This window comes from Lactuca saligna, chromosome 8 (genome assembly GCF_052625555.1).
Source record: "Lactuca saligna cultivar CGN05327 chromosome 8, ASM5262555v1, whole genome shotgun sequence".
Lineage (NCBI taxonomy): Eukaryota > Viridiplantae > Streptophyta > Magnoliopsida > Asterales > Asteraceae > Lactuca > Lactuca saligna.
This window is the reverse complement of record NC_136424.1, coordinates 15729506-15801594: the sequence shown is the minus strand read 5'-3', so window position 1 is coordinate 15801594 and position 72089 is coordinate 15729506. Positions and strand designations below refer to the sequence as shown.

At 39.3% G+C, this 72089-nt stretch overlaps 1 protein-coding gene across 1 annotated transcript; it reads right to left on the bottom strand.

Moving 5' to 3' along the window:
* Positions 1-44755: 44755 nt before the first annotated feature.
* LOC145010853 (glucan endo-1,3-beta-glucosidase-like) lies at positions 44756-47470 on the bottom strand. Its single transcript, XM_078969401.1, has 4 exons — positions 46681-47470; positions 46222-46570; positions 45167-45461; positions 44756-44974 (listed from the first exon to the last, which is right to left on the bottom strand). Exons 1-4 carry the CDS (start codon positions 47355-47357, stop codon positions 44946-44948), a joined length of 1350 nt encoding a protein of 449 aa, XP_078825527.1. The 5' UTR covers positions 47358-47470; the 3' UTR covers positions 44756-44945.
* Between the last annotated feature and the right edge of the window lie 24619 nt (positions 47471-72089).

The window sequence follows — 72089 nt, the reverse complement described above, 5'->3', positions numbered from 1 at the left end:
ACCCACAACCCACTCCCCCAATACACACCCCATTTGTGGCATAAAACACACCAACTGAGGACTTGGACCACCCTTTGTGCACTCCATTTTTGGTCATTTTGATTAGTCGTTTAAAATTATCGTATTCTTTACAAATGAAAATTGCAATACAGATTTACAGGAAAAGAATTTATAAATTTAACCACTTTATTAATTTTTTTTAAATAACAAAAAAAACATATTTTCAAAAATAATCATCAAGTCCACAGAGTGGTTTCTGCGGACCCAGCTATCCTCTAGGACTCGGTATTAATTCAATTATAGGGAAATTTTGGCAATTTTCCATGAGTCCATATTTTTCCATGAGTCCACATTACATTCTCCGTAGATTGGATATGCTGAACTCGTTCTTCATGATTGGCTTCTAGAGATTGGATCTTCATATAGTGAATTCGTAAAAAAGCTTCTATAGACTCCTTTTTCTATGGATTAGAAAATAAAGATCTGAAATCTGACCCCTATAAATATATGTTGAGTCTGTAGAAGAGCATTTACAAACTTAGACTATCTTTGATGTATTGGCTGAAAAAATAACTGATAACTGAAAAGTTAGCTGATAAAAATTGACGTTTGATAAAACTAGCTGAAAAATATAAAATCACATTTAAAAAATGTGTTTCTATAGTTAATTAAGGGGTATATTTGAAAATTAAAAAAAAAAATCTAAAAACCTAGTCTAAATAGTTTAAAAAAAAAACTAGTTTATGAGCTATTTTTTGACTTATCATACATGACGACTTAAAATGGCTCGAAAAATAAGCTAGCTGAGCCAATTCTGACACGCCAACCACAACCTTAGTGGTCAGTTTTGGAAATACATAATTTTTTAGTAAAAAACCAATAATGATAAGATAAATGACTATATATATATATATATATATATATATATATATATATATATATATATATATATATATATAGTTAGGTTCAAATGTTTTTAGCAAGTATTGTGTGCATCTATGCACCAATAAGAATTCAAGAAAAAAATAAATCATTAATGTAAAAAAAAGGGTAGATGAGTCATTTTGTTTTTATAAACTTAAAATAAATTCTTATATATTTGGTATATCCCTTAAATCACGTCTACTATTGTTTGACTTATTTAAAATCATCATATCCGCATCCCTAAATACACAAAGAGGGGACGCGTCTTCTTCAACAGATCAGGGATAATGAACGATCGAATGGAAGTAGTCAAAAATCAAGGGCACAATATCTCCGACTTCGGTCCTTTCCTCCCCCTTCATCAGCGATACACGGACACAATATCTCCAATTCTATGTGTACTCCCTTTGTCACCAAACTCAGGTACAACATCTTGATCTTTCTTAATTTTACAAATAAAAATCGATCCATCTATTCTTTATAACATCAATTCATCTCTTCTTTATAACATGGATTCATCTGTTCTGTATAACATCCTTATTCATCTGTTCTTTAATTAAGCAATGGCAGGTTTACTTTTTATAAATGCCCACCATGTTTGACGAATAAATCTTGAAGTTGTTTAATTCATCTATTCTTTATAACATCCTGAAGTTGTTTGACGAAATGTCTAGTACAAATCTGTTAGAATTCACCAATGCCTACCATGTGTTTGATGTAATTACTGAACTAGGAGTACAACAAATTATCTCTATTAATGTTATTATTTGTGTACTATAATGTTATTACTTAGTGATCAACTAACTGAAATATTAGAATAGCTATCTTACATCATCATCGGGTGTTATTCTCATCTTTAACTATTTCATTCTTTAAGAATATTTTGCATCTAATGTATTTTTTTTATTTGAATAATGTGTAAAGAGTATCATTATATTTTTGCAGAATCACATAGGAATGATTCTGCCAGAATTATAGTTTTAGTATAATCACATAAGAATGATTATGGTAAAATCACACAAGAACGAATTTTCTAGAGTTTTATTGCAACTGGATTAATCTTTTATCATGATTTCTGCCATAATTTATAGTTTTATTCTTTTAGAATGCATATAATTTAGAATGCTCATGGTGAATGTACAAAATGTTACTCTTACATATTCGATTTCATGGCAGTTATTCTCATCGAAGATTCGATTTGAAGAAAGATATTATCAAAGAATGTGTGAAAGGAAGCTTATGATCAAGTGTTGGAAGGTTGGATGATGACATGTGAGATGAAGATGAACAATGGTTAATGATCTTCACAAAAGAAAGCACTGGCATAATAATTTACAATATAATGATACGACTATATATTATAGTATATATTCTGGTAGAATATTCAGTTACAATAATTTACCAATTGTGTTTGTTTTGTTATTAATGAGTGTTTCATTATGATAGAATAGTATACTAAGATTTTTATTTTTTAAGAATGTGATGGCAAAAATTTAACTTGTATCAAAAAAAATTGTTATTCTTAGAAAGTTCATTCAATCAAAAAATGTTGTTATTTCGTTCGAAGAATGATATAATCTAATATTCATTCTATAAGAATATGTATTCTGTCATTCAATCAAAACATGTATTCTATAAGAATATGTATTCTGACATTCTCATAGAATATAACATTCTAAAAAAATGTCATTCTGACAGAATAAATTTGGTCATTATAAAAATACATTGGAATTAATATTGAATAAGATTTTCAGATTTTTAAAATTAGGAGATCTAATTATCCCTTAATTTCCGAAAATTTCCTTTTTTAAATATAATTAATTGTCCAGAATACCCTTATGGTGAAATTTGTGTGATTAAATTGATTATTTTTAATTAGTTAATAAATATAGAACCCTTACTTAAATTATCCCAAATGATTGGCTCATAATCAATTTTATAGGCACACAATACTTAGTAAAAACAAAATAACCTAACCCTATATATATATATATATATATATATATATATATATATATATATATATATATATATATATATATGGGTAAAGTGAATATACCTAACAACCTTATATAAGCTTAGGTACCTAACATCATCAAACTACGTCATTTTGCATTAATTTTTTATTGCAATCATCCAACGTTCTTAAACTTCATCCCTAAACTTGATTTACTTCAAAAAAGAATTGGAAATTCATAATTATATTTCTCCTACATCCTTTCATTTGTAGCGGTAGAATATGAAGTCCATTATGTGATATTCGATAGAAAGACGTGATGTAAAAGAAAGATATTGTTGAAAGTCCAAAGATTTTGGAAGTAATCAAGTTATGGGGTTAAAGTTTAAGAACCTTAAGCAATTACAATGTAAATATGATACAAACCGACATAATATTATAGAGTTAGGTATCTAAGCTTATATAAGGTTATTAGTTATATTCACTTTACCCTATATATATATATATATATATATATATATATATATATATATATATATATATATATATATATATATATATATTCACAAGATTTTTAATAAATATCAAATCATATCTATTAATATGTAGATTACTATAAAGAATTTATTAATGCTCTGTTTTTAATATATCTTGAATTTTAAATAAATTAACTTATATTTCTCAAAAGTAACTACAAAATAGTATTTGTTATAATCTTTTGAGATAATAATAAGCTTTCCACATTTCTAATTACAAGGTTGATGGAGTGCACTATAATAGGGTACCCACTATAATATGTAGATTTTAGATCGTGATGTGAGAGGCGCCACCAAAATCTTCGAATAAAAAGTTATCTTTTAATTATTTCAAAGGAAAAAGAAATTCACATGCTCTTTTGGGCCCAGTTATATGGGCTAGGCCCACGTAATATTATGGCAGATCTCACTTTCAAATTTTCTTCGACAACTGAAACTAAAGTTGACAAGTCATACAACATTGAAAGAATATGGATGTGGTTTTGCTGGTTATCAATAAGAAATCTAGTAAACTCAAGGCAAATATCATAAGTGATGTGCAAATCAGTACATAAAAAATTAACATGTTCCACAAGAGACAAAAAATTAACATGTTTCACAGTCGGATCAGATTCGGGTCATCCTGATTTGGGGTAAAAAAGTGGATTAATGTGGAACGAACAAGAGAAAATAAAACATATCTTCTTCTGATAAACAAAATCTTAATTTTTCACATAACACATTTCTGCACCCTATACTTGACACATGACATCTTCATGTTAACCTATTTTTTTATTTTCCTGCTAAGTTCAACTTCTTTTCTTTTCAATACATTTCCTATTCTTCTCGATATACACACCCCTTGTCATCAGGAATAATTTTCGCTCCTTCCCTCATATACACTACATTCCTTTAAAATTTTCACATCTCTACTTCTATCTTCTATGCTCCCTCTTTCACCCGACAACCTTAGATGTCCATTGTCCAATGATTATTGTTCATCAAAAGGTTGTCATCATGTTTTCATAAACGGTTTTTTATAAGTTTTCTTCTCTTAAACTTTTACCAATTCGTCTAATTACGAACTCTTGCTTTTCATGGTCTCTTTTCTTGGTCTTTGATAATGCCAAGGTCAATAACCCATTTACATAATGTATCATGTGATTGTTGTACATACTTACATCATTGGCTAATTCACAAATTCCCTCTACATTGTCTAGTGCTACTTGAATTAGTTCAAAAATTGTGTTGGTTAATAAATGTTTGATGAATGCGTATAAAACGTTTGATAAAATGCCCGAGTGATAAAATCCATGGAAAATAGAGAATTTCACAGGTAGGTTTTGAATGGTTTTACTTAGGGGTGAGCATTTGGACAGGACCGATTATGGAAAATAATGTGGACTGTGAACCGGACCGGGTGAGTCGTGTCCGTATTCGTGTCCGGGTTTTCCGGTTCTTGGATCCGTTTGGATCGGTACAACTTTAATTGCATAGAGTACAAGTTATTAAAACAAGTTTTTGGGTTTGATAGAATTCGTTAAAACGAATATGTTATTAGGTTTGATACGATACAACTTGTAAAAATGATTACGTTTCAACTAATCTACATTGATCTTATAATATTGTAACTTTCAAAATTAATTTTCTAAATAAAAGCAACTAACATATAAATCAAGTTCACCAAGATCCTTTTCATACGACTTATCTGTCAAAGATACATAAAATTCAGAATTATAGTCTAAAATAATAGCTAAAAAGTTGAAATATTTCAGTTTTGATAGCTCAACTTTGAAGGATTGTAACTCACTGAATATAATATCAAAATCAACAAAATTATAGTCTAAATTCATATACAAACTGTAAACTAAATGTTGGAAAAAACCGGAGGTCAATTCGACTTAAAACAAATGAGTTATGGTTGTTTAAAAAATTTCATAGATTACAAATTTTTAATAATCTTGTTGAAAAGCTGAAAATTTTCAGATTTGATAGCTCAACTTTGAAAGACTGTAACTCATTGAATATCATACCAAAATCAACAAACTTATAATCTAAATTCATCTATAAACTGTAAATTAACGTTGGAAAAAACCGCTTGTCAATCTGACTTAAACCGAATGAGTTATATTTGTTTAAAAATTTTCACAGATTACAAAATTTTAAAAATGTTGCTGAATAGCTGAAAATTTTAAACTTTGATAGAACAACTTTGAAAGACTGTAATGCATTGAATATAATACCAAAATTAACAAAACTATAGTCTAAATTCATCTAGAAACTGTAAATTAAATGTTAGAAAAAACCGCATGTCAATCCAACTTAAAACGAATGAGTTATGGTTGTTTAAACAATTTCACTTATTACAATTTTTTTGTAAATCGGGTCCAACCGATTCTAAACCCGGTAAAAACCTGACCAGACCGGGAAAAAATCGATCCAGTTTTGATGGATTTCTAGAACCGAGAACCGGCCCGACCTCCAAAAAAGGGTCCGTTTCACCGGTCCGGTCCGGTCCACCGGTCCAAATGCTCACCCCTAGTTTTAATTATTCTCTTCTTCTTCTTCTTCTTCTTCTTCTTTGAGTTTTCCTTCTTGATGATTTCATGACTTCTTAATCTTAACCTTTACATGTTGACCATGATGTTTGATGTTTTGGATTTCTGTAAACTCAAACCGAAGAAGATGAGCAAAATGATCGTCTGTGTAACTTTCTTTTTCCACCAAATATTTTCTAGAGTAGCCATAATTTCCTTCACATTTTGCGCTATTTTTTCTCCCCAATCTCTGTCAACTTCATCTTTTCCACTTTATAAATCATATTTTTTATGGTACAATATATAATACAATGGTTTTTTTAATTGTTTTATGATGTTGAAATTTCATTTCGATTGATAAAGTTCTTTCTTCATCGTTTGATTGCTTATATATAAAATATGGAACTCTTGCTTTAACTTATATGATTATTGCTCTAAGTTTAATTTCATTGGAAGTATATGGGAAATTATGTATGTTTGTCGGGTTTTGGTTTGAGTTGGATTTAATTTTGTCCAACATACATTAGGCCATCTCCAATGGGAGTTCAATGGAGGGTTTAATGGGGAATTTAATCTAATTAAACCCAAAATCTCCATTGTAGAAAATGACTAGGATTCAATGGAATAGGATGTTCAATCTCCATTGAACTCTATATTCTCTCTCCTCACACACACACACACACACACATATATATATATATATATATATTATTTTTTATTTTTTATTTTAAATTAATGTTAATTTTAATTGTAGTTTTTAATTTTTAATTTCATGCTAATTAATTTTTTTTAAAATAACAATAAATAAAAAGAAAATGATAAATGATGTGACAATCCATTAAATTGTATAGAGTTTAATGGAGTGTAGAGTTTAATGGGTAAAGTTGTATAGTAAGTGGAATGTATATGTGTCAATCCATTGAACTCATATGAGTTCAGTGCATTGGAGATGGTCTTAGGAAAATGAAAGAAAAATACATATTTAATTACTAATTATATTTTGAGCTCTCTCTCTCTCTCTCAATTTTTATGCAAATTTTCAAATTCTATTTCTACTGTTTTTTTAGTTTGTGATATTGCATTTTTGTGGTATATTTTCAATTTATTTGTAACTATATCAAAGTTATTCTAACTCTCTTTCTCTCTCTCTCTCTCTATATATATATATATATATATATATATATATATATATATATATATATATATATATATATATATATATATATATATATATCATGCTAATCTGAGTCACTGAATGTTAATTTCTCAAATTTTGGTTCTCAAGAAAAATAAGTAGTTTCAAGGTATTATATGAATCACATCAATGTCCTGTCCATTTGTGCATTTTTTAAACAATAACCATTTTTGTTAATATTGTTATAAATGGACCATTCTTGTGATTTTGTATAGAGGAATATCCGTAATTTTTAAAATAGGTATGCATTCTGTCTAATAAGGATCCATTTATGTATTTCTTATATCTCCACCATAGCAATCTACTTTGCAACTACAATGATAAAATTAGGATTTCATCAAATAGTGTAACATCTTGATTTTCAGGTATTCCATTTATGCCCTTGGTATGTGAATTGTTTGCAAATTGGTCCTTAATGACATTTTTGTAATTTTGGAGATTACATTAGTACGTTAGGCGTATGTGGCAAAGTCCCATGCTCTAATTTTTAGGGTTTGGACCCTATTTAAACACCTTTATAGCCTCATTAACCTATCTTTCATCAGCCTCCATCCCCATTTCGACCCTTTTGTAAACCCTAATCCATTTGAGAGCATTTTGAGCCTTGAGTATGCATTTTGGTGTTCTTGAAAGAGGAAACCATCCTAGAAGAGTGGAGCACTTTGGATCAAGAATCACAACATCATTTGACACCATTTGGAGGTAAGAATCTCTACCCGTGATGATGTATTGCTAAGATCTTGTTTAGACATGGAGTTATGTTCTTTTAGTTCTGTAAGCTTGGTATTATGAGTATGGGTTACTCTAATTCATATGAGTTGTCCTTTCATACGTTTTGGAGTGTTTAGAAGCACGTAAATGTAATCTTGGACCTTAGTTTCCTTCCATGCATGAACTAGGATGTCTTAATGATTTAAGAAGTTAGGGTTTTGGGTATTAAGCCCTTAGTAGACATACAAGACCATAAAGTTGGAAACTTTATGGTTAAGGACATCATTTGAGGACTAGATCTGGATTTTGGACAAAAGAGCTTACAAAATTAAGCTCTTAATAAAAGGGAAAGGAGGAAGTTACTTATGTTAGGCATACTTGGGGTACGTCATGTGTACGAGGTCAACGGCCCCGTTTCTGGTCAAGACTCAAGTACACTAACCATACAAGCTTTGTACATCGGGCGTACTTAGCTAAGTTAACTCGGTTGAATTTTTTACTTTAACCAGGATTTGACCAAGTTTGACCTAAGGGTAATTTGGGTATTTTGAGCGGTAATTAAGATTTTTCATTATTGATGTATAGGTGATTGGTAGATCTTAGGGCTGTCAAATCAGGCAATCGTGTCGTGTTTTTGTCTGACACGACACGACACGACGAGGTTTCGTATAACACGAACACAACACGACACGATGTCATGTTTTTTTCATTGACACGAAAATGAACCAATTATAACACGACAACACGACACGACACGACAAAGATAATATTACATAACTATTAGTGTATTTCATTCATACTTAAAGATACATAACACAATAAAATCGGCAAACACGAAAAACTCGACAACCACATGCTTAATCGTGTCAATTTCATGTCGATTTATGAACACGAACACGACACGACACGACATCGTGTTTTTTAATCTTGACACAAACACGACACGAACAAGAATTTGAATTTTGATTTCATCCCGATTTCGTTTCGTTTCGTGTATTTTTGTCGTGTCGTGTCATAAATTGACACCCGTAGTAGAGCTGATATTCAGAGCAGTGACCTATTCAACTATCTGTTCAAAATGAGAGGTGAGTTTTCCTCACTGTACGTATGGGTCAAAGGCACCAATGCCGACCCACCAGATTGTATGTCCTATTATATTAGATTGATGTTATATGATAGGTTGGTAGATCTGTATGATTACCTATGTATATGATAGATTGGTTGATATGTATGATTACTTGTGTGTTGGTTATTTGATTGTTATTATATATGCTGACATGTTATGGTTTGTTGGGTTGAGGTGGTCGTACTTTGTGCTGAAGGCCAAAATACACAGGGCGGTCTGGATAGACTAAAAGCCTCGGAGGTGGTCCAGTCAGGCTGAAGGCCCAGAGAGCAGTCTGGATACGCTGTAGGCCCTGCGACGTGGTCTAGATAGGTTGAAGGCCCTTCAAGGCAGTCCAATCATGATGAAGGCTCATGTATTCATACTATTATATGTATGGTTGTGTATGGTACTTTGGTGGAACTCACGAAGCTTTGGCTTACCATTTTTAGTTTATTGTTTCAAGTACTTAAGATAATCGGGGGAAAGCAAAGGCGTGATGGTGCACATCCTTCCTATTTTATAATATTGTATTCAGGGATACTCTGATTTATGATTATTACTTTTGAAACAATGTTTTTTGTAAAAATATTATGGTCTTTGCATTGGTTTTGAAAATGAAACTTCTACTCTGACTTTTGGGATGTTGGTTTGAAAGAATTGGATGAGCATTCGTGTGATTCCAGACTCAAAATAAGGACCTGAAATGATTTTCATTTTTTTTCAAAAGGGTTTTCAAATTGTGTTCGAAAGTAACCAAGGAGGGATGAGATGTGTACGATCAAACAGAGCAAGAAAGTATAACCCCAAGATACCTACGTTGTTATTTGCTTACGATGATTGTGATAGAACTGAATGCTAGTAGTAGGCTAGGGATCTTCAGAAATTGCATGATAGAATTGTCTGATGTTTGATGCCCGATAGCCCAGGAGAATTTCTTGTATGTTATATGAAATTGACATCATTACTATGGTTGCATAGTATGTGTAGAATACTTATACATAAATAGGATTTCATATTGATCTGAGTTCACTGTTAAATGAATATGTTAAGTTACATGCTCTAAAGGTTAAATAATTTTAGGATGATTGTTTCAACCTTATTGCGCAACTCTCGTCTAAGTCTAACCGTTGTAGGGTTGGGTCTGTTAGTTGAAAGTTTATTTTAGTTTTGTTGCATGTAATTGTATTCACGAAGTGGTTAGCTGACATTAATATGGTTTTTTTTAAGTAGTTGATGACAAGATGAGGTTGGGATCCTAGGATAACCTATGAAGTGTTATAGTATGCATGGTGCGTAGTTTAGTGGGGTTTGATAATATCTTTATGAGGAGGTAACTTGAAGGATTCAAGATGATTCTTGAGGAAAGTATGGATATGTGTGGAAGGATATTGGGCCTGTACTATTGGAAGCACATGATCCGTACTCGAATCAAGGAAAGTCACAAAGAGTTAGGGAAACTAGTAGAGAATGATGCACAAGTTTTTGTTTCGTGGATAAAGTGTGATGGATTCAATATGGTGGTTTGGTTTTGTTTAGTAGGATGAAGACGCTAGGACTGGGAGCAGATCCTTCTAAGTTTGGAGAAAACTCTGGGTTAAATGGTTGGATTGCCTTTGAGTTTTCATAGGTATTACAGGAAGAGTTGTTGGGTATCATGAGTCAGATCACTAGCAGGCTAGTTGCCAAGTTTGAGGAGCAAATTGCAGCCTAGTTGGATGTGAGGGAGACTGTTGAGCTGAGTATAGGGAGAGATCTTGATGTGGGATCGTGAATCAAAAAGAGGAAAAGAGCTCAGGCAGCAATGGACGAGGAGTTCGAGGCTGCTAACCTAGGCACTGTAAGTCAGGGGGACTTTGATACCATGGAAAGTGTGAGGGAACCCATGGATTTGCTTGTCACAAGTTCAAACTTGAAGAGTTAGAACACATATTCATAAAATAATGTCTAAGACTCATATTATCTTATCCACAAGTAATCACCCACTTTATGTCACCATTTACACTCTACCTAGTTAAGTCATTGTCCCTTTTCAACTCCTCCCAACACTCCATCAGATTTTCCTTAACTAAATCCAAACAAGAAATCCTTATTCTTCTCATTCAAAGTCTCAATTACCTTCACCAAAAGCACACTTCTCTCTCTCTCTCTTTATCTATCTCTCTCTCTCTTTCTCTCTCTCTCTCTCTCTCTCTCTCTCTTTCTCTCTTTCTTAGTCACGATCTTCTTGGCAAGAGGTGTTCTTGAGTTTTCCTCCATTCTTGGTAAGTATCTTCATTCTACTCCTAAACATTTTACACATTATTATACAAATCGTGATCATTTGCACAAATATTCATACATTTGTTCATAGTATCATTGAAACCTTAAGTGTTGTTCAGTCTCCATCGTTTCCGATCGGGATGTTAGGTTTACTTCTCGTTTTTTGTATAAGTTCCATGAGGAAGTGGGTACGTGGATGCACTTTAGTATAACGTTCCATCCGCAGACCGATGGACAGAGTGAGCGAACCATTTAGACCCTCGAAGATATGTTGAGGGCATGCGTCATTGACTTTGGTGGGAGTTGGGATGCCTACCTACCGCTTGCAGAGTTCGGCTACAACAACAACTATCATCCCAGTATTGGCGCCCCACCTTTTGAGTTGTTGTATGGTCAGAGATGTAGAACCCTAGTTTGTTGGGGTGAGGTTGGACACATAGTGATGGGTCGGACGGAGGTAGTCTTGCAGACTACCGAAAAGATCCAGCAGATCAGACATCGGCTGCATACCGCTCAGAGTCGGCAAAAGAGTTACGCTGATAGACGCCGATCGGATTTGGAGTTTCAAGTTGGTGACATGGTACTTCTGAAGGTCTTGCCTTGGAAGGGTGTGATCCACTTCAGGAAGAGGGGAAAATTGGGTCCCTGTTATATCGGGCCATTCATGATCATTGCCATGGTTGGAAAAGTGGCTTATAGGCTAGAGCTACCAGATGAGCTCAGCTGAATTCACAGCACGTTCCATGTTTTGCAATTACGAAAGTGCATTATGGACCAGGAGGCGGTAGTATCGCTGGATGATATTCAGGTCGATGAGCGCCTAAACTACGTGGAGAGGCATGTGGACATCTTGGAGATGTGACATCCGAAATTTAAGGTATTATATTTGTTCATTTTATTTTGAGTTTTGTGGAAGAACTCGACGAGTTGGTGCGTAGACTCGCCGAGTAGAGACGCGATTTCTCATCCGGATTAATGACTGAACTCGACAAGTCGCATTGGTGGACTCGGTGAGTCCGCGCTGTTTAATGAAACCCTAATTTCTCGGGTTTGGGGCCTATTTAAAAGGCCTTATGGCTATCATTTGTGCTCACCAGCCCCTAGAGCGAAAACCTAGTGCACTTGAGCGTTTGGAGTGAGAGAAGGAGCCATTATCAACCTTGGAGGTGTTATATAGCAAGGGAAAGGAAGATTTAGCCAAGAGGAAGCAAGAGGGTTAACTTCCTAAAGATCTGAGGTCCAGAACATCACATTTGAGGTACTATTTTCGAACCATTTTCTGTTAAGGTGATGTTCATGTTGATTTAGGGCTTATTAAGCCCTTTTGTGGCTAGATCTAGTGCTCCCATGGTCCCTTAAGTGAGTTAGGTTCTGGATCTGGACCCTTGGAGGTCCATAGTGTCCCTTTGTCCAAGCTTTTTATGAATCCATGGAGGTTTTAGTGTGGGATCTTTGTGCTTGAGGTCAAAACACCATTTATGAGTAATTAGGAGTGATATGAGCGCCAAGACATGAACTTTACGTGATAAATAAGCTTGGAAGAACTGAATCTATGAGTTAGTGGAATAGATCTGACCTCAGAAGGTCGTTTGGGGTTGTGTATGGAATGCACTCGCCGAGTCCATTGGCAGACTCGACGAGTTGGTGCGGATTGTTCAAGGATTTCGAACCATGGGTTGAGTAACCGAGTTGGGTGAGTGACTCGGTGAGTCGGAAGGGACTCAGAGGAATCGAGTCCCCATAGAGACTCGGTGAGTCCACACCAGACTCGGCAAGTTGGGGTTGACCGTTGACCATTGACCAGAGTTGACCGGTGTTGACTTGATAGGGTTAGTCAACCTTAGTTGGGAAAGTGTTAATTAGAGATGTATTGTGTTATAGGAGGACTATAACTTGGGAGATCGAGCACTAGTGATTTCATGGATTTACGAATTACCGAGATACGCAAGGTGAGTCTTCTCACTATACTTTACCTTGAATAGGTAAATAGAGTTATGTGATACAATGTTTTATATATATTGTTGTTGCATTGCATTCTTTTATGTGATTTATGTTGTGCATGCTTGCAGAGTTAGAACCTGAGGGTTCACAGAGTTTGGGTGCACGGACCCACAGAGTTATAACCTCGAGTGGCTAATATGTGTTATATGTGTTATTTTGGGGAACTCACTAAGCTTTGTGCTTACAGTGTTTTGTGTTATGTGTTTCAGATACTAGTGAGGATCGCGGGAAGGCGCTGGCTTGATCAGTACACACACGGGATTTCATGCTATGAGATCTTGGGATTGTTATATGTTATACATTGAGTTTCAAACAATGATGTTTTTATGATTTACAAATGAATTATGTTTTTATAAATGCGAAAAATTGTTTTGGAAATTTACGGTGTTACAAGTTGGTATCAGAGCCTTGGTTTGAGGGATTCGGGTACACCTTCGGGAGTATTTGAACTCAAACTGAGGATTTGGAAAAATATTTTCAAAAAAGAACCAAATTTTCTAAAAGAAGTAAAAGATTTTTAGAGAAACACAGAGCAGAAACATGTGTACGATCAGTCAGCGCCCGAACGGTGATTTCCCAAAATACCCTTATGTTATATGTTTATGAGATTGATATGATGTATTCTCTTGCTAGAGTGGGCTAGGTATTCCTATTAGGACTAGAGTGGACTGATTTGTGATGCCTTAGCCTAGGGAGAGGTGAGCTGCTATGAGATGCTTGAGAGTGAGTAGGTAGCAGCGAGGAGCTTATGAGAGATCTGATAGAGAGTGGATTATGCATAGTAGAGTACTTGGGATTTGGGATCTGAAGATGAGGACTTGGGGTGTATACTGATACGGTGCGGACAGTAGTATTGGGTCCGTACTACTGAAAACACCGGGGCGGTGTACAGTCCAAGTATGAATCTTTAGGATGCCAGGGATCAAGGAGGGATGAGTTATCGAGTGCGAGTATACTCGAGTGAATTTCTAATATATTGTATGTTGTATTTCAGAGGTAGATCATGGTGAGGACACGTCTTATGCCAGAGAGCAGTGGGGCTAGTGATGAGGAGATCCGTCGGATCATCCATGAGGAGGTGGCTGCGGCCATCAGGGCAGAGATACCAGAGATGTTCAGGTCTATTAAGACCACGTTGATTGAGACTTTTGACGAACGTTATGCTGCTCTTTCTGAGGTTGCTGTTGCAGTGGCCACCGCAACTGTTGCTGCTGTGAGGCCGCAGGGTGGTGATCCGTTGCTGTTCCGAGAGTTTAGCAACATGAAGCCACCAGAGTTTGATGGGACGCAGGATCCGATTGCAGTGATGAGATGGGTGTCTGATATTGAGGGTTGTTTCTACACATGCTCGTACCCGAAGCACTTGAGGGTTCAATTTGCGTTGAACCAGCTTCGCCTGGGGGGCAAAGGACTGGTGGAAGTTCATGACAGCACACTATTCTCCAGCAGAGCTTGCTGCGGTGACCTGGGAGAGGTTCACCACCATGTTTCGTGATGAGTACGTTCCTCCAGTGGAATGGGATCGGTTGGAACAGAAGTTTTTGACCCTCAAGCAGGGTACAGAGTCCGTTACGGTTATCACCAGGATGTTTCATGAGAGGGTGATGTTCTGCCCTGAGCATGTGTCATCTGAGCAAGCACGTATGAGCCGTTATTTGAGTATTTTGCAGAGAGATATTCGGGAGTTCGTGGCGAACTCCTCGTACCGGACATTTATCGAGCTTCAGGCAAATGCTCGGAAGAGGGAGATCGAGCTAGAGACTCAGGCGAGGGAGGAGGCGAAGTCTCAGGGGAGGGATCGGCGACCGGCACAGTCTTAGCCAGCAGCCAAGCGGGCCAAGCCCGCTGATCCCAGAGCGGGGAGCCAAAAGGGCCGCACTTGTGGGAAGTGCGGCAAGGGTCATGATGGATTTTGTAGAGCTGGATCTTGCTACAAGTGTGGCAAGGAGGGGCATATGCCCAAGGACTACCCCAAGGAGTTTGCAGTGTGTTTCCACTGCAACCAGACCGGACACCGGAAGGCAGAGTGTCTGCATTTGCGGGGATCAGCTTAGGGAGCACCTCAGGGATCTGCCCCTGCCGCCATCAGAGCTACCGAGAGTCGGCCAGTGAAGGCCGAGGCGCCGAAGGCGCGAGGGAAAGACTTCCAGTTGACCGCAGAGGAGATCCGCGCAGCGCCCGATGTCGTCGCTGGTATGTATTCTTTCATGTAATTATTTAATGTTTAAGATTTTATGATTATATTATGGTATGCATAGGTACTTTTCTTGAGAATTATGTACCTGCTTTGGTGTTATTTGACTCGGGTGCGAGTCAATCTTTTGTATCATTGGCTTTCAGTCGGCACATCAGCATTAGTCGAGAGGCGTTGAGTCGACTTCTGAGAGTTTCCATCGCCGGCGAGAGAGCAGTATATGCCACTGAGGTGATTCGAGGATGTGTACTCGAGATTTTCGGTGTAGAGTTTCCTATTGATTTGGTCCCGATTACGATGGGGGACATTTGTGTCATCATAGGTATGGATTGGTTGAGCAGATTTGGAGTAGTTATCGATTGCGAGCGACAGCTGGTGATTATACGAGACCCAAGTGGGTGAGTTCTTACTGTGTACGGCTAGGGTACCCGTCCCGATTCAGCGTTTTGTTCGGCTGCTAGAGCGAGGCAAAGTCTACAACAGGGATGTAGCGGTTTCGTAGCGTATGTGTTGGATACGAGGGTTGGTGCAGGGAGACCGAGTGCGGTTGAGGAGGTCCCGATAGTATGTGAGTTCCCAGATGTTTTCCCTGAGGAGTTATCGAGTGTGCCTCCTGAGAGGCAGGTGGAGTTTCGCATTGATTTGATTTCGGGGGCAACACCTATCCCCAAGGCGCCCTATCGCCTTGCACCTCCAAAGATGCAGGAGTTATCCTCGCAGCTTCAGGAGCTGCTAGGGAAGGGTTTTATACGGCCGAGCAGCTCGCCGTGGGGAGCACCAATCCTGTTTGTGAAGAAAAAGGATCGTTTGCACCGAATGTGCATAGATTATCGAGAGCTGAATAAGTTAACGGTCAAGAACCGTTATCCTTTGCCGAGGATCGATGATTTGTTCGATCAGCTACAGGGAGCACTTGGTTTTCCAAGATTGATCTGAGATCTGGATATCATCAGATGAGGATGCGCAAGGAGGATATTCAGAAGACGGCGTTCAGGACTTGTTATGGGCATTACGAGTTCGTGGTGATGCCATTCGGGCTCACCAATGCGCCTGCAGCATTCATGGACCTCATGAACAGGGTATGCAGATCGATGTTGGATCGTTCAGTGATTGTGTTCATTGACGACATTTTGGTGTATTCAAAGTCCTGGGAGCAGCATGAGGAGCATTTACGGGAGATCCTTAGTGTGCTGAGATATGAGAGGCTTTATGCCAAATTCTCCAAGTGCGATTTTTGGTTACGAAAGGTGCAGTTCCTTGGTTACCTTGTTAACCAAGAGGGGATTTTGGTCGATCCGGCCAAGATCGAGGCGGTAATGAGTTGGGAGGTGCCAAAATCTCCTTCTGAGATCAGGAGTTTTCTAGGGTTGGTCGGCTATTATCGGAGGTTCATCAGGGATTTCTCCAAGATTGTTGTTCCTCTCACCAGATTGACCCGGAAGGGTGTGGTGTTCAGCTGGGGCCCAGAGCAGTAGGCCTCATTTGAGACTCTTCGCCAGAGATTATACGAAGCCCAGGTGTTGACTCTTCCAGAGGGGTTGGAGGACTTCGTGGTGCATTGTGACGCAACGATATCTGGGTTGGGCGCGGTGTTGATGCAGAGGGGGCATGTGATCGCATACGCATCGAGGCAGCTGAAGCCCCATGAGGCAAGATATCCCACCCACGATCTAGAGTTGGGGGCTATGGTGTTCTCCCTCAAGATTTGGCGCCATTACCTGTATGGGGTTCGGTGTACGATATACATGGATCACAAGAGTTTGAAGTATTTGATGGATCAGCAGAATCTGAACATGCGTCAGAGGAAATGGTTGGACGTGGTAAAGGATTATGATTGTGAGATCCTGTACCACTCGGGCAAGGCTAATGTGGTGGCTGACGACCTGAGTCGTAGAGCAGAGAGCGCCCAGATTCGGGATATTTGTATGAGATTGACAGTGATGACTCTGGTATTGGACACCATCATAGGGGCTCAGGCTGAGGCAGTGAGACCGAAGAACCGTAAGAGAGAGCGAGTTATCGGGCATGTGATGGAGTTCGTAACCGATAGCAGAGGGCTTATGACATTCCATGGTCGGATTTGGGTACCGTTTGTTGGAGGAACGCGTACCATCATGACGGAGGAGGCACATAAATCGAGATTCTCGATCCATCCCGGAGCCACTAAGATGTTTCTAGATCTTAAAAAGGAGTATAGGTGGCCCTGTATGAAGAGAGATGTAGCATGGTTCATTGAGAGGTGCTTAACCTATCGCAAGGTTAAGGCTGAGCACCAGCGTCCGCATGGCAAGTTGCAGCCATTGGAGGTTCCCGAGTGGAAGTGGGAACAAATCACCATGGATTTTATCACCAAGTTGCCGAGGACTGCTAGGGGTGTCGATGCAATTTGGGTGATTTTGGACAGGTTGACGAAGAGCGCTCACTTCCTTGCCATCAGTGAGAGCTCTTCTGCTGAGAGGTTGGCAGAATTGTACGTGAGAGAGGTGGTATCGCGACATGGGGTGCCAATATCAATTGTTTCAGATCGAGATGTGTGTTTCACTTCCAGATTTTGGAAGAAATTCCATGAGGAGTTGGGTACGAGGTTGCATTTTAGTACCGCATACCACCCACAGACTGACAGACAGAGTGAGCGCACGATTCAGACACTCAAGGACATGCTTCGAGCAAGCGTGCTAGATTTCTGCGGAAGCTGGGACACGTATTCGCCCTTAGCGGAGTTTTCCTACAACAACAGCCATCATTCGAGCATTGGTATGCCTCCCTTTGAGCTGTTGTATGGGAGGAGATGTCAGACCCCCATTTGCTGGGGAGAAGTAGGGCAGCGTGTGATGGGAAGTACAAAGATTATGTTACAGATGACAGAGCAGATACAGCGGGTCAAACAGAGATTGTTGACCGCTCAGAGCCGCCAGAAGAGTTATGTGGATAGACGACGATCCAAGCTTGAGTTCCAGGTCGGTGACTATGTTCTCCTGAAGGCATCTCCTTGAAAAGGAGTGATTCGATTCAGGAAGAGGGGCAAGCAAGGGCCGTTCAGAGTAATCGCGAGGGTGGGCAAGGTAGCGTATCGCTTGGAGCTACCTGCGGAATTGGAGCGGATTCATAATACCTTCCATGTGTCTCAGTTGAGGAAGTGTATAGCCGACGAGTCGGCGGTAGTGCCGTTAGATGACATTCAGGTGGATGCGAGCCTGAACTACGCGGAGAGACCAGTTGCGATTGTGGATCGGAAGATCAAGGTTCTGAGGAACAAGGAGGTGCCTCTGGTGCAGGTCCAGTGGCAGCATCGGAAAGGGTCGGAGCTTACTTGGGAACCGGAGCGTGAGATGCATGTGCAGCATACAGAGCTATTTCAGGGATGAGACTTCAAGGGCGAAGTCAGATTCAAGTGGGGGAGAATTGTAACATCCGGAATTTCAGGTATTATATTTATTCATTTTATTTTGAGTTTTGTGGAAGAACTCGGCGAGTTGGTGCGTAGACTCGCCGAGTAGAGACGTGATTTCTCATCCGGATTAATGACTGGACTTGACGAGTCACATTGGTGGACTCGGCGAGTCCGCGCTGTTTAATGAAACCCTAATTTCTCGGGTTTGGGGCCTATTTAAAGGGCCTTACGGCCGTCATTTGTGCTCACCAGCCCCCAGAGCGAAACCCTAGTGCACTTGAGCGTTTGGAGTGAGAGAAGGATCCATTATCAACCTTTGAGGTGTTGTCTAGCAAGGGAAAGGAAGCTTTAGCCAAGAGGAAGCAAGAGGGTTAACTTCTTGAAGATCTGAGGTCCAGAACATCACATTTGAGGTACTATTTTCGAACCATTTTCTGTTGAGGTGATGTTCATGTTGATTTAGGGCTTATTGAGCCTTTTTGTGGCTAGATCTAGTGCTCCCATGGTCCCTTAAGTGAGTTAGCATCTGGATCTGGACCCTTGGAGGTCTAGAGTGTCCCTTTGTCCAAGCTTTTTCAGAATGCATGGAGGTTTTGGTTTGGGATCTTTGTGCTTGAGGTCAAAACACCCTTTATGAGTCATTATGTGTGATATGAGCGCCAAGACATGAACTTTACGTGATAAATAAGCTTGGAAGGTGTAACGCCCGGGTTTCAGGGCTAAGCATTTTTGTCAATGTAATAGTCTAGGTCAACTATTGTAACTCTTTTTGAAGTAATAAATATGAAATATTTGAGTATTATGTGAATTATGTGTGTTTATGTGTTTATTATTTAATTATAAATATATAATTAATAAAGAATAAAAATGAGCGTCAAAATTAAAGTGTGAGATAATCCCGATATCTCTACATAAAGTTGTAGAATATGTCTCAAGGTTTCCGTACATATAAAGAATGCCGAAATCCGAGCTATAACGAAGAAGTTATGGCCCGCCGAAGTTTTACGACAAAACCGGCACGATACCGGGAGACGTAAATAGTGAATTTACGATAGAAGACTTTTTAGCCTTAGCAATCTAAACAAAAGTCGTAGAATATGTTAAACTAAGAACATCGATAAAAAGAACGCCCAAATCTGACTTCGTATGAAGAAGTTATGATTTTTCTAAGATTCGGCTTAGCAGTGCACGGCCTGAAACTCGAATTTTAGTTCGAGCGGTTTTTGGCTTACGCAACGTAAATGAGAGTTGAAGATCTCATTAATAGGAAATCAACGGTAAAAAGACAGACAAAAACAAAGTCCGTATGTAGAAGTTATTAATTTTACGCAGACGTTTAACAGTATAATCTCCTTGTACTGTTAAATTTAAGATCGGTCGAGAATTAGCTGACGGTGTCAAAATGAAAGTTGTAGATCTTATTATTACCTACGCGTGGATATAAAGAACGTCAAAAACGGAGGTCGTATGTGAAAGTTACGGATTTTAGAAGTCGGAAGTGTGCTGTGCGAAAATGGGTGATGTGGCACAATCTTGGCCATTGCTTTCTCCCCAAGGCTTGCCACCAGATGGTGACATGTGGCACCAAGTTCAGCCACATTTCACCCTATAAATACCACCTCTTCCACCCTCATTTTCTTCACACCTTTCCCATTCTTTCTTCTCTTTACTCTCTCTCTCTCTCTAGAACCTCTCTCTAGCCCCGAAATCCCCCGAAAAGCCTAGGGAACCTCCCTAGCACGAGGCGGAAGCCCCGGAGTGCTCGAAGGCTCTGAGAAGAAGAGATTTTCGGCTCGGGAACGCTGCTCCAAGCAAAGCCCGGTTTTCTATAAAACCCGCTGTAAGTGAGCTACGCCTACGCTATTTTTAATATAACTTTTATTTAATTATAGTAACGTTATTAGGAACTTATAATAAATACTTGGGCTATTATTATGGGTTATATAAGTATTTTTTTGATGCTTATATAATAATAATAATAATAGCTAGACTATTAATTAGTCTCGACGAATAATAAACTAAACTCTAGTGGTAATAATACTAGGTTTCGTCGAAGAAAAAAATTCTTTTTAAGAAGCGAAGCGCTGTCTGAGTTCGGAATCACCACCTTTTCCGGTGAGTGCATAGTTACCTTCAACTTACACATAGATATGAAGTATTTTATATAAATTACGTGCTATGTGTGCATATTATCTGAATACTTGTTATCTGTGCTAGATGAACGTTGTTATACATGTTTTCAATGATTTAAACTGTATACGTATTTTATATCTACGAAAATGTTGGGGTAAAACATGGGTAGATGTAATAGGTGATGTGTGATAAAATGATGAGAGGCCTCGATGTTGTTGTTGTTGATCCAGTCATCTAGCGGAGTATAGATGACGACCACGGACTCTTCTAGACAGTCCAGTGGAACACTAGCAGGCTCGCAACCTGTAGGTGTTGTGAACGATGTGTTCACCGGTGTACTCCATCCCCCACATGGTTGCCTATTAGGACATTTATTGCTGAGGAATCCCCTTAGCAGTAGTGTCCGTCCCGATGATAATCCTTAGGCTAGGTCCCTTATGATAGGTGTTTAGGGACGTAAAGTGAGGATAACGGGAACGGGTAATCGGGTTATTGTTGATTGATGAAATTAATAAACTTATTTATTGTGGGTTGAAAACCCTATGTGCTCACCAGGCTCCCAAGCCTGACCCACTCAGTTTTATGTATTACAGGTAGTGGCGCATGAGCATAGGTGTGATGTTTTGGATGAGGGATTACGGATATAGGCCTGTAGATATGAAATAATGTAGTAAGGCTTATATTGTACTGTTTATACTTTTGATCTGTACGAACATGACATCCCGAGTCTTTTAATGAATACATTTCTATGGAAATGCTTTTGATAAATCTTTATCATATTATTGTTTTGGGACAAATTCCGCAAACCATTTATTAAAAGATAACTCTGATTTTGAAATAAAGTATAAACAAAACCGGTCTTTTCTGGCCGTGATTTTGGGGATGTCACAGTTGGTATCACAGCATTAGTTTAAGCGAACTAGGAATTTGTAGGATTTCTAGACTTAAACTTAGAATGCTAAGCGATGATTGTGAGGTGTGAGCACTAGCTTATTTTAGGAATTGTGCCTAAAATGCTTTTATGTGCTAAATGTTTTATGCATGATATGCTGTTATTTTGTTCGGGATCTATGGTCTGTTGCCGACCGGATCTGGAACCTTATGTGTTTAGGATTCTAAACGTACGACTACGATATTAGAACTAGCATGTAAACGTGTCGGAGTGATAAGGACGATTTAAAACGTCTCTCCTAAATAAATATCTAAATCCACCTTATTCGGTATATAGATCAAGATGGTAAGGACCCGTAGCGGAAACGTAAACGCAAATGGGAACGGACACCAACCCCCCGTGATCGAGCAAATACCAGTTGTGGAAGCCGCTGCCGGACCAATAACGATGGCCGGAGTGCAAGCGATGATCCAGGCAATGTTGGATCGTCAAATGGAGGAAACCAGGCGTTTGCTCCAGCAAAATCGAGAGGAAGCGACTATTCAGATCGAACAGCCCGAGTTGAACGAAGGGCAGACTGAAGAAGGAAACTACAGTGGGACTATTGGTCAAGCCAACCCACCGATAGTTAGGCAAAACCACCAGGATGGAGGAAATGATGGACGTGGATGCAAATACAAGGATTTCATGGCATCCAAGCCACCGAGTCTATCCGGAAGCCCGACGCCGGTGGAAGTCATGAACTGGATCTCTGAGATGGAGACAATGTTTGAGAGTTGCGAGTGTAGCAATAGGCAGAAGACTGCTCTTGCAGTTCCTCTATTGAAATCTGGAGTACTAAGCTGGTGGAAGCTATTAGCTGATTCAATGCCCAAAGGTGAAGCAAGCAAAATGTCGTGGGAGGATTTTCTGGTACAGTTGAAGATGCAATACTGCTCTGAGCAGGATCTTCTGGAGATCAGCAACGAATTCCAGAATCTAAAGAAGGGAAGAATGAGCGTTACTGAATACGCTGCAAGCTTTACTGAGAAAATGAAGCTTGTTCCTCACCTCGTCCCAACTGAACTCTCCAAGGTTAACAAATTTGCCCTCGGATTACCAGCGGACTTCGGTCCAATGGTCAAGCAAACTACCACTCTAAAAGCTGCCATCTGGGCTGCTAAGAATGTGGAGACCCAGATACGAGAAAAGGGTCTGGAGAGAGCGGAAGTGGGAGAGAAACGGAAATTTGACGGATCCTCGAGGTCCAGTAAGAAAGGTAGATTCTCGAAGTCTAGTTCGAGAGGAGGAGGATCAGAAGCAAAGTGGTGTGACAAGTGCAAGAAGAAGCACTCTGGGAAGTGTGATGGAGGGGTCACTTGTTACAAATGCGGAAAGCCTGGGCACTATGCCAATGAATGCACCCTTAACCAGAAGGCCTGTTATGGGTGTAATGAAGAAGGGCACATTTTGAAGGACTGCCCGAAGAAGAAGGAGGCAGGAAGACCTAACATACCACCAAAGCCGAAGGCGAGAGCCTTCCAGATGACGCTCGAGGCTGCAAAGGAGGCAGCAGACGTCGCTTCAGGTACCTTTCTTGTAAATGGTTTGCCTGCAAATATACTGTTTGATTCCGGAGCCAACTACTCCTTTGTGTCGCATAAATTTAGTGCGAAATTAGCATTACCTGTAGAAAAACTTGATAACGCCCTAATTGTAGAAGTTGCCAGTGGCAAATTCGTACCTGTTAGTAATCGTATTAGGAACATCGTCATTGACCTAAACGGAAACGAATTCCAGGAGGAACTATTACCCATAGAGTTAAACGGTTTCGACATCGTTTTGGGTATGGATTGGCTTAGCGCCAACGATGCCGAGATATTATGCCGAAAGAAGATAGTTAGGATAAACCCACCCGGAAAGGAATCATTTATGGTGTACGGGGACAAACGCAGAGTGAGTTCTGGAATCATATCCTTGATGAAAGCTAGGAAATGTTTGTCCAAGGGATGTGCATCGTACTTGGCATTCGTAATCGATGCTAAGAAAGAAAAGAAAGAGGTGCAGAACATACCGGTTGTGTGCGATTATCCGGAAGTCTTTCCCGAAGATCTTCCTGGATTACCACCTGATAGGCAAGTAGAATTTCGTATAGACTTATTACCAGGAACAACACCGATAGCAAAGGCACCTTACCGATTAGCACCGACGGAGATGAAGGAGCTCATGACGCAACTTCAAGAGCTGTTGGATATCGGTTTCATTCGACCTAGTTCATCACCCTGGGGAGCTCCGGTGTTATTTGTGAAGAAGAAGGACGGAAGCATGAGGATGTGCATAGACTACCGAGAGCTGAATAAGGCAACGGTGAAGAACAAGTATCCATTGCCGAGGATTGATGACCTATTCGATCAGCTGCAAGGTTCAAGCTACTTCTCAAAGATCGATCTTAGGTCAGGATATCATCAGCTGAAAGTGAGAGAGCAGGATATCGAGAAGACTGCATTCAGAACAAGATATGGACACTACGAGTTCTTGGTTATGTCATTCGGACTAACCAATGCTCCCGCAGCATTCATGGATTTGATGAACAGGGTTTGTAAACCATTCCTCGATAAATCCGTGATAGTGTTCATCGACGACATTCTCATATACTCGAAAAGCCAGGAGGAGCACGGCAAGCATCTACGAGAAGTGTTGGAGGTGTTAAAGAAGGAGAAGCTTTTTGCAAAGTTCTCCAAATGCGACTTTTGGATACGGGAAGTCCAATTCTTGGGTCATGTTGTTAACCAAGAGGGAATAATGGTTGATCCCGCCAAGATCGAGGCTGTAATGAAGTGGGAACGTCCGAAGAATCCCACGGAGATTCGAAGCTTTCTAGGATTAGCCGGATATTACCGACGATTTATCCAAGGCTTTTCTTCGATAGCTGCTCCATTAACAGCTTTGACCCATAAAGGAGCTACGTATACATGGAGTGAGAAACACGATGAGGCGTTCGAGAAGCTAAAGAAGAAGTTATGTGAAGCGCCGATACTTTCTCTACCCGATGGAGTCGAAGATTTCGCAGTTTATAGTGATGCATCTGGAGTCGGGTTAGGTTGTGTTCTGACCCAAAGAGAAAAGGTGATAGCATACGCATCTCGACAATTGAAAGAGCACGAAAAGAACTACCCCACTCATGATCTGGAGTTGGCAGCGGTAGTATTCGCCTTAAAGATATGGAGGCATTACCTCTACGGCACGAAGTGCAAGCTCTTCACTGATCATAAGAGTCTCCAGTATCTCTTTAATCAGAAGGAGTTGAACATGAGGCAACGACGCTGGCTAGAACTTCTCAAGGACTACGACTGTGAGATACTTTACCACCCAGGTAAAGCAAATATTGTTGCTGATGCTCTCAGTCGGAAAGTCAATCTTGAAAGAAGAAGGCCAAGAGCGTTAAGAATTGAAGTCGTCTCGACGATTGTGGAAAGTATCAGGAAAGCTCAAGAAGAAGCCTTAGAAAAGAATGACCGAAAGGAAGAACGTTTGGGAAAAACGTTAGTGTTCGGTACGAACAGTCGAGGACTGAAGGTATTCCAAGATCGAATTTGGGTACCTAAGACGGGAGGAATAAGAGATCTTCTAATGGAAGAAGCACACAAGACCATGTACTCGATTCATCCCGGTAGCACTAAAATGTATAGGGACCTAAAACCCTACTACTGGTGGCCGACGATGAAGCTCGATGTTGCGAAGTATGTGGCTGAGTGCGTAACATGTGCGAGGGTTAAGGCACAACATCAGAAACCGTATGGGAGTTTAGAACCTTTACCTATACCCATGGGTAAATGGGAAGACATCACCATGGATTTTGTGACTAAACTACCCAGAACGAAGAACGGACACGACATGATTTGGGTAGTCGTGGATCGTTTCACTAAGAGTGCACACTTCATAGCAGCCAACGAGAAGTGGTCTATGGATAAGCTCGCAAATGCTTACTTGAAGGAAATTGTAAGACTTCACGGTGTCCCTCTTACGGTTGTGTCAGATCGTGATAGTCGTTTCACGTCGAGGTTTTGGAGGAGTCTACAAGAGGAGTTGGGTACAAAGTTGTGTTTGAGTACTGCTTACCATCCGCAAACTGATGGTCAGAGCGAAAGAACGATTCAGACGTTGGAAGATATGCTGAGAGCATGTACCCTCGAATTCCAAGGGAATTGGGACGAACACTTACCTCTAGTAGAATTTTCCTACAATAATAGTTTTCACTCGAGCATCAAGATGGCACCTTACCAAGCCTTGTATGGACAAAAGTGTCGTACGCCGTCTTGTTGGCTTGAAGCCGGAGAGAAGCAGTTTATGGGCCCCGAGATAGTCCATGAGACTGCTGAGAAATTAAAGGTGATTAGGGAAAGAATGTTAGCAGCTCAGGATCGTCAGAAGAGCTATGCTGACAAGAAAAGACGACCGATAACCTTCAAAGTTGGGGATTCTGTTTTACTTAAAGTCTCACCGTGGAAGGGACTTATACGATTTGGGAAACGAGGAAAGTTGAATCCAAGGTTTATTGGACCGTTCAAAGTTCTTCAGAGGATTGGGAACCAAGCTTACAAGCTGGAATTGCCCGAAGAACTCAATGGTATTCATAACACCTTCCATGTGTGTTATTTGAGAAAATTCGTGGGAGATGTTCCCGATATAATTCCAATCTCAGAGTTAAAAATAGATGAAAATAAAAGGCTGATCGAAGAGCCCGAGGCAATTGTTGACCGTAAGACTAAGAAGTTACGACGCAAGATGGTCAATTTAGTGCTAGTCCGATGGAAACATTCGAATGGGCCGAATCTCACTTGGGAAACAGAGGATGACATGATGAGTCGTTATCCACATCTGTTTGCTCATGCATGATTCCGGGACGGAATCATCCTAAGGGGGAGAGAATTGTAACGCCCGGGTTTCAGGGCTAAACATTTTTGTCAATGTAATAGTCTAGGTCAACTATTGTAACTCTTTTTGAAGTAATAAATATGAAATATTTGAGTATTATGTGAATTATGTGTGTTTATGTGTTTATTATTTAATTATAAATATATAATTAATAAAGAATAAAAATGAGCGTCAAAATTAAAGTGTGAGATAATCCCGATATCTCTACATAAAGTTGTAGAATATGTCTCAAGGTTTCCGTACATATAAAGAATGCCGAAATCCGAGCTATAACGAAGAAGTTATGGCCCGCCGAAGTTTTACGACAAAACCGGCACGATACCGGGAGACGTAAATAGTGAATTTACGATAGAAGACTTTTTAGCCTTAGCAATCTAAACAAAAGTCGTAGAATATGTTAAACTAAGAACATCGATAAAAAGAACGCCCAAATCTGACTTCGTATGAAGAAGTTATGATTTTTCTAATATTCGGCTTAGCAGTGCACGGCCTGAAACTCGAATTTTAGTTCGAGCGGTTTTTGGCTTACGCAACGTAAATGAGAGTTGAAGATCTCATTAATAGGAAATCAACGGTAAAAAGACAGACAAAAACAAAGTCCGTATGTAGAAGTTATTAATTTTACGCAGACGTTTAACAGTATAATCTCCTTGTACTGTTAAATTTAAGATCGGTCGAGAACTAGCTGACGGTGTCAAAATGAAAGTTGTAGATCTTATTATTACCTACGCGTGGATATAAAGAACGTCAAAAACGGAGGTCGTATGTGAAAGTTACGGATTTTAGAAGTCGGAAGTGTGCTGTGCGAAAATGGGTGATGTGGCACAATCTTGGCCATTGCTTTCTCCCCAAGGCTTGCCACCAGATGGTGACATGTGGCACCAAGTTCAGCCACATTTCACCCTATAAATACCACCTCTCCCACCCTCATTTTCTTCACACCTTTCCCATTCTTTCTTCTCTTTACTCTCTCTCTCTCTCTCTAGAACCTCTCTCTAGCCCCGAAATCCCCCGAAAAGCCTAGGGAACCTCCCTAGCACGAGGCGGAAGCCCCGGAGTGCTCGAAGGCTCTGAGAAGAAGAGATTTTCGGCTCGGGAACGCTGCTCCAAGCAAAGCCCGGTTTTCTATAAAACCCGCTGTAAGTGAGCTACGCCTACGCTATTTTTAATATAACTTTTATTTAATTATAGTAACGTTATTAGGAACTTATAATAAATACTTGGGCTATTATTATGGGTTATATAAGTATTTTTTTGATGCTTATATAATAATAATAATAATAGCTAGACTATTAATTAGTCTCGACGAATAATAAACTAAACTCTAGTGGTAATAATACTAGGTTTCGTCGAAGAAAAAAATTCTTTTTAAGAAGCGAAGCGCTGTCTGAGTTCGGAATCACCACCTTTTCCGGTGAGTGCATAGTTACCTTCAACTTACACATAGATATGAAGTATTTTATATAAATTACGTGCTATGTGTGCATATTATCTGAATACTTGTTATCTATGCTAGATGAACGTTGTTATACATGTTTTCAATGATTTAAACTGTATACGTATTTTATATCTACGAAAATGTTGGGGTAAAACATGGGTAGATGTAATAGGTGATGTGTGATAAAATGATGAGAGGCCTCGATGTTGTTGTTGTTGATCCAGTCATCTAGCGGAGTATAGATGACGACCACAGACTCTTCTAGACAGTCCAGTGGAACACTAGCAGGCTCGCAACTTGTAGGTGTTGTGAACGATGTGTTCACCGGTGTACTCCATCCCCCACATGGTTGCCTATTAGGACATTTATTGCTGAGGAATCCCCTTAGCAGTAGTGTCCGTCCCGATGATAATCCTTAGGCTAGGTCCCTTATGATAGGTGTTTAGGGACGTAAAGTGAGGATAACGGGAACGGGTAATCGGGTTATTGTTGATTGATGAAATTAATAAACTTATTTATTGTGGGTTGAAAACCCTATGTGCTCACCAGGCTCCCAAGCCTGACCCACTCAGTTTTATGTATTACAGGTAGTGGCGCATGAGCATAGGTGTGATGTTTTGGACGAGGGATTACAGATATAGGCCTGTAGATATGAAATAATGTAGTAAGGCTTATATTGTACTATTTATACTTTTGATCTGTACGAACATGACATCCCGAGTCTTTTAATGAATACATTTCTATGGAAATGCTTTTGATAAATCTTTATCATATTATTGTTTTGGGACAAATTCCGCAAACCATTTATTAAAAGATAACTCTGATTTTGAAATAAAGTATAAACAAAACCAGTCTTTTCTGGCCGTGATTTTGGGGATGTCACAGAAGGACTGGATCTATGAGTTAGTGGAACAGGTCTGACCTCAGAAGGTCGTTTGGGGTTGTGCATGGAATGCACTCGCCGAGTTCATTGGCAGACTCGATGAGTTGGTGCGAGCTGTTCAAGGATTTCGAACCAGGGGTTAAGTAACCGAGTTGGGTGAGTGACTCGGTGAGTCGGAAGGGACTCAGAGGAATCGGGTCCCCATAGAGACTCGGCGAGTCCACGCCAGACTCGGCGAGTTGGGGTTGACCGTTGACCATTGACCGAAGTTGACCAGTATTGACTTGATAGGGTTAGTCAACCTTAGTTGGGAAAGTGTTAATTAGAGATGTATTGGGTCATAGGAGGACTATAGCTCGGGAGATCGAGCACTAGTGATTTCAGGGATTTACGAGTTACCGAGATACGCGAGGTGAGTCTTCTCACTATACTTTACCTTGAGTAGGTAAATAGAGTTATGTGATACATTGTTTTATATATATATATATATATATATATATATATATATATATATATATATATATATATATATATATTGTTGTTGCATTGCATTCTTCTATGTGATGTATGTTGTGCATGCTTGCAAAGTTAGAACCTGAGGGTTCACAGAGTTTGGGTGCATGGACCCACAGAGTTATAGCCTCGAGTGGCTAATATATGCTATATGTGGTATTTTGGGGAACTCACTAAGCTTTGTGCTTACAGTGTTTTGTGTTATGTGTTTCAGGTACTAGTGAGGATCGCGGGAAGGCGCCGGCTTGATCAGTAAACACACACGGGATTTTATGCTAAGAGATCTTGGGATTGTTATATGTTATACATTGAGTTTCAAACAATGATGTTTTTATGATTTACAAATGAATTATGTTTTTATAAATGCGAAAAATTGTTTTGGAAATTTATAGTGTTACACGCGAAGCAGAAGAATATTTTAAGGAACAAAGAAATACCTTTGGTGAAGGTTCAATGGGAACATCGGAGGGGATCCGAGTGGACATGGGAGCCGGAGGCGGAGATACGCGAGCATTACCCGACATTGTTTACTTCAGCAAACTGCGAGGGCGAAGTCTAGTTCAACTGGGGGAGAATTGTAACGCCCCGATTATCAGGTATTGATTTAAATGAAAATTTATTTGGTTTTAAGATCTACTCGATGAGTTGGTTTCCCTACTCGCCGAGTAGCCGCAGGGTGGGATCGCGTATTTAGTGGCCTACTCGCTGAGTCCATGAAGAACTCGACGAGTAGGAGCTGGCAGAAAAAACCCTAGATCCCAGGGTTTTGCACCCAATTTAAGGAAGCCTAAGCCTCCTTTAACCTCTTTATAGTCCATTTAGAGCTCAGAAAACCCTAATTCGTGTGGTGCTTCATCCTTTTGTGTCTTAAGCTTTAGAAAGGAGGTTTTTGGAAAGGAAGAACTTGGAGGGCAAGAGACTAGGAGCAAGGAAGGCGTGGGAATTAGAAATCTACCTCAGTTAGCATCATTTGGAGGCATCAAGTCGTCACCTTTACTTCATTTTCCTTTTAGACCTCATTTGGTTGAGATTTAGGGTTTTTATGGTTTGATTGAGATGATAGTGTGGGATATGAGCTAGATATGAAGTTGTAACTTCATATCTGGACCCTCCTTGGGCACTAGAGTCATAAAGCTCCGAGTTTGGTCATGTATGAAGCCTCCTTGAGTATGAAACCCCCATTGTGAGCTTGGATTTGACATTAAGAGCCTTTTTAGCCATGCATGCACGTAAAGTATGCTACTTTACATGAAATGCATGCCTTAGAAGCTTGGATCTGTAATTTGGATCCACTGCATGGCTTAAAAGATTCTGTATGGATTAAGGACTGAAAGAAATCGGTGAGTCGCAAGGTCGAATCGACGATTCATATAAAGATAGGACTGGACCCGACGAGTTGGATGAACAACTCGGAGAGTCCGATGAAGATTGTCATAGAACTCGACGAGTTATATGAATAACTCAGCGAGTCGGTTGAGGTTTCCCTAATTTATATATGCGTGTGTAACCATCGAGTTGCAAGAAGGAACCTAACGAGTGGCCTTAGGGTTTCAATCGTAAACCGAAGGACCTCGACGAGTCACTCCATTGAAATTGACTGATGACTTTGACTTGGACCAGGGTTTAATTAGTTGGCTTTTGGAGTACCTTGAAAGGTTGGGATGGCATGATTATATTATGGTAACAGGTGGTGGAGTTTTCGACAGTGATCCGAGGGTTGGGGTTCTTCTATCGAGTCGACATCTGCAAGGTGAGTTATCCTCACTATATCAATAGGGTCTAAGGCACAAATTTCGGCCATTTAGTTGTTATTGTTATGTATGTTGCATGTGTTATGACCTGTTAGGTCTGAATCAGGATAGACAGTATGCTATGCTCTTATGATCTGTAGGGATGGGTATGTTAGTGACCTACTAGGTCGGTGCTCTAGTTATGAGAGATTGCTATGATTGATTATCAGTGAAATAGATATGTTTGATGTTGTATATGCCAGTATATGTTAGCTATGCGCACATGGGTTATTAGCTTGTTGCTTGGGTTGAGGCGATCCTGCTTTATGCTGAAGGCCAACACACCCTATGAGTGGTCTGGGGAGATTGTAGGCCCACGTAGCGGTCCAGTCATGCCGAAGGCTCGGGACAGATTCAGATAGACTGTAGGCCCTGCAGGGCGGTCCAGGCAGGCCGATGGCCCAGTATGCATGTTGTTGATTGTCTGTTATTGATATGGTATTATCAGTGTGGTATTGGTATTATGGGGGTAGCTCACTATGCCCCTGGGCTTACAATTTTCAGTTTATTGTTTCAGGTACTTTAGTAGATCACAGCAAGGCGAAGGCGTGACCGTACCGCTCCTCATTCTTATGATCTGGTTATTGGGACGCTCGAACGAATAATGATTTGAAAACATTTTGTAAACAAATACTATTTGGTTTTATTTATGATTGGAAAAGTTTAAATTGGCATAAAAATTTTAGATGTGACATTTCGACTTACAGTGATTTTTCTAAGAATAGTTACAGAAAAGTTAAAACTAGTAAAAACAGTTTACAAGTTTATTAACACTTTGTAACATGTTGAGCAAAGTGTATAGCAATAAATTACTATGTGTTGAATCTATTTCGTGTTAGTTAAATTTCATGAAACAGAAATATTCATTCATCATAAGGATTTACATTCACTACAAACATATATGATAAACTATAATAGGTATAGTTTATGGTATATTAACAGTACGAGCATACTAAGAAATGTTCCATTTACACTAGAAAAAGGGTTTTCATTCACTAAAAATATATATGATAAACTATAATAGGTATAGTTTATGGTACATTAACACTACGAACATACTAAGGAAGGTTCCAATTACACTACAAAAGGGTTTTCATTAACACTACAAGTAAACTCGTTGAATCAAATTTGTGAGACATTACTTCATTGTATTCTTTAGAGTATTGGTTAAAGTCCTGTATTATAACTGTAATCACCTATAGGGAGAGCGTGATACTTGTATATAGATCTATATTGGGACTGACAATCCCGCACCTTAGCTGCTTACAATGGCTAGACCGGCAGGTCTGGGGTGACAAATGTCAAAACATTCTGACACTCGAAGTATGTCGTAATAGGCTTACTATGTCAATTTCACGGTTATAATAACTCACATAAGGAAACAATGACACATATAGTTTACAAGATTTCTTACATTCAAAAGGGTTTTAAATTATTTAAAACTACATATATTATTATAAGTATGGAAAATACTTGTACAATTCGGTCTTTGGGTCTTAATACTACAATTCATATTATAAGGAAAATATTGGATTTTTCATGAACATACACTATATTTACAAAGAAAGGTTTTCAAACTCTACATACAATAGCTTATGCACTCACCAACTTAATTGTTGACACTCTTTCAAAATTACTTGTATTCTTAGGTAATCCATAAAAATGGGTAACTACCAGCTTTTGAGAATGGAACGCTACGACGTCAGACAAACTATTTTATCATTATATTGCAATCGATTTTGAAACATGAAACCATGTAATTTTCTCAATTATTTTTATGATGGTTGTATTTACTTTGATCACTATTATACTCATTGTTATGATACTATAAATAAAGTCCTCGACCCCCAAACATTTCCGTTATCCTTGGTTTGGTGGTGTGACAAAGTTTCCCATTGAACCTCAAAGACTTGCAAATTACGTGATAAACCGTGGTGGACCGACTTCGATAAAAATATATATAAAAGGCATATTCCTCTGAAAATCTAACTTTTACTGGAGCTTTTGTCGACTTTTGAAGGCCAAGAACGTACTTTAAAGCTTGGAGACTTGAAGTTGCTGAAGATCAATTATAAGCTTGATTTGAGAGATTTGACGCAAAACATCTTTTTAACACTTTTTCTTCTTGAGTTTTTTTTATTAATTACACGTTGAACTTCATTTTTATATTATTACTTGCTGAAATCATGGGATAAAAACCACTGACTTTCATTTAGACTAGATTACTTGTATTTTTATGAGTTGATTTAAGGATAGGGTTATGCTTAGTTGGTTATTTGTTACTTTAACTTATTAAAGAACCCCTATAAGCTTATGAGAACTCCTTTTTTGTTTATTGTCGAGTTTAATTTAGTTTGCATGGCCATCACTCTTTATTGAACTTGAACCTTACGATCTTTGTGAATTGCAAAATTGTAGGACTAGTGTTTTGACCAAAACCTAGGGTTAAATAGAAAAGTGGGTAAGTAATTGTAGGAGTTAATATATGATGGCCAATCATATATTGAATTGATTTAATTGACCAAATTTATCAATCCATTATAAGTCTAATTTAACTCGGACCGAACACTTGTAAATTTGTTAGTTCTTTCGCCTGATCACCGTATGAATGAACTTATTTGCTAAAGGATTAGGTTAGTGAAAATTAACTTGGTCATCTTAGGAATCAGTAACCAGCAAAACATTAATCCATTGCACTTCCATTAAATCAACCCTAATATAAAGTATATCAAAGCTAAACGAAAGTCTCTCAATTATCTTGGTTAAAATCGTCTTTTGTTTTTCTTGCTTTTTGTTTTACTTTTTGTTTCATTAGTTGATAATTAGTTTTAGTTTGATTAATTAAGTTTCTAGTCTTGAAAAACTAGAGAAAAACCCATTTATTTTATTAAATAGTAATTTAGGTAATAGTAGACAAAATTAGCTAATAATTATGTTCTCTGTATTCGATACCTGACTATTTGGGCTATTCTATTTTCGACTAGGTACACTGCCTTAGGTGTATCCCCAAAATCATAAAACCATAAACAAAGGATGTGTACAGTCACGCCTTCGCCTTCCCATAATCATCAGAAGTACATGAAACGACAACTAAAAATCGTAAGCCAAAGCTTAGTAAGTTCCCCCAAAGTACCATCACATAACACACATAACATAAACGAACAAACATGATGGGTCCAATCAGTCATCAGACAGGAATACCCCCGGGTCCACATCCATTGGTTTTGATTACCCCTGGCCTAATCAGTCATCAGACTGGAATGCCAATATATATCGGGTCCCCTCAGGAAACGGACTCGTCGAGTTGGTTGAACTCGGGATCAACTCGTCGAGTTCCTTCATGGGACTCGTCGAGTTCAACAGTCAGTGACCAAAAATGAAATTTTTTTTAGCTTTGAAAATAACACAATTGCATCAATATAACAGAAAACACCATATGCTCTAATACCACTGATGGGTTTTCAACACTATAACATCCTTATGGTGCACATACAACCCTAATGCTTTGGATCTAAGTTTTATCAAGTTATACATGTAATTTCATTTTATCCAAAGCATATACCCTATCAAGCATTCAATTGGAGATATACAACATAAAAACTAGTTAGATGAATATCTCTTAGTTGTAGCTTGTAGTTCTTGGTCTTCCAAGAGCTTAGTACCTCAAGTGTGATACCTCTAATGTGTTACAAACACGGAAAACAAGAGGAGGCTTATGAGAGAGAGGTTATGAAGCACCAAAATCATCTAGGGTTTCACTATAGAATAGATTGGCCGATTTTAGGGAGCTAGGTGTTATTTTTATAATGTGGAATTCCTAGGGTTTCTTACATGTAAACCCTAATTCACCATGAATCTTCATATTTCATAGGTCCGTTGGATTAAATTGTCATGGACTCTCATATAGGTTTAGTCCATCCATAATCAACATGGATCATTATCGCAAACTATAAGTATTACTGATTTACCTAATCAGTCCCCGTAAATTTAATCACTCTCTTTTGATCACTAAATTAATTCCAAATTAATTCTTGATCAATATCAATTAAATAATATGTAATGCCCGGTTCCTGGTACGCATTTTAAATAAGAATTTTTCACTTTTATATTGGGTCTCGATGAGTTGGATGCCCCAAACTCGTCGAGTAGGGACGAATCTTGGTCGCGGGCGGAAGAGTCTACTTGACGAGTCGTAGGCCCCGACTCGACAAGTAGGTCTGCCAGAGTGAAACCCTAATTTTCAGGGTTTGTGCCCTATTTAAACATCTAATATGGCCTCTACTCCAGCCTCCATCACCCTCAGACCTTATTCACAAAACCCTAATCAACATGTGAGTGTTCTTGAGCTATTTTGTGCCTTTTTAGTACATTGCTATTAACTTGAATTTTTATATTTTTCCATTGATTTTAAGTTGTTTCATAGATTAATAGTTTCTGAAAATAAATACATTGCTACTGACATGTAATTTTTTTAGATTTCCATTTATTTTTTGTATTTTTCATTTTGCACACATGGTAACTAAGCTTAACTTTCTTTTTAAAGGATATCCCACTTGAATGAATCTTAAAATCTCAATATTTGGGGTAAATGGCCCTTTAACTTCCGTTATTAACTCTATCAAATAAATTGGTATGTGAATTATGTTAAATGACAAAAATGATTTTATTGATTTTCTTTTTCAATTCTTTTTCTAATTCTAGATGTATATATTATGAAAAATATGTTAAATGGCAACCATATTGTATCAAAGGAAGAATGTGTGTATTATATATATATATATATATATATATATATATATATATATATATATATATATATATAAAGAGAGAGAGAGAATAAAAGCATGGATGGTATCAGTTTAAAAAAAATCATAAATCATCCATTTTAACAAAAGTTTAGAAATGGTTGTTTGGTTTTAGGTTAATTTTATGAAATAGCAACATCCTATTTAACTTTTATTAAATCATTAAATTGTTTTAAATTCAATAAATTCGTTATAAGATGGTGTAATACATGTTAATATTTGCTTCTTTTTCTTTTGTGACTAGCTAATAATAACAACATATTTCATTGACAAATGATTAGAATTTCCAAACTTTTTTCTAATTAAGGCATTGTACGTTTAAAAGTCTATTAATAATATCAATATACTAACATGTTTGATTGTGGTTGTTATGTTTATTCTATCCGTTATTTTACTTTGTATAAATTTAAAGATATATAATTCCTTGATTTATGAATACTATTTTTATATTCTATATGATATTAAACTTTGTCAATCATGGATTCCACGAGTTATAACCTAGTCTAATAGAAATAATAAGGGTCATCGTATTCGTTTTGGTAGTAGTAACAATACTAAATCGTTGTTTAGAGTTTAGTCGTCAATGGCATGCACTTCTTTGAAGTCAAATTCTTTCGAGGTAAGTGAGACCGACATCCACCTAGCTATTTCTTCATTGTATATTTGATGTTTGACCTTTGCAATTTTGTGTTCCAGTGGTGCACTATGTTGTAAGGGTAAGCGGTGGGCAATGGGAATGAGGGTATCGTACGGAACCATACATCTTCGAGTTGTTATTCGGGTAAAAACTAATGCCAAATCGGAATATGAATGATCAATCCTTTGGACCTTTATGTCCAAATTACAACCATCATAACTCTTTTGTACGAGCTCTAAATGCATTCTTCTTCCTATATCTTTTTCTCTATCTTGACTAAATGTTCAGCTCAAGAATCAACTGATTTGAAGAAGTATAGAATTGTGTAGAATTTTTCTCAGGTTTGAACATTCATAACTCTCTCATATGAACTCAAATTAGATTGCTTCTTTTTTATGTGTTTTTTTGTTGTCTTAACTTCATTTCAAAATCTCAAACCTCATGTATTGTTATACTTAAGTACGAGTTATATATCATCAAACATGTACGTTTCACACATAAATCACCAAAAAAATGCAATATGGTTTTTAATTCTTTTTTTTTTTTTACTATATGTTCCTTTTTGTCATCACTCTCCCATATGATGATATGAAATATGAAGTTGGTGCAAGTTTACGTGTATGTACTTTTGGCTTTGTAGGTTGTGTATTTCAAAATCAATCCTAGAATGAGATCGGTACCGAGTACCACAACCATATCACATAACAGTTTGATATTTAGTTCCTAGAAATAGCCCAAATCAATTTCAGTACATTTAGGGCATGTTCGACACAGAGTGTTTGTGTAACACGTCAAATTTTAAACCCATTTTTTTCATTTTTAAATCATCAAAATATTTTTCATAACCCAAGTCATCACAAACATAAGTGTTAAATATAAATCATCATCACATAATATCAGAGTATCACAGACTGTCCCAGTAACAAAATATTTTAAAGAGTGTGTACAATTAGACCTTCGCCTTCCCGCGGTCCTCAGTAGTACCTGAAACACATATTTTAACAAGTGTAAGCGTAAAGCTGAGTGAGTTCCTCAAGATACCACATAAAGCACAACATAAATAAACATGTATGGGTTATCAGCAACCCTGGAGACTATCAACAATCCTAGTGGGCAACAACAAGCCCCATGGGTATCAACAACCCTAGAGACTATCCGCAATCTCAGTTACACATAAAAAACATAATACAAAATAACAGTAGACCTAGTTGGTCATCACAAATACAACTATTATACTACACAGGTAAGAATAAGTGAGGAGACTCACCTAATATTGATGACAAATAAATCTCACACCTGAACTACTGGAACTAGACTCCTCCTATTAACACAATAATTAACCCTAATTAATAATTAAGGTCCATAACTCAACTCCTAAGTCCAAAACCCATAACTAAGCCCCTTAAGGGTAAAAAGACCATTTTTCCCTTTACATGGCCTGAAACCCTAAATCTTGACTAATGGTCAAAAGTCAACTGACCAGCACGTACGTTAGGCGTACTCTCTCTTACGCGGGGCGTACAACTCAATCAACGACCAATCAGGGATGGGACTAGCTATGTGGGGTGTAGCCATGTATACACCCGATGTACTCTGCCTGATCCAACTTCATCAGCTTTTATGTCTTAATCCGTTAAGACACTTATCCCAACTTCAAGACACTTATCCCAACTTCAAGACACTTATCCCAACATCAGATCTGACCATCATAGGGTGTCTAACCCATAAAGTCATCGAATTTAAGCCTTTTCATGGCTAGAAAGGACCCAATGCAACAAAGTCTAACTTCCATCACACTCTAAGTCACTTTACTCATGCATGGGCCAAGGGAAATGATTAAGCAACCATTTTTATGAATCTACAAGACCTAAGTCACAAAGGTTCAAGCTTTGGGAAAAAATCTCACAAAACTCATCTACGGAGATCTAAAGGGAAACTCATCAAGGTATAAACTTTATACCTGAAAAGGATGCATAATGAGGTGTAGTTTCTGGATTTATAAGCTTGCTAGCAATACCTTCTTATTCACAAGCCTTCTTCTTCCACAAATAAGCACCAAAATCACTACTAAGCTCCAAACTCTCATGTATTGTTATACGTAAGTACGAGTTATATATCATCAAACATGTACATTTCACACATAAATCACCAAAAAATGCAATATGTTTTTTAATTCTTTTTTTTTTTTTTACTATATGTTCCTTTTGTCATAACTCTATCATATGATGATATGAAATATGAAGTTTCTGCAATTTTATGTGCATGTACTTTTGGCTTTGTAAGTTGTGTATTTCAAAATCAATCCTAGAATGAGATCGGTACCGAGTACCATGACCATCTAACATAACACTTTGATATTTAGTTCTTAGAAATTGCCCAAATCAATTTCAGTACATTCAGGGTGTAACGTCCTCAAAAACACAACCCAAAAATTTCATTTTAATTTAATAATAAAACCACAAGTGCCAAACATTCATACAAAACATATCACATCAGAATATCATGTCTAAAACATTATTTTCTTTTATCAGAGTAAAATATCCCAGGCTGAATAACAATGGTGTGTGCCATGCGATCACCCCGAGCTCTTCCCTCCGTTACTGGAAGTACCTGAAACCAAAACTGAAAACCGTAAGCACGAAGCTTAGTGAGTTCCCCGACCTACCACATACCATGCATAATCACATACTACAAGCACTTGGCCCCGCCCGATCCCAGGCCCTGCCTGGCTTCGAGCCCCGCTCGGTATACAGATCTGTTTCTCTTAGGCCCCGCCTATCTCTGGGCCCCGCCTGCTAAACACATACGAGCATATAACCCTAACACATAACACATAAACTAAACATACCCTACTGTATCCCTATCTTAAGGCCTCGCCTGCCTTGGGCCTCGCCCCTGTCCTGCTACTGGTGAGCCATGGAACCCCGTCCAAGCTCCTGCCATTAGTGAGATACGGGCCCCCGCCCACACTTACCTTCCTACTATTTCTGGCCTCGCCCATGCTCTGATAGTAATGAGATATAGAACCCCAACCATACCCTGCTAGTGATGAGATATGGGACCTTGCCCACACTCACCTCCTTACCAGGCACATACAAGTATCACACATACATCAAGTATAATCTAACATGCAAACATTCCTTGGGCACCCACCCGACATCGGACATTGGTCCAAAATATCATACTAGCGTACAGTGCCTAGGGCTAACCCCCGTTTCTTCCTACTCGTAACTACATAGGTCGGCATTGTGGCCTTAGACACATTCACACAGTGAGGAGACTCACCTTGCACTGCTGAAGTTCTGCTAATATCCCTCTGGCTGCTATCTGATAAATCCTTGAACGGTTGATCCTTTGGCTCCCCGAACTACTGATACCAAAACATCACTTAGTCCAATACAATACTCCTTCATAGGGTAGAATGACCATTCCACCTCTCCTAGTCTAAATTGATACATATCCAAGGTCTACTACCATAATACACAAGGCCCACCACTAGGTAAGCTTCCCAAGCCCATTATTGGCCCACTATGGCCTAAAGGCCCAACGTTCAACCCAAATTGAGGCCCAATAATGAAAAGTCCAACTGGCAGAGTACGCAGGGCGTACTCCTATGTATTCTAGGCATACTGGATGATGGCTTGTATGCCGTGCGTACCTCCTTGTACACCTAGCATACAGTCCTGTTAAGCCACTTTTCCATTAAGTGCTTAATACACCACTTCAGAGGCTACCAACTCAGATCCAGGTCCTTTTCCACGTCTTAATCCATAAAGTTGCTAACTTGGTGGCTTGCAACCCGCCAATTAAGTCCAAACTCAAAAGGTGACAACAAACTTCCATAACAAGGGCTAAATCTCACGCATGAGCTCATTAGGACCATCAAGATTGAGGCTTTACTACTTATGGGACACTTTTGGCTCTGAGAGTGGCAACTCCACGCTTAAAGATGAAGTTGCATCATAAAGATCCATCCTTTGGACCCAAAAAGGTCCAAAGCTCCATAAACCTAGATCTAAGCATACTTAAGGAAAGTTTTAGACTTTATACGTCAAAATGGTCTGAAATGAAACCAAAATATTGGATCTACTGCTTCGCTTATGATCGACCACCTTGCTAATGTCTTCACTTGCTTGGAAATGGCTTTATAACACCCAAAATGCTCTCTAATGACCCCCAAGGTTTCAAGAACACTCAAGAGAGGTTTAGGGTTTCGTGGTGGCTGTATGAAGATGAGATGGAGACTGATAACCTGGGTGTTATGTTCTTTATATAGTGGTTTGGCCCTAAAATTAGGGTTTTTGGACACTGGGCATACGCCTTAAGCAGCTGCGATCCTTTTACCCTTATACGATGGGCATACCCCAGCCTTATGCTGGGCGTACTCGCGTGTTTACCACCTTACATGCATGGTTCTTCTAACTATTTATTTCCATTAGGGGCCATTTCCGTCAATAACTTCAAAGTGTCATAACTCCTTCGTTCCAAGTCCATTTCCGATGAACTTTCTATCCACAAAAAGGTGGCGAGAAGCCCTATGCCTCTAGCGACACACCCTGGCCCAAAACTTCTTGAAAATAAACTCAAAACCCATAAAAGACCGAAACGCCCCTAGCCTTGGCCTCTGAAATCCATAAACGTATATTTTTAGAACAGGGTGTTACATACGGCATGTTCGGCGCAAAGCGTTTGTGTAACACCTCAAATTTTAAACCAATTTTTTTTTAATTTTTAAATCATCAAAATATTGTTCATAACCTAAGTCAACACAAACATAAGTGTCAAATACAAATCATCATCACATAATATCAGAGTATCACAGACTGTCCCAGTAACAAAATCTTTTAGAGAGTGTGTATAATTAGACCTTCGGCTTCCTGCAGTCATCAGTAGTACTTGAAACACATATTTTAACAAGTGTAAGCATAAAGTTGAGTAAGTTCCTCAAGATACCACATAAAGAACAACATAAATAAACATGTATGGGTTATCAGCAACCCTGGGGACTATCAACAATCCCAGTGGGCAACAGCAAGCCCCATGGGTTATCAGCAACCCTAGAGACTATCCACAGTCTCGGTTACACATAAACAACATAATACAATATAACAGTAGACCCAGTTGGTCATCACAAATACAGCTACTATACCACACATGTAAGAATAAGTGAGGAGACTCACCTGATAATGATGAAAGATAAATCTCACACCCAAACTACTGGAACTAGACTCCTCCTATTAACACAATAATTAATCCTAATTAATAATTAATGTCCATAACTCAACTCTCGAGTCCAAAACCCATAAATAAGCCCCTTAAGGGTAAAAAGATCATTTTGCCCTTCCCATGGTCTGAAACCCTAAATCTTGACTGATGGTCAAAAGTCAACTAACCATTACATACGCTAGGCATACTCTCTCTTACGCGGGGCGTACAACTCAATCAACGACCAATCAGAGATGGGACTAGCTGTGTGGGGTGTAGCCATGCATACACCCGACATACTATGTCTGATCCAACTTCATCAGGTTTTATGTCTTAATCCGTTAAGACATTTATCTCAACTTCAAGACACTTATCCCAACTTCAGATCTGACCATCATGGGGTGTCTTAACCCATAAAGTCATCGAATTTAAGCCTTGCATGGCTAGAAAGGACCCAATGCAACAAACTCTAACTTCCATCACACTCTAAGTCACTTTACTCATACACGGGCCAAGGGAAATGATTAAGCAACCATTTTTATGAATCTACAAGACCTAAGTCACAAAGGTTCAAGCTTTGGGACAAAAGCTCATAAAACTCATCTATGGAGATCTAAAAGGAAACTCATCAAGGTATAAACTTTATACCTGGAAAGGATGCATACTGAGGTGTAGTTTCTGGATCTACAAGCTTGCTAGCAATACCCTCTTCTTCACAAGCCTTCTTATTCCACAAATAAGCACCAAAATCACTATTAAGCTCCAAACTCTCACAAACAAAGCTTAGACTCTGGACAGGGTCGGTCTAAACATATATAAGGCCCGAGTTAAAAAGAAAAAAATGTCTCTCAAAGACAAATATAATAAAGATTCAAAAAAAATATCAATTACTCTTCAATATAGACGTGTTCAATTAGAAATAACATACAAACTAAATTGTTTATCTTGTAAGCTAATTTGAGTTTCAATCAACTTTAAACCCTAAAAATGATTTAGGCAATAATATATATATATATATATATATATATATATATATATATATATATATATATATATATATATTTATTTATATATATAAACTACATAGCCCATAAATTTTGGGCCCCCTGGAGTCGTGGGCCCTGGGCGGTCGCCCGGGTTGCCTACCATCTGGATCGGCCCTGACTCGAGATTAGGGTTTTTGAGGGAAAGGTGTCTGATAAGGAATGTCCAAAGGAGGCATGAGATGGTTTAAATAGGGAGCAAACCTTTAAAATTAGGGTTTAGAGGTTGGGCTAGTACGCCCAACGTACTAGCATGGCTTCTACGATCCTGCATCTCATGAGAACGTTGCGCGTACGCTCATGTACGCCCAACGAACACGCTAAAACGTGAAACTTAAACCGCAAGGAACCAAATGTGCAAACTTTGATTAAGTTAAGGGCTAAACTAATAATACCTGATAATCGTATGTTACAATTTAAGAGCTTCTAGTTTCTAGCTTTTGACAAAACGCTCCGTTTTAAACACAAAGTCTCGTTTGACACTACAAGCTTCTAGCGTTGAATTTAAACAAAACGCTCCAAATTCAAATGCTACTTCACGTAGCGTTTTGTTAAACGCTACCAGCTAGAAGCTACCTGCTACCAACTATTTTTTGTCAAGCACGCTCTTAGATTTTGTACCGGTTCGGTTCGGTTCCGATACCAAACTGATTCCTATTATGTTGTATTTGTTTGACACCATATAAGTTGCCTTTCAAGAAAAAACATGCTTCCACACCAAATGGGATTGAATTTTATTTTTCTTAGAAATATTGTTTTGTTACCACCTAGAAAAAATGGATTTTGAACCTACCGTAGAAGCTTGGATGTTTAGTAGATCATGTTCGAACCGGATATTGAGATTCATTTTCTTTCCACCAAACTAAGAAAGCTAAAATTTCAAACTCATGTATTGTTATATGTGCTAAAAATCCGTTCCAATATATATTCTAAGCTCGCTAATAGAGTTTTTACTTTGTGCATGTTTACTAGCTTTATTTGTGTTTTTTTTGTTTTTCGTTGTTTTGTTAAAATTAGAATAAAAAAAAAGTCACGACTTATATGGTGCCGAACAAATACAACATAATAGTATCGGAACCGAAGTAAAATCTCTATTAGCGAACAAATATAATAAAGCTAGTAAACATTGTTTTGTTAAAATCAGAAAAACAAAGCCACAACTTATAGGACTTCCTTTTAAATGATTATCTTATGATAAAAAAAATAGTTACATGATATATTAGACTTGAAAATATACGATTATCTTAATAAATAACTTTTTAATTTGGATAATAAAAAACTTCTTAATTTGGATGATATCTACTCATTCACATTATTATTAATAATAATAATAATAATAATAATAATAATAATAATAATAATAATAATAACAACGATAACAATAATAATTAAATTAAATTAAATTAAACATGAGAGATAGAAATTAGAAAGGAGATACGCATAAAAGTAGCCTCTTAATTTTTCACAATAAAACCAACAAACCATTATACTTTCAAACTAATGATTTTTACATCATGTTTGTAAGATGGCGATGTGGTATTTTTTTTTTATTAGTTTTATTCCTAATTTTATCTCATTTGACCAATAATCAACCAACCCACCCATCCCCTCCCCTCCCCTCCCCTCTCACGCTCTCCGTTTGTTTGGCATTCTTTGTTTTCTTTTTATAATAAACTAAAAAACAAGAAAAGGATAAAAAGAAAGTAAACGTCAAAAGGAAATATGACAACACAATTAAATATTGCAGTAATAATATCACTACATGCCACACCATCATCATATATATAAATAGATAAAATGCTAGAACAAAAGAATAATCAATCACAACCTCAACCAACATAACTTACATGACCTTCTTTAACCACTTTTCCCTCGACTTCGAGTGGCATCTCCCTCTAGCTTAAGACATATACTTACACGAGCCTTTACCTAACAAATTAAATCAAAATCAAGTTAATCACAATTCACACACAACCATAACCATCATCAAGGTACCCCTACTCTTACTTTTGATCACTCATGTTCGAATCCAAACACTCAAATGTGTTTATGACTTATCGCATTAAGTCATTTCCGTATTAAGTTCATTGAGTAAATCAACTGAAGTAAACTTTAACTTACTTGGATCATTGAACGTGATAACTCCAGTATGAGCAAAATCACAATTAAAGTCATTCCGGCCATTTGTCTGATAAAAAGCATTCATGATGAACGCGGCGTGGGCCCGCACATTATTCGGCTCAAAACAAGCCCCACCAGTCTGAATAGGTTTGCAATAAGGACCTTTGCTGCAAACATAATCAATGTTTGATTGGAGTGCAGCATCGGTGGCATCTGGTTTAGGCACACACCACTTTTTGCCTCGTGTTGGTGCCGCCGGCAATGATGGTTTTGGTGATGGACCTGTCGGCTGTTGCTGTAGTGTACCCACATTAAAAATATCATATGAGCAAATATTTAAGGATAAGTACAAGTATTTCTGCATAAGGTACATGTTATATGCAGATGTGTGTTTGTAATGGGTTTACAAATATTATAAAAAGTTTATAAAGTTGGTTATTCAAATACTTTTTGTTGCATGGTTCATGGTCCACATGACAACCTCACATGACTATCAACGACTCTATTACTATATATAAATATAAATGTTATGTAATTTATTTTAAATGCCGATTCTTCTTTTAATTTTTAAAAAGTGTTATTGTTTTTCTTACTTAAAAAATAAGCATCAGACGTTTTGGTTTAAATAATATAATAAAAAATTTGTTTTCATAATTATTATTGGCTGTGTATCACTAGCTTCTTTAATTCAAATACATTTAGTATTAAACTATGCTTTCTTTAATTCAAAGTTAACATAGATCAATAATAGAATGGGCTAATACCCTAATTCTTTGTCTTTAATAAACCATTAATAAATACATTTATTATACTATGCGTTCTTTAGTAAACATAATTACTAACATTGTTCAATTTTTGACTATTTAGAAGTCAAAATAGACGTCAAGATTTGTCTAAATCAGGAAATACGACGTCGTTATCGGTTTTCTGGTGGATCAGGTAATACGACGTCGTTATCTATGTGTCATGTTACTATCCAACTCCAATGAAACATCGACATGTGCAATCAAATCAGACGAAATTTTGGACTTCAAATTGGGAAAGTAATCAATTACCTGTGATCCGCGCAAGATCCCGATGTTGTAAACCTGAGTGAAATCCGGTCGAAAAAGGCCGAAATTTTTCTCATCCAATGATGGGCCTTTCAGATCTTCATTGAACAACGAAAATATGTAGGTCTCGAACTTTCTTCCCGGCATCAATGGCGTTCCAACGCTGGAAGCATCTCTCTTCAACAAACCACCGTTATACGCTGCCGCATTGACAGGATTCGCGTGTTTGTTTTGTGGGTCTCCCCCCGATGGCCACCCTGTCTCCGCCACAATGATTTCCACATCTGGGTAACCCAGCTTCTTCATCGAAATGTAAACCGCGTCCAGCAGTTGATCAAGCTGGTTGGTGTACCTTTAATTTCATTCATCAAGAACACAAATCAATAATTCCATTAACTAAAAAAGTTCAAAATCCCCACAAATCTTTAACTAATTGCTGTGACATGGGAACAACAAGGGTACCTTTTTCCGGTGACTTTATCGAACATCCCAGCGTTGGGTTTGAAGAGACAGAAGTTAGCATTCGCCGGAGAGTAACCAAAATACGTATACGGGTTAACCATGAAGCCCGATTTGGTTTTTCTCAAGAACTGGAGCATCGGGGCGAGATTACCCACATCCCATCCGGGTCTAAACGACGCGTTACTCGGCGGAGTAGATTCCTGAAGGATTCCGAGCGAATGTGGGCTTGAAATCTTAACATCGGTAATCCCGGCTTTAACCAGCGCCGCGTGAAGCACCCTCATCGCCGGCACGAGGTTATCGACGAGGTTCTGAGGCCCCCAGTGGAGCACCTCGGTGCCGACACAGATGTAATGGAACTTGGTAGCTGGGTGAAACGGCTTGATGTTGGCATTAACCCACCGGAGGGCGTTACGGGCGTTGGTGAGTGACGGGATGTCTCCGTTAGGGACGGTGACGGTGACGAGGATGCCGGTGTTGGCAAAGGCTTTGATGATGTCGGGATTGACGTCAAAGATTTTGATGCGGTCGATGACTGTTTTGGATTTCAAGAACTGAGCGACTTGAGAGTGTGATGGCAGGTTGTCGCCGAGGGTGCCGTAGTTGACGCCGATGGAGTGTACGGCAGCGGGGAGGAGGAGGAGGAGGAAGAAGAAAGAAACTCTCGAAAGCTCCATTTTGTGTGGTTATTTTTGAGGTGAAACGGAAAGTAATTTTGTATTGTTGACTGTTGTCGAAGGTTAAAAACATAGAAAAAGGTAGCGTGAGTGATGCATAGTGCGCACAATAGCGAACGGTGGCAGGTGGCGTAGGACATGCTTCAAGGAATTTATTTGAAATCAGACACCGCGTAGAGCCGAGAAACAACGTGTAGCCTTTTTTTTTGTCTTTCTTGATTTCTTATTCTTAAATCGTATTTGATTTGATTTTAAAGACATCACAAAAATGGAAAGATACAAACTCTCATACGAAATTGGCTTCTTTTGAAAAGGCATCAACTAGTAAGGGAATATGACTTATCAAGGTAATTAACTTTTCGGTATGTTCACATCTGGGTAACTATCTTTTTTTTGTACATATGTAGGTAACAAACTTTTTGGAAGTGTTCACATATAACCATTATGACCTACTATAACAGGTTAAATCCTAGATGTGAACGCTTTCAACAAGTTTGTTACCTAGATGTGTACAAAAAAAAATAGTTACCCAAATATGAACAAAACGAAAAGTAAAAATCAAATTACATGAATGGTCCTTGTGGTTTGGGGAATTTGTGGTTTTGGTCACTAACTTATTTTTTTTAACTTAAACGGTCCCTACTGTTTATTTTTGTTGTGCGTTTGGTCCCCGTCTTACCTAAAAATACTATTGTGCCCTTATTAATTTATTTTTTTAATTAATACTCTTATCTATGTATTTATTTTTTACATATTAAAAAAAAATTAATAGACCACACATATTTGTATCTCCTCCCCATCTTCTATTTCTTTTCCATCTTTAGTAACATCGATGTCTTCACCGTCCTTTTTTTTTTGGTACTTCAACTCTGGCAAACCAACACCATAACCTACTATCTCTTCATCTTTAATGGGTTGTGGTGCTGATTCGACGGAGTTAAAGGACCGAAAAAAGAAGTGATGATGAAGACGTCGATATCACTAAAGATGAAAAATAAATAGAAGTTGAGAAGGATGAAAGATGGGATGGTGATGAGATACAGATATGTGAGGTCTACTAATTTTTCTTAAACATATAAAGCATAAGTACAAAAACAAGAAAATTAATTAAAAAAATACCAAGGCAACAATAGTCTTTTTAGGTAAGACAGAGACCAAGTTCGTAAAAAAATTAAATAGTAGGGACCATCCGAGTTAAAAAATTAAATTAATTAAAAAATAAATAGTAAGGATCATCTGAGGAGATACAAATATGTGTGGTTTATTTTTTTTAAATATGTAAAAAATAAATACATAGATAAGAAAATTAATTAAAAAAAATAAATTAATAAGGGCACAAAAGTATTTTTAGGTAAAACGGTGATCAAACACGCAACAAAAATAAACAGTAAGGACCATTTAAGTTAAAAAAAATAAGTTAGCGATCAAAACCACAAATTCCCCCAAACCACAGGGACCATTCATGTAATTTAATTTTTATTTTTCGTTTGTTCATATTTGGGTAACTATTTTTTTTTTTGTACACATCTAGGTAACAAACTTGTTGTAAGCGTTCACATCTAGGATTTAACCTGCTATAGCAGGTCATAATGGTCATATGTGAACACTTCCAAAAAGTTTGTTACCTACATATGTACAAAAAAAGATAGTTACCCAGATGTAAACATACCGAGAAGTTAATTACCTTGATAAGTCATATTCCCCAACTAGTAACTACGAATTTCACAAAATAAATTCTGCAAAATCAATTGATTTTATGAAATTATTGTATTAACTACATTATATTTTAACTAAAGTTTAGGTGTTGGAAAATAGTTAGTCACAACCATTTGAATTTTGCAAATTTAGTGTTTTGGTTTTCTGAAGAATGTTACATTCAACATATAATATTAGTGACATTAGCTTATAACTAACATAATGCAATGTGGTTGTTTTCTAAGTAGTAGATTATAGTCTAAAAGGGCTATATGAATAAGGTCTGATTAGGTCCGGTCCGATGTTTTTGTTTGACTTTATCAATGCAGTGTGTTTGATCAGTGTAAAATAATCGTCTGACTCGGTTCTAAAGAAAAAAGAAGTTAACTTAGCTCTAAAGAAAAAAAATACAATATTCGTTTCCGAAACATGTAATTAATACAATGAGTACAACTTCCTTTAAGTTGTTTATATAATGTGTATGGGTGTTTAGTTGTGAAGTAGAAGGAGAATATAACAAGTTATAAAGTAGATTATCATTTCTAGGGATTATGATTAGAGAATCAGTGCTAGAACGTGAGGTTACGAGTTGTCAATCGAGCTGAGATATTCTCTTGCCTTATTATTGTTTTATTGTGTTTTGTAGCTTAATTATGAAGGGATATTGGAACCCGAGTTTGTTGTTAGAAGTTATAATATGGTGATATTATGAACTATGTTGCAAACCTAGCACGTGAAGTACACATACTGGTTGATATGGGTTATAAACATTAATTGGTGAAAATTTTTAGAAATATGAGATTAGCTAATAGCTTATAAGACTAAATTATTTAGCACTTGTAGTATGATGTTTAATTAGTCTGGTGATAATTGGTCATATAGTCTAGCTCGAAGTGAGTTGTAATGGGTTTTAAGGAACTTGTATTTGTTGAATAGGTGTTGGTAAGTGACAAGCTAAGAGGTAGTGGAAGCTAGAAACCGAAGCATGAGTTAGCCTTATTAACTAGCTAGGTGAGTAACTACGCTCTAACATTTATTACTGTTAATGTGTGTTGCAAGACAATATGTAGATTAGATATATTGTAATATTACTATGTTATGTATTATTGAGATGATGATATATTGTAGTATGATGACATAAGTTCGGGTGATAACCGATAGACTTGGTGGACATAAATTAGTCAACTATTAGACATTTTAGGGAATACTATATATTCCTTATGCATTTTTGTTATGGTGGATGTTGCAATGAATGTGGTGTGTCGTAACGTCCGTGTTTCTAGGCTAGGCATTAATGATGATGTAATAGTCTAGGTCAACCTTTGTAATTTTTTTTGAAGTAATAAAGATGTATTATTTGAATATTATGTGCTTATACTTGATTAATGAATTAAGGATAAAAATAAGCATCAAAAATAAATGTTAGATAAACCCGATATTTATGAAGAAAGTTGTAGTGGTTGAAATCAAGATTTCGGAGATATAAAGAATACCGAAATCCGAGTTATAACAAAGAAGTTATGACCTATCGAAGTTTCGTGACAGAACCGACACGACATTGTATGACGTAAAAATGGAATTTACGATAAAGTGCTTTTTAGCATTAATGATCTAAACGAAAGTCGTAGTATACATTAAACCGAAAGCGTGCATAAAAAGAATGTCCAAATCTGATTTCGTATAAGGAAGTTATGAATTTTCTAAGATTTGGTATAACAATATGCAGACCGAAACTCGAATTTTAGATCGAGTGATTTTTAGCCGAAACAACCTAAACGAGAATCAAAGATCTTGTAGATTGTAGTTTAACGATAAAAAGACAGACGAAAATAGATGTCGGATGAAGAAGTTATGATTTTTTAACGTACTTTTCCTATCCCGGCCTGTTAAAAATATAACATTAAAAACAAAGTCAAAATTAGCCGACAGAGTCTAAACGAAAGTTGTATAGTATAATCTCACCTATGTGTGGATGTAAAGAACATCAAAAACGGAGTTCGTATGCAAAAGATATGAATTTTTTGAAGTTTTGGGCACAAACTTCGAAACTTATCCGAAGGGAACGCGTTGCGTCCGAGGGAACGCCCCGTGTTCGCATGCAGTGGACACGCATCTCGCATCTTGACATGTCCGAAGCCCAAAAACCGATACACAGCCACACACCCACCGGAACGCGCTGCGTAGACCAGGCCAGGCTCCTATAAATAACAAGCGAAGCCAACCGGGTTTATGTCACTAAATTCTTATCTATTTCAATTTCTACTCTATTTTAGCCTATCCTAAACCCCCCTGAAGCCTAGGGTACCATCCTAGCACCCAAAGAAATATCAGAGCCCCGAAGTCTCCGAGAAAAAGAGTTTTTCGAGCCGAAACTCTGCCCGCGTGAAGCCCGGTTTTTGAGAAAACATCATGGTTTCATCGAAAAAGATTGTTTTAAGGGACGAAGTGTTGTCCAACCGCCGTCTTGTCAGGTGAGTCTGTAGTCACTTTCATTTTACACATAGATATGAAGTATTCTATATAAAATACGTGTTATGTGAATACATATTTATATATATATATATATATATATATATATATATATATATATATATATATATATATATATATTTGAGATGGATGTTGAATGAATGATTTATACAGATTTTTAAATGATTTAAATTGGATATGTATTTTATATCTACAAAAATGTTAGGTAAAACATGGGTAGATGAAATAGTTGGTATGTGATGAAAGATGAGTTGGATAAATGAGATGATCGGTGATATAGATCATGAGATGAGGGTGAGGGGTGGAATATGAGAGAAACCCTTACGCAAACGTTGGCCCCCGTCATTCAACAGAGTATGGATGACAACCATGGACTATTCTAGACGGTCCGTGGAACACTAGCAGGCTTGCAACCTGTAGGTGTTATGAACTATATGTTTATCAGATGTACTCTAAAACCCATTGAAATGTATTGCAGGTGGATTCCCGTGAATAATATTGTCGATAAATGAGAGCTATGGACTTAGCACGTGTTGTATAAACCCTAGCAACTATGGACTTAGTGATTGTTGTATAAACCCTAGCAGCTATGGATTTAGTGTCTGTTGTATAAACCCTGGTGACAATGTACTTCGTGCATATTCCTTAGGATGAATCCTTAGGAATGAGTGATAGATGATTCTTAGGGTAAATCCATAAAAAATAATTAAGACATGGTTATTTGTTATTAATCTGGAAGTATGGATTAAGATATAGTTATTTGTTATTAATCTAGGAGTATGGATTAAGACATGGTTATTTGTTATTAATCTGGGAGTATGGATTAAGACATGGTTATTTGTTATTAATACGGGATTATGGATTAAGACATTGTTAATTGTCCCTAGTCTGAGAGTATGGAATGAGCACAGTTATTGACCCACATACCCGATTCGGGAGTATGGATTAGGTCAAGAGGTAAATTTTAGATCTGAGAGTATGGATTAGGTAAAGAGGTTGATTTTAGATCTGAGAGTATAGATCGTATCGTTGTGGGGATCGATAAAGTGAGGTAATAAAGAGGATAAAGGATAATGGGAAATTGGATTGATTGTTTGATGTTTAAACATAATAAATTTATTTATTGTGGGTTGAAAACCCTATATGCTCACCAGGCTCCCAAGCCTGGCCCACTCAACTTTTTATATTACAGATAGTGGTTCAAGAGCATAATTGAATGATGACGAGGGATTTTGGATTATAGGCCAGTAGATGTAAATAATTGTTGTAAGGCCTATATCTTATTGTTTATGTTTTTGGTCTGTATCGGAACATGACATCTCGAGGTTTTGTAATATAATGAAAATACATTTCTTTAAGAAATGATTTGATAAAATTTTATCATATTTTGTTTTGGGAACAAATTCTACAACACCTTTTGAAAGACTACTCTGATTTTATTTTAAAAACATAAACGAAATCGGTCTTTTTTGGCCGGGAAAGTTGGGGATGTCACAGTTGGTATGAGAGCATTAGTTTAAGCGACCTAGGAATTTGTAGGATTGCTAGACTTAAACTTAGAATGCTAAGTGATGATCGTGAGATGCGTGTCTACCATATTTTAGACACGAGCACTAGTATATTTTAGGAAAGATGCCTAAAATGCTTTTATGTGTTAAATGCTATATGTCTGCCATATATGATATTATTTGTTTGGATCTATGACTTTGTAACAGCCCGGAATTTCAGGTATTTCTTTAAATTATTTTTGGGGCACATTTAGGAGGGGACTCGGCGAGTTGGTGCATGACTCGCCGAGTAGGACCATGGTCTTGGTCACAGATACGCGACTAGACTCGACGAGTCCAATAGGGACTCGGCGAGTCGACGCTGTTCAGCTGAAACCCTAGCCGTTTGATTCTGAATCGTATATAATGCCTTTAGGGCCGTCATGTCTCGTCTTTTGGCCGATTGAAGATACCTTAGGAGTCTGTGGGCATCTGGAGCAAGGGTGAGGGCTAGAGGAAGCTTGAAGAGGTTGTAGACAAGGAAAGGCAAGGTGGTGATCAAAGGAGGTTCAAGGGGTCGAGTTCTGAAGGTTGGGGACACAGGGAACACGTTTCCAGGTAATCTTCGGATCATATTTGTAGCTTTTACGTTGTATGCGAATTTAGGGTTTAGGAAACCCATTTAAGGAATTGATAGACTATAGTGTTGTTACAAGTGTTTAAACCCCTGTAATAGTATATGTGAAAGTCCAGGAAGCCCCATATCTATATACTACGGAATCATGCGAGATACAGGAGGCAGCGAATTGACTGCATGGCGAGGACTCGCCGAGTCTAATGATCAGACTCGGCGAGTAGCTTGAAGATTCACTAGGACTCGCCGAGTTGTTCTTCAGACTCGGCGAGTAGCTTGAAGATCTACTGGAACTCGTCGAGTCGTTCTTTAGACTCGGCGAGTGGAGTCGGGGTGTCTAGACTCGCCGAGTTGCCCTTTGCACTCGACGAGTCCGGTCAAGTTGACCGTTGACCTGTATGTAATTTAGTAGGGTCAGTTGTCTTGTTTGATAAGATCATTAATAAAGGTATGTGGTATTATAGGGAACCTGCAGATTAGCGGATCGAGTGCGAGTAGCTCGAAGGGTTTATAGCTTGCATACTACGAGGTGAGTCTTCTCACTATACTTCACCCGTAATGGTTTGACTGTGTGACCGGAAGGTTGTATGTGTTATATTTATGCTATGTCTAGGGAGGTAGATGCTATGTATGTGATGTATGCTTATATGTGATGTATGCTTATACGGGCCGGAAGGCGTGACTTATGTGATAGAAAGAACGGTATGATGTATGACTTATGTGTTACGTGTGATATGCTATATGTGTTATGTTTATACTGTTATGGGCCGGAAGGCAAAATACTATGGGCCGGAAGGCAATGTAATACGGGCCGGAAGGCGATATCTTATGGGCCGGAAGGCGATTATGTTACGGGCCGGAAGGCAATGTTATGTGGACCGAAAGGTCCGGGCCGAAAGGCGTATGTGGGTAAGTCGTATACTGGGGAACTCACTAAGCATTTATGCTTACTAGTTGTGTTTATGTTTTTCAGGTACTAGCGATGACCGTGGGAAGGCGCCGGCGTGACACGTACACACTGCCATCGATGAAGATCTTGGGGATTTATTATTTATACGTTTGCAATAAACTTGGAATAAACTCTTTTGTCGAATAATGATGTTTTATTTTAAATGAAAATTTTATTTGAAAATTTGAGCTGTTACAATTGGTATCAGAGCCTTGGTTTGAGGGATTCGGGTGTACTTTCGGGTGCAACTGAACTCAGACCGGGGATTTGAGGAAAAACCTTTTTAAATAATAAGGACACAACATTTCATAAATGGTAAGGCGGTAAAACAAGGATGGAGCAGTGTGTACGATCAGCCAGCGCCCGAACGGTAAAGATCCCTAGAATACCTTACAATGTTATATTATGCACTGAATTATGAATTGTTATGCATGCTAGAAGACTAGGTATACATGATAGGACTAGAATGGCCTGTTTTGTGATGCCTTGTCGAGGGAGATTGCTTATATGGGATGTTTGGCAGCATACAAGTAGATAGTGCATACTAGAGGTAGAGTACTCATTATTCGGGATTTGGGGAGGAAGACTTGGGACGAATACTGATACGGTGTGGTCGGTAGTATTGGGCCCGTACTACCGAAGACACCGGATCAGTGGAAGACCCAAGTAAGAATCCCTGGAAATCGGAGACTGAGTAGGGCGCGTATCGAGTACCATTGTACTTGGTGGAGTCTCTGATGACTTTATGTTGTATTTCAGAGACATTATGGTCATCACACGCAATGGGGCGAGTTCGAGCGGTGCGAGTGACGAGGAGATTCGTCAGATTATTCAGGAAGAGGTAGCTGCGGCGGTCCGGGCTGAGATCCCGGAGATGTTTGGGTCTATTAAGACCACGCTGATGGAGGAGTTTGAGGAGCGGTACGCCGCACTTACTGAAGCTGCAGTTGCTGCCGCTACCGCAGCTGTGGCTGCTGCTAGGCCGCAAGGGGGTGATTCATTACTATTCAGGGAATTCAGCAACACGAAACCCCCTGAATTTGATGGGACGCAGGATCCGATTGCAGCTATGAGGTGGATCGCCGACATCGAGGGGTGCTTCTATACTTGCTCATGCCCGGAGCACTTGAGGGTACGGTTCGCCTTGAACCAGCTTCGTCGGGGAGCGAAGGATTGGTGGAAGTTCGTGACGGTGAACTTCACTCAGGCAGAGATTTCGGCGGTGACATGGGAGAGGTTTACGGAGATGTTCAGGGACGAGTACGTTCCCCCGGTGGAGAGGGAGCGATTGATTCAGGAGTTCTTGACCCTTAAGCAGGGTACTGATTCCGTGGCAGTGATCACACGGAAGTTTCATGAGGGGGCAATGTTCTGCCCCGAGCTGGTATCTACGGAACAGTCGCGGATGAGCCGGTATTTGGGTGTTTTAAAGAGGGAGATCCGGGAGTTTGTGTCAAACTCCACCTATCGTACTTTCACTGAGCTTCAGGCGAACGCCAGGAAGCGCGAGATCGAGTTGGAGACTCAAGCGAGGGAGGAGGCTGAGTCTCGGCAGGTGGATCGACGGCCGGCTCAGTCTCAGCCGGCAGCCAAGCGGACTAAGTTCGCTGATTCGAGGATGGGAGGTCCGAAGGGTCGCACTTGCGCGAAGTGCGGCAAGAGTCACGAGGGGGTGTGCCGAGCTGGTGGTTGCTACAAGTGTGGCAAGGAGGGACATATTGCCAGGGATTGCCCTAAGGGGTTTATGGTTTGCTTTCACTGCAACCAGACAGGCCATCGGAAGGCCGAGTGTCCGCAACTTCGTCAGGGAGCTACACCTACTACCCGGACTACTGAGACCCGACCGGCGAAGGTTGAGGCCCCGAGGGCTCGCGGGAGAGCCTTTCAGCTGACTGCGGAGGAGGTCCGCGCTGCGCCCGATGTTGTGGTAGGTATGTTATCATTCACGTATTTACTTAAAGGTCGAAATGCTATGCTTATGTTAATGTATGTGTAGGTACTTTCCTTGTGAACTCTATGCCTGCTCTAGTGTTATTTGATTCGGGTGCGAGTAGATCGTTTGTATCGTTAGCTTTTAGTCAGCACATCGGCATTAGTCGTGAGCCGTTAAGTCGGCCTTTGAGCGTTTCTATTGCGGCTGAGAGGGTGATTTGTGCTACGGAGGTTCTTCGGGGATGTGTGCTAGAGATCTTCGGGGTCGCGTTTCCGATTGACCTCATTCCTATTGCGATGGGGGATGTCTGTGTCATTATAGGCATGGACTGGTTGAGCCGATTTAGCGCTGTTATCGACTGCGAGCGTCAGCTGGTGACTATACGAGACCCTAGTGGGGGAGTTCTTACGGTATACGGCGAGGGTACCCGTTCGGGATCAGCTTTTTGTTCGGCCGCTAGGGCGAGGCAATGCCTACAGCGGGGATGTAACGGTTTTGTGGCGTATGTGATGGATACGCGGGAGAGTTCCGAGAGACCGAAGACACTGAAGGAGGTTCCAGTGGTACGCAAGTTCCCAGATGTTTTTCCCGAGGATTTGCCGGGAGTACCTCCTACGAGGCAAGTAGAGTTTGGTATCGATCTAGTTCCAGGGGCTGCGCCTATTGCGAAGGTGCCTTGTCGTCTTGCACCTCCAGAGATGCAAGAATTGTCCTCGCAACTTCAAGAGTTGTTGGGGAAGGGATTTATTTGGCCGAGTAGCTCGCCGTGGGGAGCACCGATTCTGTTCGTCAAGAAGAAGGATGGTTCACACCGGATGTGTATCGATTACCGGGAGCTGAACAAGGTGACAGTCAAGAACCGCTATCCGTTACCGAGGATCGATGATCTATTCGATCAGTTGCAAGGAGCATCTTGGTTTTCCAAGATTGATTTGAGATCAGGGTACCATCAGGTAAGAGTGCGGGATGAGGACGTCCAGAAGACAGCCTTTAGGACGCGGTATGGGCATTACGAGTTCGTGGTGATGCCTTTTGGGCTCACCAATGCCCCAGGAGTGTTCATGGATCTCATGAACAGGGTATGCAGGCCGATGCTGGATCGGTCTGTGATTGTATTCATCGACGACATTCTGGTGTATTCGCGGTCTAGGGAGCAGCATGAGGGACATTTGAGGGAGGTCCTTGAGGTACTGAGGTTGGAGAAGCTATATGCAAAATTCTCCAAATGTGACTTCTGGTTACGGAAGGTTCAATTTATGGGGCACGTTGTAAATCAGGCAGGGATATTGGTCGATCCGGCCAAGGTGGAAGCGGTGATGAGTTGGGAGGCACCGAAGTCACCTTCGGAGATCAGGAGTTTCCTTGGGTTGGCGGGGTACTATCGAAGGTTCATTAGGGACTTCTCCAAGATCGCGGTGCCGCTTACCAAATTGACCCGAAAGGGTGTTACATTTTCATGGGGACCCGAGCAGCAGACTTCCTTCGAGACACTTCGTCAGAGACTGTGCGAAGCACCAGTATTAGCTCTCCCGGAGGGGATGGAGGACTTTGTCGTATATTGCGACGCATCGATTTCAGGACTGGGTGCAGTGTTGATGCAGAGGGGCCATGTGATAGCCTATGCATCGAGGCAGCTGAAGCCTCACGAAGCGAGATATCCCACGCATGACTTAGAGTTGGGGGCAGTAGTGTTCGCCCTCAAAATTTGGCGTCACTACCTGTACGGGGTTCGTTGTACCATATACACGGACCATAAGAGTTTGAAGTATTTGATGGATCAACCCAACCTAAACATGCGTCAGAGGAGATGGTTAGACGTGGTTAAGGATTATGACTGTGAGATCCTATACCACCCAGGCAAGGCTAATGTGGTAGCCGATGCATTGAGTCGTAGGGCGGAGAGCACTCCATTGCGGGACGTATGTTTGAGATTGACGGTGATGACTCCGGTATTAGATGCTATTCATGGGGCACAGGCCGAGGTTGTGAAGTCTGGGATGCAGAAACAGGAGCGGGTCGTCGGATTGATTTCAGAGTTCGTTATGGATGGACGGAGACTTCTGACATTTCGGGGTCGGATCTGGGTACCATTCGTGGGCGGTACGCGTGTTACTTTGATGGAGGAGGCACACAGATCGAAATTCTCGATCCATCCCGGTGCTACGAAAATGTATTTGGATTTGAGAAAGGAGTACTGGTGGCCTTGCATGAAGAGAGACGTTGCCTGGTTCGTTGAGAGGTGTTTGACCTGCCGTAGGGTTAAGGCCGAGCATCAGAGACCGCACGGTAAGTTGCAACCCTTGGAGATTCCTGAGTGGAAGTGGGAACAGATCACGATGGATTTCATCACCAAATTGCCGAAAACTGCCAGGGGAGTCGATGCGATTTGGGTGATAGTGGATAGGCTAACAAAGAGTGCACACTTCCTTGCCATTAGCGAAAGTTCATCAGCAGAGAAGTTGGCAGAGTTATACGTGAGAGAGATAGTATCTCGGCATGGAGTTCCGACCTCGATTGTTTCGGACCGCGATGTACGTTTCACTTCCAGGTTCTGGAAGAAATTCCATGAGGAGTTGGGTACTAAACTGCATTTTAGTACCGCATACCATCCCCAGACCGACGGTCAGAGCGAGCGGACGATTCAGACATTGGAAGACATGCTTAGAGCGTGTGTGTTAGACTTCGGGGGTAGCTGGGATGCGCATCTGCCGTTGGCTGAGTTTTCCTACAACAACAGCCATCATTTGAGCATTGGTATGCCACCTTTTGAGTTGTTGTATGGTAGGAGGTGTCGGACTCCCATTTGCTGGGGAGAAGTGGGACAGAGAGTGATGGGCAGTACAGAGATCGTACTTCAGACGACCGAACAGATTCAACGAGTGAGGCAGAGGTTATTGACCGCCCAGAGCCGACAGAAGAGTTATGCGGACAGACGCCGGTCCGAGCTCGAATTCCAGGTCGGCGACTTCGTTCTCCTAAAGGTTTCTCCTTGGAAAGGGGTGATTCGGTTCAGGAAGAGGGGCAAATTGGGGCCCCGGTTCATAGGCCCATTCCGGGTAATTGCAAGGGTAGGTCGGGTAGCTTATCGGTTGGAGTTGCCAGCGGAGCTGAGTCAGATTCACAATACCTTTCACGTATCACAGTTGAGGAAGTGTATAGCCGATGAAGCGGCAGTGGTTCCGTTAGAAGATATTCAGGTGGATGCGAGCCTGAATTACGCCGAGAGACCAGTAGCTATCAGGGATCGGAAGATCAAGGTTCTACGGAACAAGGAGATACCTCTGGTGTTGGTTCAGTGGCAACATCGGAAGGGATCGGAGATGACTTGGGAGCCGGAAAGAGAAATGCGGGAGCAACATCCGGAGTTATTCGCAGAATGAGACTTCGAGGGCGAAGTCTAGTTCTAGTGGGGGAGAGTTGTAACAGCCCGGAATTTCAGGTATTTCTTTAAATTATTTTTGGGGAACATTTAGGAGGGGACTCGACGAGTTGGTGCATGACTCGCCGAGTAGGACCATGGTCTTGGTCACAGATACGCGACTGGACTCGACGAGTCCAATAGGGACTCGGCGAGTCGACGCTGTTCAGCTGAAACCCTAGCCGTTTGATTCTGAATCGTATATAATGCCTTTAGGGCCGTCGTGTCTCGTCTTTTGGCCGATTGAAGATACCTTAGGAGTCTGTGGGCATCTGGAGCAAGGGTGAGGGCTAGAGGAAGCTTGAAGAGGTTGTAGACAAGGAAAGGCAAGGTGGTGATCAAAGGAGGTTCAAGGGGTCGAGTTCTGAAGGTTGGGGACACAGGGAACACGTTTCCAGGTAATCTTCGGATCATATTTGTAGCTTTTACGTTGTATGCGAATTTAGGGTTTAGGAAACCCATTTAAGGAATTGATAGACTATAGTGTTGTTACAAGTGTTTAAACCCCTGTAATAGTATATGTGAAAGTCCAGGAAGCCCCATATCTATATACTACGGAATCATGCGAGATACAGGAGGTAGCGAATTGACTGCATGGCGAGGACTCGCCGAGTCTAATGATCAGACTCGGCGAGTAGCTTGAAGATTCACTAGGACTCGCCGAGTTGTTCTTCAGACTCGGCGAGTAGCTTGAAGATCTACTGGAACTCGTCGAGTCGTTCTTTAGACTCGGCGAGTGGAGTCGGGGTGTCTAGACTCGCCGAGTTGCCCTTTGCACTCGACGAGTCCGGTCAAGTTGACCGTTGACCTGTATGTAATTTAGTAGGGTCAGTTGTCTTGTTTGATAAGATCATTAATAAAGGTATGTGGTATTATAGGGAACCTGCAGATTAGCGGATCGAGTGCGAGTAGCTCGAAGGGTTTATAGCTTGCATACTACGAGGTGAGTCTTCTCACTATACTTCACCCGTAATGGTTTGACTGTGTGACCGGAAGGTTGTATGTGTTATATTTATGCTATGTCTAGGGAGGTAGATGCTATGTATGTGATGTATGCTTATATGTGATGTATGCTTATACGGGCCGGAAGGCGTGACTTATGTGATAGAAAGAACGGTATGATGTATGACTTATGTGTTACGTGTGATATGCTATATGTGTTATGTTTATACTGTTATGGGCCGGAAGGCAAAATACTATGGGCCGGAAGGCAATGTAATACGGGCCGGAAGGCGATATCTTATGGGCCGGAAGGCGATTATGTTACGGGCCGGAAGGCAATGTTATGTGGACCGAAAGGTCCGGGCCGGAAGGCGTATGTGGGTAAGTCGTATACTGGGGAACTCACTAAGCATTTATGCTTACTAGTTGTGTTTATGTTTTTCAGGTACTAGCGATGACCGTGGGAAGGCGCCGGCGTGACACGTACACACTGCCATCGATGAAGATCTTGGGGATTTATTATTTATACGTTTGCAATAAACTTGGAATAAACTCTTTTGTCGAATAATGATGTTTTATTTTAAATGAAAATTTTATTTGAAAATTTGAGCTGTTACAGACTTGTTGCCGACCGGATCTGGAAACCTTATGTGCTCAGGATTCTAAGCGTATGACTACGATATTAGAACTAGCATGTAAATGTTTAGGAGTGATAAGGAGAATTTAAATATCTATCGTGAATAAAGATCTAAATTCGCCTAATTTGGTGTATAGATCATAATGGAAAGAACCCGAAGTGGAGCTGGAAATGCAAATAGGAATCAGCAATCTCAACCCCAAGTGATTGAGCAGGTGTTGGTGGTAGAAGCTGCACCAAAACCAATCACAAGGGCTGGAGTACAAGTCGTGATTCAAGCTATGATGGCTGAACAAAGGGAAGAAATGAGACAACTATTGTCGAACAACAGGAATGAACCTTTAATGCATGTTGAACAACCTGAACTGAATGACGGACAGTCAAAAGAAGGGGACGATAGTAGGACTGTCAGTCAATCGGAACCCCCAGTAGAGATTATGGACTGGACTATTCCCTTCCTATGCTCTCTCTCTCTCTCTCTCTCTCTCTCTCTCCCTCTCTCTCTCCGAAGGGTAAAAGACCATTCTACCCTTCCTAACCTCTTACATTTATCTTGACCAAACCCTAAGGTCAACAAAAGTCAACTCCAGTCAACAATCCAACTTTTGACCAGACTCGTCGAGTGCACTTGGGCGACTCATCGAGTCCATTTGATTCATGGCAACCCCAGCAAGCTCCCACTCGACGAGCTAATCCCTAACTCGTCGGGTCACCACCTCACTCAGTTTATCAGGATAAAACCCTAGGCTACTCACTGAGTCAGCGGATCGACTCGGCGAGTCTATTCAGACTCTTTTGCATTCACCCATTTTAGTGCAAGATACTTTCCCAAACTTTAGATCTATGCACTCAAGGCTCATTAATCACATAAAGGTTCGACCTTTATGTCTGTGCATCACTCATCCAGCTCTAATTGACAAAATAACCCTCAAAATGGTTTCTTTGGTTCAATATTCTTATGTAACTGCATAAAGTTGGGTTCTTGGGACTCTCTGGGCCTCTCAAGGTCTAGATCTGATGTCTAAGACTCAAAAGGACTTCACATGCTTCATATCTCAACTTAAAAGAGGGTAAGGAACCCCTAAATTCATGAGATCTACTAATCATATGAAAACAGGTATGGATTCATACCTCCAACAGCAGCCTTGAATGAAATAGTGTGAGATCTAAGCCCCTCTAATCAGTCAAGCTTGAACCTTCTCCTTCTTCCTTGCAAGAATGCACCAAAATGAAGCAATTAGCTCCCTCTATCTTTGTAAGCTCTCTGGATCGATTTGGGGTCTATCAAGGGGAAGTGTAGCTGCAAATGAAGGCCATAAAAGCCTTTAAATAGGTCACAAACCTGGACAATTAGGGTTTTCCTCAACAACGCTGACTCGGCGAGTCAGATACCTGACTCGTCAAGTCTATTCATTATACACGCCACCAAGTCGCGACCCCACTCAACGAGTTGAGGCACCAACTCGTCGAGTCCCTCCAAAATTCTTAAATTAAATATTAAGAATAATATACCTTGAAAATCGGATGTTACAACTACGATTCTAACTGACGAGGCATCCCCAATGCTAAATCTCCTGCAACCATAACCTCTCATGTAGAATTTAATGAGAAGTTTATGCTTTACTCGAACCCTAATACTTCATGTTAAAGGCCTCTCTAAGTCCAAAATCTGGTTGATATATCAATCAGATCCGACTGATGGTGCGGAATCCCAATTAATCGGATGTTGCCAGATCAAATATGGAAGAAGGAGAAGAAGAATAAGATGAATCTTGAGTGATTTGATGATTAGAATGAAGTTCCTTACAAGATTCACACACACTTTCTTCGTCTCTCTAGTTACTCTCTCTATCACACCTTGAGTTTCATACACTTAACCTTCTTTCCTAGTCGTACACTCTTCACCCACCTAACATATATTTATATGGAACATGGGTCGTGAATAAGTTCACAGTTGTGAACGAGTTCATGTCCGTAAACACCTACTTGAGCCGTGAACACACAATTGCAAACACATATTACATGAACGAAAACACAATTGCCTAGAAAAGGAAAGTATAAACCAGATTTTCAACAACCTCCTAACAATCTCGTATGATGACGATGAGCACCGTGATCAACCGATCGATCATATGTTAAGCAATCTCTATTGATAACTCTCATGAATATTATAGGTGCACTAGTGAACCTTAAACTACAACAACAAATACCCTTACGGCGACAACCTAATATGAAGTTTGTCTTTAAACACTCAATTATTCATACAATTATGACGATAATTTCCATATAATGAAACAAGGAAAAGTGAATTTACCTATCACCGAAACCGATTAAAAGTTGCCAATCCTTGATAGTAGATAATCAATACTTATTGTATGTTAGCTCTTCCAACTTCAATACACCATCCGAGTTGGAAACGTGATCCCACCGACTCATGCATTCCTTCTTACGCTTGGAAGGATATTCGACAAATTCTTAAGACACATACTGAGAAGACTTTGTAATAACAAGCACTCACACGATAAACTGCTTTCCCATTTTTTGTAATAATGAACCTAAACTAGTAACCATGCATACTCGAATCATTGATTCTTCTCACTCATGATGCTGAAACCAAAAGCCAAATTGTCCTTTGAACACCTAATATAAATATCAGTTGTCCCTACTTAGGATTCAAACTACCATCGATCATTGTCCCTAATTATTAGACCCATGAATGGGCTTAACCAAAGCACCAAAAGAGTTAGAATAGGTAATCATAACATACAAAAAGGCACCAGCAACAACGAAAATGTTAGATTTCACACCATATCTCTGACTTATCCAAGCTAACCAACTTTGACATGACTCTGCTGATTGTGAAGAAAATTATTTTCTTTTTCCCTATTTACTCGCAGTTCCAAATTAAAAACATCCGGTTTACCTCATTCGAGACCTCTCGAGATGGAAGCAAGACAAATCTATTTGTGTGTATTCCATACCTGATGCAATAACCATAGCTTCCCTAATCTACTGATGAGCATCGACCGTTTTCGATCTCTTAGTTGCTAGTAGCGCCTGACCATGAACCAACTCCCTCTTCCTCTTTTGGACCTCTAATCTAGACCTTGGAATCATAAACTTGACTTGCATCAGGAGGACCCGCTCTTCTCAAAAGTTGGTTGAAGACTCAGCTCATGAGAGGGTCTCCACCACGGTCGCCAAACCGACATAACAATCCAATATTTAATATCCCCTCGCTTATGTCTAACGATTGATAAGTATCCGATCTATTCTCCCTCTAACTTAGGAAACTGGAAAAGTTTAACTCAGTCATAGAAAATGACAATACAAGTCCTTGGTTGATCATCCCTGACAAAATTTGCAACCCTCCTTTCGAACATACCGATCATTTCCTCTTTGATTCTCACAAATCAAGTTGATAATACCTCCAACTAGGTACACACGACCTCATACTATAATGAATTTCACATGCCTATAATACTCGAACCCAAGTTATCAAGGCCACTTAGGTCCGAACCAGAATCATCCTTATCTAGGCCATCATAACCATAAGCTTGATAGAGACGAAGACATGCTATAAAGGAACTATCGCACCATACCACACTATTTACCATCTACAAATTCCTAAGTAACCTCTTTGACTCTTCTTGATACTTGTACTGATCATGTGCTTCCGGTAGTATAATCTGTGACATCCCCAATTTCACGGCCAGAAAAGACCGGTTTTGTTTATACTTTATTTCAAAATCAGAGTAACCTTTTAATAAAGGAATTGCGGAATTTGTCCCAAAACAATAATATGATAAAGATTTATCAAAAGCATTTCCTTATAAATGTATTTCATTAAAAGACTCGGGATGTTATGTTCGATACAATACATAAGTATAAACAGTACATTATAAGCCTTACAACAGTTATTTACAACTCATGGCCTATAATCCAAAAGTCCCTCATCATCATCATAATTATGCTCTGAGTCCACTACCTGTAAAACAGAAAGATGAGTGGGTCAGGCTTGGGAGCCTGGTGAGCATATAGGGTTTTCAACCCACAAATAATAATAAATTTATTAATTTCATCAACCAACAATAACCCTGATTACCCATTCCCGTTATCCTCACTTTACGTCCCTAAACACCTATACAAGGGACCTAGTCTAAGGATTTTATCATCGGGATGGACACTACAGCTAAGGGGGTTCCTCAACAATAAATGTCCTAAAGGCAACCATGAGGGGGATGGAGTACACCGGTGAACACATCGTTCACAACACCTACAGGTTGCGAGCCTACTAGCGTTCCACTGGACTGTCTAGAAGAGTCTGTGGTCGTCATCCATACTCCACTAGATGACTGGAACAACAACAACATCGATGCCTTTCATCATTTTAACACACATCAACTATTTTGTCTACCCATGTTCTACCCAACATATTTGTAGATAAAATACATATACAGTTTATAACTTCTATAAAACATTGTATTCAACAATCATCTCAAATAAACAATCAATATAATTACACATAACACGTATTTTATCCAAAATACTTCATATCTATGTGTAAGATGAAAGTGACTATACACTCACTTGATTTGATGATAATCGGACAACAATTCGTTCCTTAAAATGATCATTTCTGATAAAACAGGGAGTTTTATTGAGAAACCGGGCTCTGCGAGAGTTGGAGCTTCAAAATCGAGAAGATAAAATTTTCCAGGTTTTCGGGCACTTCGGGACGTATTCCGGGCTTTAAAAATGATACCGGGGCTTCAGGGGAAGTCAAAATAGTCAAAATATAAGTTTAGGGGTGAAAAATGTTAAATTTCCAAAAGTAGTCGGAAAGGCTCGCAGCCCCCCTTTATATAGGGTGCGAGGCCGAGGTCTTGTGGCTAAGGATGCTCCACGTAGTACTTGCAAGGTTCACACACGAAAGGGAGAGGTGGCAGCGAGGGAACGAGGTGCGTGGCAGCAGCGAGGCGAGACACAGAGCGAGCTACGAAGGGTCGAGAAGCGAACACCGATGCGAGGCGCGTCGCTCTTCTATTGGACCTCGGCTTCGGCCTATCAGAAGCTGACACGAAAAAGGCACGCGTTGGTCTCGGATTCGGCCACTACTCGATGACGCAGCAGCTTCGGCCTTGAGGCGGTTCCGCGAGAGGGGTGACGTGTCCGGTTACTGTTCATGCGATAATTTTGGAATTTTGAGCCACGAACTTCTAAAATCCGTAACTTTCGCATACGTGCTCCGTTTTTGATGTTCTTTATATGCATGCATAGCTAAAATCATTCTCTACAACTTTTGTTTAGACTTCGTTGGCTAATTTTGAATTAATTTTAATATTATTATTTTTAACAGACCCGGACAGGAAAATCCGTTAAAAATTCATAACTTCTTCATCCGACGTCCGTTTTTGTCATTCTTTTTACCGTTGTACTACTATTGACGAGACCTTCAATTCTCGTTTAGGTTGTTTCGGCTAAATTTCGTTCGATCTTAAATTCGAGTATTTAGCTGTCTACTGTTAAGCTAAAACTTAGAGAAATCATAACTTCCTCATACGAAGTCAGATTTGGGTGTTCTCTTTATCGAACTTCTCGGTTTAACGAATACTACGAATTTCATTTAGATTGTTAAGGCTAAAAAGCACTTTATCACAATATTCACTTTTTACGCTTCTCGGTGTCGTGCCGGTTTCGTCGTGAAACTTCGACATGTCATAACTTCTTCGTTATAACTCGGATTTCGGCGTTCTTTATATCTCTGGAATCCTTGTTTCGGCCACTAAAACTTTCTTAAAAGATATCAGATTTTTATAATATTTATTTTAAAGGCTTATTTTCGTTATTAATTAATTAAATCATAATAATTAAGCAAATAAGCATATAATTCACATAATATTCAAATAATTCCTCCTTATTACTTCAAAATTAGTTAAAAGGTTGACCTAGACTATTACAACTTTATTAATGCTTTTAGCCCAGAAACACGGGCGTTACATAATCCTATACTACCTTCCACACCTTTCAGTACTCGTCCCAAGAATTGTCTTAATTTTCCCATATTACTACTCACTACCAATACTTAACGTTTTAATCATATATACACATGCCCAAATGAGCAAACACCACTAATATTCCAAGACTCTCCTACTATCATTCTTCTAACCATATATTTCACCACATCCAACTATTACACTGGGAAGAAACTTTTATTAATATCAATTCACTATCTTACGAATATGATGTGTATTTTAATGCAATAGTTTTTTATCTATAATTCCTAGTCTATCGCATATAAGTCACACCTTACGAGTAGTGAACCTGATCAAGTATAATATAGTTTTGATAAGCAAGGTTTTCGAACTCAAGGGGAATAATTTATTAGCTAAAATAACTACTAAAAGTTAAACTAAGAAAAAAAAAGTAAAATGTGGGGCTTCTATCTGATTTTACAAGTTCATATTAACTTACATCAGTTACTAAAAAAACAAAGCAAACAATTAAAGATGATTTTAAATCAAGATAACTAAGACACTTCCATTTAGCTTTGAATCACCATTTTTCCTATAGATAGTTTCTATACATGGATTAATGTGACAATCGTCAATCTTGAGTCAAGTCAAGTCATGAGGTCAAGCCGGTCAACTCGATTAAATCTTGTGTATTAGGGTTTGTGTTATGTTCGTACTGTATAACTTGCTATATTAATGGGAAAACATCACTTGAGAAAAGTCTCGTGTTAAAAATTTCCTAAGCCCTAGTGCTAATCAATGAACTAAACTGATAAAAACCATGTTGCATACTCATTGGGAGTGTGTGGGATCCTTAACCATGACTTAACGGGGCTCAAGAGACTTGCATTGCGGAGCCAAACACTCACAAATGCCACACTTGAAATCTCTCTCAAATATCTCTCTATATGAGAAATCTCTCCAAGAATGTCAAATCTCTCCCAAATCTCTCCAAGTATGTGAAATCTCTCTCAAATATCTCTTTGTATGAGAAATCTCTCCAAGAATGTCAAAGCTCTCCCAAATCTCTCCAAGTATGTGAAATCTCTCTCAAATATCTCTTTGTATGAGAAATCTCTCCAAGAATGTCAAATCTCTCCCAAATCTCTCCAAGTTTGAGAAATCTCTCCCAAATCTCCCTCAAATAGTTCCCGTAACTTTTTAGAATCATTCGGGTCATTCCGGCCCTTAACCGGGTCAAAAACGGCTTAAAACGGGGCGAAAACGAGAAAAATAGGCTTTAGGAACCGAAACCAAGAAGAGAGGCTTCTTAGGCGAGGACCGAGCCTCTGTTGGCTGTGGCATGCGAGGACCGAGCCTCTGTTGGCTAAAGAATGCGAGGACCGAGCCTCTGTTGGCTGTGGCATGCGAGGACCGAGCCTCTGTTGGCTAAAGAATGCGAGGACCGAGCCTCTGTTGGCTAAATGCACGCGAGGACCGAGCCTCGGTTCTCTGTCGCCTCATCTGCTCCCTTCTTCTCGCTCTGTCTCTACCCGCCTCTCTGTCTCTTCCCTACTCTCGGTCTCTACTCCGCCCCTCTGTCTCTTCGCGCCCTCTGTTCTCTCCTCCCCCCTCTCAGTTCCTTCCCTCTCTCTTCTCCCCTCTCGGTTTCTACCCTCCCTCCTCTCGGTTTCAGCATCAGAAGGCCGAACCTCGGCCAGACTTCGGGAATTTGTCACTTTTAGCCCATTTTTGATATTTTTAACATTTTAAGCCTGTTTTTCGTGATTTTAAAGCGGGATTTTCTCCAGAAATTATATTTTAACATAATAAACTCTAAATATTCATAATTTAAACATATTTTTATGAAAATCATTATCTAAATAATAAAGATCTAATGGGGGATTTATTTAAGGTGGAGTGTTGACTTTGCCTTAACTTATGACACAAGCAACCACCCCACACCCACTCTATGACCAGCCATACCTCCCCACCTTACCTATGTCACTTCAATGTCCCCTTACACTCAAATTTCACTCACTCCCACGTTTTTTTTTTAGCTGGAACAAACAACCACACTCCTCATTTTCTCTCATTTCTCTCATTCCACTAAGTACCAAACACCACTTTTCTCTCAAACTTTTTCTACACAAATTTTCGAGATTCAAGGCTGATTTCAAGTGTTCTTCAACTCTTAGTAAGTAAAAATTCCTCCTCCCTATTATTATTTCACTTCCTTCTACTCAAATCTTTGATTGCTTACACAAACTCCATAACCATAATGTTAGATTCTCGAAAACCTTCAAGGCATCTCCAAGTGTTCTTGAATTAAACACTTCCATTCTTCAACAATGATCTACTGAAATCACTTAAGGTGAGTTCATACCCCTACATTTTCATGTTTTCTCAAGTTTTCAGGGGGGGAATACAAGTTAAAACACCAAGAACATAACTAAAATTTTCTAACAGCCTTCATCAGAAAAGTTCAACTCCATTCACGGACTGTTTTGGGCATCTTAAACATTTTTGTTTTCAAAACTGTACAAGGTGAAAATAGTTCATGTTTGTAGCTTTAAAATGACTACTTGCACATCTCCATACGATTTTTCTACAATTTATGGTGATTTTTACAAAATTGCCTATCATTTCAAACAACAATCCGGACTAGTCTGTGATTATGGACTTTTTCACAGAAGTTGAAGGTCATTAAAAATCGTGATAAAAATTATGAGTAAACTAGACACATTTTGTGAACTCTCAGAATTTACGGATCTAGTTTTCGACTTCGTATGATTTTTCCAAAACAGGGCAGAATGGCTAAAGTTAGCCAACAGCATGTAAATATCATAACACTTTGTATTATGTTGAGCAAAGTGTATAATCATAAGCTCTAATATTTGAATGTGTTTCCTTGTTAGTTTATCATTATGAACTGAAACTAAGTCATTCATACTAAATATTATTCATTCATTTTGGAACACGTATTATTTAACTATAAAAAGTATAGTTTGATAAATTCACAACACTAATACATTTCCATAAAAGAATTCATACATATTACATACATTTTAGATAAACTATAATAGGTATAGTTTATGATACATCACTTAACACACTCGTACAAAAAGGGTACATTCATACAAGAAAGATTTATATTCACACACATTTCACGTAAACTTGTTAACCTATGTTGTGTGACTCTCTCTCTCCCCGTACGTCCGAGTGCGGGATATAATTCCTGGTAGTTATAATCAGAATCTCCTTGAGGGAGAACGTGATACTTGTATATAGATCTATATTGGGTTTGACACCCCACACCTTGCTGCTAGCTACAGTGGGACCTGCAGGTCTACGGGTGACAAATGTCATTACATTTTCGCGACGCCTGAGAAACGTTGTGGCAGGTTCACATAGTCACAGTATGATTATAGCGACTCACCTAGGGAGTTAACAATTCATAAAGTTTACGGGAGTTCATAAACCCGAAGTAGGTTTTAGGTTGATTAAAAATTTACTTTCCATATCATTTTAAACTCACGACATTTCTACTAAGTAATGATGATTTCTTATACATTTTGGTCTTTGGTTATAAGGCAACATTTTACGGATTTCAAGGAAAATATCGGATTTTTCTGAAACAAACGCGACATTTATATGTGAAAGACTTCTACTAAGATTATTAATAAAAGCTTATGAACTCACCAACCTTTGTGTTGACACTTTTCAAACAACTTGTATTCTCAGGAAAACACTAAACAGGTAATCAAGTGCTTTTGAGGATGGGACGTTTAGGGCGTCAAACTTTTCATATTTTGACAACATATTGTAATTGATTTTGAAACATGTAATTCATACAAGTGATGTAGCTTTTTCAATTATATATATGTTGGTTGCGTTTGCTTAAATTACTATTGAAATTGTGGTTATGATACTATACATGAAGTCCTCCACCCCCAGACGTTTCCGCCATCCTTGGTTTGGGGGTGTGACAATTAACTCAGTTGGTCACCAATATAAACATAACTAGAAGTCTTCGGTCATGAAGAGACTGGAGTCATTGACTGGGCCGCTTTCCTCTTCTGGGTCTGGGTCTAGAGATCAATCTCATGCCTACTAGATAACATTATCATGTCATCTAAGGTAAGATGCTTTGTAGTTCTCATGCCTACTAGATAACATTATCATGTCATCTAAGTACTGATGACATAACATTGCAATCTCCTTGATTTTCTTCGTTATCTCTAGAACCATCTAAGCGGTCTGATCCAAATTTAAAAACTCCCGGTTGATCCTTTCAACCTCTACTTGTGGTACATACTGTGCTTGAAACCTCGTCGCAAAATCCACCCAAGTGAGTGCAGGTAGCTACTCAGCCCTGATAGAAGAAGTAACCGTCTTCCACCAATCCTTTGCTCCATCACGAAGTAGGTTCATCACATAACGAACCTTCAAATTAGCTAGGCAACCGCTAGTAAAGAATGCGCATGTAACGACCCAAAAATCAAGGGTAAAAATTTCATTTTTAATATAGCTAAAACATTGATACCATTTATTTCAAACATTTGAAATAATCATTAAGTAAAACATTTATCA

Bases quoted from the DNA above. Each gene is read 5' to 3' on its own strand.
- LOC145010853 (XM_078969401.1), bottom strand. From the start codon at position 47,357: ATGGAGCTTTCGAGAGTTTCTTTCTTCTTCCTCCTCCTCCTCCTCCCC. The intron at 46,571-46,680 runs GTACCCTTGTTG...ATGAAATTAAAG, and splicing joins GATAAAGTCACCGGAAAAAG to GTACACCAACCAGCTTGATC. The intron at 45,462-46,221 runs GTAATTGATTAC...GGTACACTACAG, and splicing joins GGATCTTGCGCGGATCACAG to CAACAGCCGACAGGTCCATC.